At 36.9% G+C, this 72,089-nt stretch overlaps 1 protein-coding gene across 1 annotated transcript; it reads right to left on the reverse strand.

Annotated features, from left to right (window-relative positions):
• Positions 1-16,410: 16,410 nt before the first annotated feature.
• LOC144456199 (uncharacterized) lies at positions 16,411-54,032 on the reverse strand. Its single transcript, XM_078150635.1, has 3 exons — positions 53,927-54,032; positions 33,296-33,448; positions 16,411-16,508 (listed from the first exon to the last, which is right to left on the reverse strand). The coding sequence occupies exons 1-3, from the start codon at positions 54,011-54,013 to the stop codon at positions 16,443-16,445; spliced, it is 306 nt and encodes a 101-aa protein (XP_078006761.1). The 5' UTR covers positions 54,014-54,032; the 3' UTR covers positions 16,411-16,442.
• Positions 54,033-72,089: the final 18,057 nt, after the last annotated feature.

Raw genomic sequence — 72,089 nt, forward strand, 5'->3', positions numbered from 1 at the left:
ACACTGTTAAATTGGGGGCTTTGGGAAGGAGAATTTTGCTGCCCCCTCCAACCCTCTAATCAAAAGGGTAGAGGCAACTGAGATAAATAATGAGGTATGAGAACCAAGACTGATCCAATCTCAGTGATCATGAGTTTCCTGGTAGTTAGCTTTTGTAGAAGAGAAAGGGGAAGGGAGAGGATGGTAATGACGGAGTAGAATCCAAGCAGTGGATGTTAGGAAATGAAGAGTTCCATCTGCAAAACAACATATGACCCATTTGCTACTCTTATGTTCTCTGCTTGGTGGCTGGGTGCATAGGAACTTGACTAACAGTCAATGCCAGTTCCTTTGTTTCATCACAAAAAGTCAGGGATTCCCCAAAGCCAGTTATGGGAGAATAGTTATGATACATCAAAGGAGGGAATGAAACTTTCTCCATTTCCTTCATTTGGAGTAAGAACTGTGGTTTCAGCCCTGAGGGTAGGCATAAGGGCTAAAGAGGTGGAGGGTTGGAAAGGAACCCACTTTCTCCAATATAAAAGAGTTTCTGATATCGAAAGAGTTCAACATTCTATATGCATTATTTGGTCCCACAGAAAGAGGACCAAGGAATGTCTGAACTTGCTTCAGAAAGAAAATGTCTACATTTTTAATTAAGATACTTTCATTCCCATCCTTGGTATATATTGATATACCAATATACCACAGTGTGATATATTGAAAAAACTTGATAAACAACTAATGAAAAATGTGGTCATTTTTAAAATGAGGAAGAGATCAGTCAAGATGGCAAAGAAAAAGCAATAAGGCCCAGCTCTTCCCAACAACTACTCCAATAGAGATTTAGGGAAAGCAATAGACCAAATCCTGATTAGGAAGTACAAGAAAAAAAAAATCACTGTGAATAATTTGCTAGAACTGGGTGGCATAAGGAGACAGAAAGAAGTCTGTAGACACTAAAGATAAGGTCTAGCCAGAAGGCTTCCAAATAGAACCTTCCATTGTGGAGACTGAGCTGGCTTCCACTGTCTGCTAAGTCAAGAAGAGGTCCAAGATCTGCTATGGTAGGGTCCAACACTGCAAGAAGCTGTAATAGGAATGAAATGGCAGTTCAATTACTCAGGTTCCAGATCTAGGTTACAGATCCAGTATGAACTGAAGACTTGAGCTTAGGTTTGGAAGACCAAGGCAAAGAATGACCATAGGCTTGCATACAGGCTAGTATACAGCCCAGTCTACTGGTCAAAGGGTTGGAACAAATGAAAACAGCAGGTGGATGGTCAAAACCCTGGAGAAGGGGCCTGAATTAAGCTCTCAACCCATAATAAAACCTGCAGAAGGAAGCTCAGACCAGAATGTATTCCTCTCAGTTGTACATAAATAACCCCAAAAAATAAATCAGAGCACTTTGAGTGTACTGAAATTTTGCAAGTTGCCAGCCTGATTTGGCTCTGAGATCTTTGAAGAATATAGCATTTAAAACTCAGAAAGTTAATAGCAGGATCCAAGAGAAAACAAAGAAGCATCAAACAAAGCTCAGGCTTTCCCTCCAGAAGTGTGCAAGAGCTTCCTACTAACACAAAGTTCTAATACAAAAATACAAAAGAAAGATTCCAACCAGAAATAGTTCCCCAATGGCAGGGATGTCCAAGATGCAAATTTATAGGAACAGAACATAATGATTCTCAAACATCTGTAAGCAAAACCTGAAAGAAAAACACATATTGGACATTAGTCCAACTAGATTTCATGGAAGAAATGAAACAAAAGCTAAAAAAACAAAAAGTTTCTGACTCCATGATACAAGGAATATTAAAAACAAAATTAAAAGACTTTAAAAATAGAATAAAATGATCACTTATGACTTACTTAAAGAACCTTAGACTAAAATTCAACTAAAATTGCAGGACATAAAATAAATTCCCCTAAATCATCAGCATTTCTGTATACTACCAGCAAAATTCAGCAGGAATAGAAATAAAGAGAAATTGCACTTAAAATAATTAGATAATATAGAAACTACTTGGGATTCTTCCATCCAAGAAAAACACAGGAACTACATGAATGTAACTATAAAATATTGTACAAAAATGCAGACCTAAATAATTGGAGAAATATTAACTGCTCATGGGTAGAATAGGTCAATATAATAAAATGACAATACTACCTAAATTAATTTATTATTCAATGCCTTATCTATTAAAGTACAAAGAATTAATTTATAGAGCTAGAAAAAAATAGCAAAATTCATCTAGAGGAACAAAAAATTATGAATCTCAAGGGGAAAAATATAGGAAAAAAAAAGTAAGAAGGAAGGGGACTTATCAGTACCAGATCTCAAATTATACTCTAAAACAGAAATTATCACAATGACTTGGTACTGATTAAGAAAGAGAGAGTTTGATCAATGGAAAAGATTAAATGTATAACTTATAGAAGTAAATGAGTCCATTACCCTAGCACTCAGTAAACTCCAACACCTTCGCTAGTAGAGTAAGAACTCAGCATTCGGGGTGGGATGGGTGGTGGAATTGCTGGGAAAACTGGAAAGTAGTCTTGGTGAAACTAAGTATAGACCAACATTTAACAACTTATGCCAAGATTGTCTCCAAAAGGACATATGACTTAGACATAAAGAATGTTATCATAAACAGGGCAAAGAAGAAAATAGCTTTCAAGTCTATGGGTGGGTAAAGAATTCATGAGCAAACAGTGGATAAACAAGTATTTGCAGAAGGTAAAATGGAAAATGTTGATTACATAAAATTTAAAAATTTTTGCATAAACAAAGCTAATATAACTAAAATTAGAATGGAAGCAGATAAATAAGGAAAATTCTTTGCAGCAGTTTTCTCTTATAAATATCTCATTTACAAGATATATAAGAAACGGATTCAAATTTATAGAATAAGAATGATTTCCCAGTTGACAAATGGTCAAAGGATATAAAGAGCATATAAAGGATTTCAGAGGAAGAAATCCAAACTATCAAATGGTTATATGGGAAAATGCTCAAATCATTAATATTAGAAAAATACAAATTAAGACAATTCTGAGGTTCCACCTCAGATCCATCAGATAAGCAAAACTGATCTAAAAAAAAAGGAAAATGACAAATGTTGGAGGGGCTGCAGGAAAAGACACTACTTTTGGTGAAGCTGTGAATTTGTCCAATTATTCTTAAAAGGAATTTGGAATTATGCCCCCAAAAGTTATAAAATTTTGCCTGGTGATACCACTATTAACCTACACCTCAGAAAGGTCAAAGAGGAAAAGGTCCTATATGTGCAAAATTTTTTCTGGTAGCTCCTTTTGTAGTGACAAAGAACTGGAAACTAAAAGAATGCCATCAATTGGGGAATAGTTGTACAAATTATGGTAAATGAATGTAACTGAATACTAGTGTCCTGTAAGTAATGATGAAGGGTACAATTTCAGAGATACTTTGGAAAATTTGTTTGAACTTATGCAGAGTGAAATTAGAAGAAAGAGAAGAATTTATGCAATAACAACAACACTGTAAAGATAAACAAATCTGGAAGACTTAAAAACAATGATAAACCTTGAATCTCTGGAAGACATATGATCGATATACCATCTACCTCCTGACAGAGAGGTAATGAATTCAGTATGCAGATTGAGACATAGACTTTTCAGTCATGCTCAATGTATAAATTTGTTTTGCTTGACTACGTATAGTTTTGTTAAGAGTTTTGTTCCCTTTCCCCACCCTACCACCAGAAAATAGATTTTTGTTGGTTGGAAAATTAGATTAGAAAAAGAAAATGGGGATGAGTATATTGCTTATCTGAAATGAGGAGACTAGATCTTATGATTGCTGGAGGTTAATTTTGTTTTTAATTTTTCTGTATGTATGTTTAGATCATAAACACAATTGTCCTATTTGTAATGAAGTTAATTTTTCAAACTCACTTTTGTTAAATCCACTTTTATTGTCAAATCATTCAACAAGCAGTTATTAAGCACCTACAATTTGTCAGGCACTGTCCTAAGTCCAGGGAATAAAAAGAAAGGAAAAAAATAGGCCCTGACCCTGAAGAACCTACAATCTAGTGGGAGAGACAACACGCAAACTGTGTATGAACAAAATTTATGTAACATAAATTGGACTCCTTTCAGAGGGAAGGCACTGACAGGGGTGGGGAACCTGTGGACTCTAGGTCCTCAAGTGGTCCCTTTGACTGAATACAAACTTCACAGAACAAATCCCCTTATAATAAAAGGATTGGTTCTGTAAAACTTGGATTGTCAAAAGGCCCCACCCAAAGACCTAGAAGGCCACATGTGGCCTCAAGGCTGGAGGTTCCCCACCCCTGAAACATTAAGTGGGACCAGAAAAGATTTTTTTTATAAAAGGTGGGATTTTATTTATTTTTGGCTAGGCAATGGGGTTAAGTGACTTGCCCAGGGTCACACAGCTAGTAAGTGTTATGTTCTGAGGCCGGATTTGAACTCTGGTCCTCCTGACTCTAAGGTCGGTGCTCTGTCCACTGTGCCACCTAGCTCCCCCCTAAAGGGTAGGGTTTTAGATGAAAATGGAAAGAAGCCAGGAAAGTCAAGAGGAAGAAACAAGGAGAAAAAGAGTTTCAGGCATTGAGAACAGAGAAAATTCGTGAAATAGGAAGATGGAGTGTGTCTTGTGAGAGGAGTGAAATGGAGACCATTGTCACCGGATCATAGAGTATGTCGAGGGCAGTGAGATGTAAGAAGACTAGAAATATCAGAAGGGAGCCAGGCTACTGAGCTAACAGTTTAAAAGCAATAAAATAAAGTTTCTATTGGATTAAAAATATACTAACTGAAGATTCTGTTTTTGCATTCATTGTTTTTTAAGGTAATGAAATGGTTTTGTACATATTTTTTAAATTCCCTTCATTATTAAATCAACATTTTCTGTGCATTGGAGAAAGTCCCCTCTGGCTCTTAGCAGGAAGGGCCAGTTGATTTACAAAAGAGTCATTCGCTGCATATGGGCCAAAAGTATTCCTTAGGCCTAGCCTCAGAAAGAATATGAGTTTATAAGAGAAAATATAGTCAGGAAATTTCAGTGGTGTTACACTAGATGGTAAGGATGCTGAACCAGAACAGCACCCACTAAGTTTCAGTTCCACATACACTATTCTTATCAGAATTGAGCATGACAGTCAATACTAAGTGATTTATGATCAACTTCAGATACTCAGGCATCATGTCCTATTGACTGACATGCCAAATGCCTGACGGCATGAGAGATTGTAGCCAATGCAAATTGCTATTTTTCTTGCAAGTTCAATTAAGCATCTTCACGTTGATAATCAAGACTGTAGTGGCATCTGAAATGCATGATACAAATAAAGGGCCTTGAAAATGTTCCTGACTGAGAATTGTAAAGAGATTAGACCACTGCAGTTTTCTATCTTTTGTTCTTCAAAGACTTCTGTACTGGGAAAACCAAAAGACTTTGTGCATCTCTATCATTACAAAGATTTTAATTCTTTTCAGTGGCCATAATTGCATAGAAATCCTCACATTTTCGTGTGTAGAAATAAATCTTTAATTTAGGAATTCACTTCATACATTACATCTACATACCACTATTTGATCAGTAACTCCTCAATTATTAGGCAAATATTTTGTTTCTAGCTTTTTGTTTTTCACAGATAATGCTTCTATGGACATTTTTTACAGGTAGGAAAATGCCAGTCAATGAAATTCTGAGGCAGGGTAGGAATGATTTAGGAACTTTTCTTGCATAATCCCAAAGAGTTTTCCAGAATGGCTCATTAGCAGTAAAGTGGTGGGCTTGCCTTCCTGCAATCCTTCCAAAGAGTTCCTCGTCTTTTAACATATGTGCTAATCTGAAGGGAGTGAGACCCCATCTTAGGGCTGTTATTCTCTGATTACTCTTGTTTGCTTTGTGTTTTTCTGATTACTATTGATTTTGAATTTTTTTCAGATGGTTATTGAAACTTCAGAATTCTGCTTTTTTTGAAAATTGTTCCTACTCTTTTATCACTTGCCAATTGGGGAACAATTCCTAGTTTCTTGGGTTAGCATCAGTTCCCTGTAAAGTTCAGATATTAGACATTTTATTCTTTTGAAAACATTTATTGATAAGTTTTGGTTTTGCATCACCTTCATTCTCAATAGTTTCCACCCTTCCTCTCCCTGCAGAGCTACATCTTTTTTTTTTTTTTTGCTTTTAGGCAATTGGGGGTAAGTGACTTGCCCAGGGTCACACAGCTAGTAAGTGTCAAGTGTTTGGTCTGAGGCCGGATTTGAACTCAGGTCCTCCTGACTTCAGGGCCGGTGCTCTATCCACTGTGCCACCTAGCTGCCCCTCAGAGCTACATCTTAATGAAATGATTTTTAAAAAGTACATCAAAGCTAAGAAACATCAACTGAGACCAACATTACCCACAGAGTTCCACAACTACAGTTCCCTCCATCAGAAAGAAGGGAGGTACAATCTGGTATTCTTGCTTTGTGTCCAAGCTTGGTCATTCTAATTTGGCCCCATTTCTTTTCATTTGTTTTGTTATTCGTTCCATTTAGATCATTGTTATCATTGTGCATAATGTTTTCCTGGCTCTGTTTGCTTCACTTTGCACCAGCTCATAGAAGTCATCCCATGCTGTTCTTTATTTATCATATTGGTCATTTTCCGACATAGTGATATTTCATTATATTCATGTACCACAACATGTTTAGCTGTTCCCCAATTTGGAGGAACTACTTCATTTCTAGTTCATATCAGAGACTTTTTAAAAAAAATCAGAAATGTTTAATGTAAACATTTTTTCCAAAGAACAGGATTCTTCTAATGCTAGTTCTGTCATTACTGAACTATGTGACCTTGGCCAGTTACTTCACCTACATGGACTCCCATTACCTCACTTTTAAGACGAGAAGATTGGAATAGATACCAACCCCTGCTATCCCTAATGTCTTATGATACTATTGACCCTGGAATATTAGCCATACCATTAAACCAACAACATTATTAGATAATCTATCCTACTTAAAGGAATTTTTGGAAGCAAATTGTGAGCTTTTCCCCACCATTGTCCTTTGTGCATAGAATGCTCTTGGCATTAAATTAAAAATATCAGAGTTGAGTCAAGACTGAACTGAGCATAAGCTTAAGCCATGATAGTGTTTTCATATTATGAAGCTCATAGGGCAACTATAGGGCAAGAAATTCCTTTATGCCTTTAAATCATTAAATTTATTGCATAATCATTAGTCCCTTGAACATGATTTTAATTATTAAGATACATGCCAGGCATGGAAAAGAAGTATCTGTCAGAGAACATAAACAACAGGTTATTTGATCTTGTTTTTTGTTGTTGTTTTTAATCTGTCCAACCATAAAAGAGAAACATAATGAGTCTTACAATATACTAGCAACTGTAGGACCAATACACCTGCTAGCGATTTCCACATTCATTTTAAGAAATGAAAAGCAAAAAAAAAAATTCTAAATATGGTTGCTTTAAGGTACATTGTAACTGCATTATACATTTGTTTACTGAAAAGTCAGCCTATAATGACAATATCCAAACCATTCGTGCATGATATTAAGGAAATATCGTAGCCTTATCATATGCATTATAAAAGGACTATTTTATTACAAAGAAAGTAAAAATGAAAGAACAGATGTGTAGTAAAATGAATTGCATGCCAGAGTTGTTACCTATCTGATTATCTTCCCCAGTCTGTTACAAGACTCTATTTCTACTTCCTGTTTGGATTTTCTCTGGGAATGAAAACAGAAAAAAGAAAAAAAATAGCATTACAGCAAGTATCTCTTTGTGTTATAGAAAAATGAGTGGTTTATTCCTGGAGAACAGCTACAGATTTCACTGCTGGTGTGTAACCCAATGCAAAATCTTTTGCTGCAATGTCATCAGTTAATACTTGGCAGTCAATACTCTTACAATTTCCGTTTTCCATTGTGGCCTTCACATCTGAAGCACTAAAAAAGAGGGCATAGGTAAAAAAAAAAAGCATGGGGAGAAATGATTATCTCAATTACATTTAGTCATTATAGGGAGCCGATCAATAGGAATAGCACAGTGTTCTTTTCAGGTGCCCACAAAGCACAAACCAGATTCCATTAAAAAAGATTAGGCATCAGAGAAATAATAATTCAAATAATAAGGAATTCAAGTATTTGAGGGTTCCCTAATAACATGTCTTAAGAAATCTACCTAACGAGGATGAACCTAATCCAGACCTAAATTCTAGTTCTAGATCTTTCACTAAGCAGCTATGTGACCTCCTTGATATCTTGGATTGCCATTTCCTCATCTATGTGAGGAGGCTGGCCTTCATCAGGGATTCTTAACCTAGAGTCCACAAACTTGTTTTCTTTAAATATATCTTTTGATTAGTTTATTTCAATAATTGGTCTTCTTTGTCATTCCTCTGAAATTTATTTTATGCATTTAGGATAAGTATTATCACCACACTGCCAAATGGGTTTATAACATTGCAAAGGTCAAGAACTTCTGTCTAGAATGATGTCTAAGGTCTCTTGTAATACTAAAACTTTATGGCTCTCTATATAGGGGCATGCCAAATCAGTACCACAAATACGAATTATAAAGAACCCAGGAGCAGTTGTATTAAGAACTCATGGAACTGAGGTAGTGGATATTAAAATAAAACTTTGAATTGATCGATCTCCTGCCTATTAGAAGCATTACCTCCTTGAGAGGACCATAGATGAATGTAGAAAGCAGCATGTGCTTATAAAGACATGGACAGGTAAGCTTTATTTGACCTGATGTACCTGAGGAAACTAGGTGTTGCAATGGATACAGCATTGTACCTGGAGTCAAGAAGACCCAAGTTCAAAGCCAGGTTTAGATATTTACTGGCTGGGTGACTCATGGCAAGTCACTTGATCTCTGTATGCTTCAATATCCTCAACTTTAAAATGGGGATCATAACAGATAAGATTGTAAAGTGCTTAGCATAGTAATTGGCATAAAGTATGTATAGGATGATTTTACATACACACACACATTTGTGTCTAATGGTAGCCATCTTTAGGATGAGGGGAAAGGAGAAAAAAGGAAAAAAAATTACATGATAACTTTATTATATATTTTGAAGGAATAGCAAGTTGCACATAACAGATTTGCAATTTCACATGCAATCATCTTTTTTATTATACTCTGTTATGGAAATGCATGTTTTATTACATGAATCTAAATAGATAAATATGCTAGGCACTTGACAAATGCTTATCCCTTTTCCCTCTAATGCCTCACTACTATGTCATAGATTCTTAATAAATTCTAGGTTACAATGCTGAACGAAATAGAACTTTAATATACCCTAAACATAGAATCAGAGAAGTGTCAATAGCATTTAGAAGATGAAATTAGAAGAGTTGAATTGTCCAAATATTTAAGTACTTCCACGGATCTGTGATCTCACTGATGTAAGTATTCTGTCCATTAGTACATACTGCAATGCATCCATGCTTTCTCATTTTATTATTTTATCCAATTCCTTTCCATCTCATTCCATACATTCTTCAGAGATGATATACCTGGTGGTTTGGAGGCCTTTTTCTGGGTCTTGCTATAAAGGGGAAGAAGAGGGAAAGACTTTGAATTTCCTGAAATTGGGATGCCACAGTTGAAGATTATTTGAATATAAACATGGAATGTAGAAAAGAAGATTCACAAACCACATTCTTATCTGAGTTGGACAAAGGAAGGATATATACATGCACATACACACACATATACACATATACATATATACATACACACACACTTTGATATGTACATATAATACTGAAAATAGGATAAAGGAAAGAGACTGAACTAGAATGCAGAGGGTGAAAAAGTCAGAGGGTAGAATTGGAAAGGTGATTATCTCAAACATAACAAACTACAATGAAAGGGATTGTTATAATTTTAAAAAACAGATAAAGTATAAGACTTGGTTATTTGCATCTAGATTATGTGGGGAACTAGAAATGAAGAAGCTAGGATCTTATCTTTCCAAAGCAATGCAGACTTAAGATATATAGAACAAATTTCCTTTAAAAAAAAAAGAAAAGAAATACAGCCTCAGACAGCTGTCACACTAGACAAATAAAATAGCTCAGATCAATTCAAATAGCTGTCACTTTGTGTTACACATCTCATAAGGTGTGTCACCCTGGACAAGTAATTTAACCTGTATCTGCATCAGTTTCCTTGCCTATAAAATGGGAGGGGCTACTTCTCTGGGTTGTTGTGGGGAAAAAGTGAAATAACATTTGTAAAACACTTAGCAAACCTTAAAGTGATACAGATATAGGTATAAATATAGATATAAATTCTAGCTAATAGAAAGATAAAAAATAAATAAAGAAGTTCAAGATTAAATCTAATGAATGTTAGGAAACTACGACAGACCTTTAGTAATTTTTGAATGGAAAGTCAAATGAGCATAAATCTTTAAAAGAATCATATAGCATATTCATACAAACTAAGCATGTGCTACGCTATAAATCACTCATGGATAAATCCGGAGAAGTAAAAATACTTAAATATATACTCTAAGATGAGAGAGAGAGAGAGAGAGAGAGAGAGAGAGAGAGAGAGAGAGAGAGAAGGAAGGAAGGAAGGAAGGAAGGAAGGAAGGAAGGAAGGAAGGAAGGAAGGAAGGAAGGAAGGAAGAAGGAAGAAGGAAGGAAGGAAGGAAATATGAGCAAAAGACAGACTTACATGAAGACTATGTAATGCTGCCTTAAATAATGTGTGTCAAATAACAAATCATAGAAACAATAAATAAGCAAACCGAGAAAATAATAGCACTGAAATAACATACCAAAATCTGTAGTTTTCAACTAAATCAATCCTTGGAGAAAAATATATATGTAGGAATCTTTACATTAACAAAAAAGGGAGAAAAACAATGTAATTTAATATGCAACTAAAAAGTAGAAAACAAATGAATTGTAATCCCTATTGTGTGTATATGTATGTATGTGTGCATGCATACATACATACATGTATATACAATATTAGAAGTGAGAAAAAAATTTAATGAGCTAATAAATAAAAGCTTTTTTAAAAATCAACAAAATGGTCAACAAAATGAAAACAATTTAATGTTTGTTTTAAGGGAAACCAAATGGCAAAAAATAAGAACAGGAAATTCACAATAAGGAAAAATAAAGAAAATAATCAGTAACTATTTTATCTAATTATATGCTTACAAAACTTAAATGAAATGGATGGTTATTTGTTCAAATACATAAAATGCCCAGGGTAATGAAACATGAAAATAGAGGGCCAAAACAACCCACTCTTATAAAGAGAAATCATGCAGGCTATAAATTACCTTTCTTCAGTTTATTACTATGTTCTCTTCCCAAACCAAAAAAAAAAAAAATTGTCCAGATGGATTTACAAAGAAATTTTATCAAACATTTAAGAAAACAAACCAAAAAAGTCTCTTCTTAAAAATAAAGGAAACCACCTTGCTGAGATAAATATGATTATGATACCAAAATTGGGTATAAACAAAGCAGAGAAAGAAAACTATAGCTTATTAGCACTCAGAAATATTTATTTTAAATATATTTTTAAAAATATGCACATAGAGTTTATGGCAATATAGTTCAAAAAGTTAGTGATTTTGAATAAGAATACAGGCATGCTTCAATCATTTGGAAGATGATTGGAAGACTATAAGCATAATTAATCAGATAAATAAATACTAAACCACCACAGAAAAGACCTTCAACAAAATATATTATTCATTTATATTTAAAATTCTGAGAATCAAGGGGAGAAAAATACCTTTCCTTAGTTAAGATCAAAATTTCTAAAACCATAATACATGATTATTTAACAAAGAGAAAAAGTTTAATTTTTTTTCAGTAAGATCAGTGAAAAAGAAAGGTTATTCACTTTCTACTTTTATTAGATGTTGTACTAGAAAGGCTACCTATAGTTATATGACAAGAAATAAAAAATGAGAGAATGAACACAAGCAAATTTTTTTTTAGAATTGTAAAAATATCAACCAAAACTAATTAAAACAATTGCCTAAGTAAATTGCTGGGATATAAAATAAATCCACAAAAAAATTAACTTTTCTATATATTGCTAATAAAAATCCAGGAGCAGAAGACAGGAAGAGAAATTCCTTTAAAGATAATAACAGAATGCATTAAATACTTGAGAATTAATACAGCAAGCATGTAAATGCCATTACATTTTTAATAGAAATAAAATATGACAAACAATTGGAGAGATATTCAGTGATCATGGCTAAACTATGGATGTGTCATAAAAATGATAATAATTCCCAAATGACTATACAAATTTGTATTAATCAAATTTCAAAGTTTTACTTTATAGGATTATACAAAATAATAACAACATTGATTTGGAGGTATAAAAGATCAATAATATAAAGGTACATAAGTAAAAAAGTAGGAAGGAAAACTGACTGATCTGAAACTATACTGAAAGCAGTGAATTTAAAAACTATTTGAACTGTATAAAAATATAGAAAACCAGTTGAGTGAAAGAGATTTTACTTTTACAAGGGAAATAAAAACTAATGCACACAGTAGTCAAGTACACAAAGCAATAAGTAAGCAATAAGTAGTCTGATAAAATGAATGTCTTTCTTCTCAAAATGTTTTTAAATGCATATGTTTTTTTAAAAAAAACAGGATTAACAAAGAAACCAACTACATTTAAATAGTTATCAAAGTTTATCTGACTAGAAAGGTTGTGAAGACTGTAGTCTGGTAGAAGTAAGTTCAAATCATCAACTTACACCATGTGTCATGAGAAATCTCAAATACAATCAGACTCAAATGGATCCGTAATCTCATCCATTTGCATTCTCCCTCTAGAGATGCAACCTATCCATGACTGCCCATCTCATTTTACTTATGTCCAAGTTTTTCCATAACTTCACTGCTGAGGAAATACTCAATATGTTGGAGAACTTCCTCACTTCTTCTATAGATAATGAAAATATTAGTGGCACATTAAAGCTTTGTCACTCCTCAATTTCACCATATGACTAAACCATTTTCTTTTTCTGTAAGAAAAAGAATGACATATTATGACATCTTTATTCATGTCTTTTAACATTGCTACATATCTGTAGCCTGCTCATACCCACTTCTGTATATGTCTCTCCATTGCCCTCTCTCTAATATTATTTTTCACTATCATATGCAATGGCATTCCATATCTTGCAACCATGCAACAATACTGGAAGAAAATTCATATCAAAGAGATAGGTCTTTGTTTTGGGGAGATAGTTGCTATCATTAAAGGAGTCTTGCAATTTCCTGGAGGAATTCAGCTTCCTGTTTAATTCTGGGCCCAGATCATTGAATTTTCACATTTTCTGTCCTAGATATGTGTGCTGACAGCCAAATTCTATTGGCTGCCCATCTAAGTGCTTGCTATAATATGGACAATAGGCTTTCTTGACTGAGTGAGCAATGATAGGTCTTTTTCTGATTATCAAAATATAACCAATTTTACTTTTACAATATTAATTTGTGCTTGCCATTTCTAGTGTCTACCAAGTCATCTTTTTCAGAAGATATTGATAATATAGAGACATGAGACTCCTGTAGAGTCAATAAGTCTTTTTTCCACCTAATTTGTTATTCCTGGTCCAAGCATTCTATTTTATTTTTTAGCATCCTGACCTTTCTCGAATTTGAATTTAGGTCACCAAATATCAAAGTTTAAGTTGATTAAATTGAGAGGATCTTATCAAGTCCTTCATAGAATTTCTTTATCTAATTGTGATGGGAAAGGCACCTGGTTTATGCAGACTTGATGGTTTTCTTTGAAAAGAGCAGGACGATCATTTTCAGGATCATCATTAGTTTGGATTTTTGCTGCCTAAGGCATAAAAATCCTCGCCAATTGGCTGCCAGTGTCAAAAGATTATTCCCATTGCCCTGCAAGAATGCTTTTCTCATCTAGTGTGACTTGTTGCCTTGGTAAATGCCAAGGCAGAAGAGGGTAGTTACTTTTTTTTTCTGAATTACCATTTTTAACTTTGAATATCATCCTTTTTAATCCTTAGCTGGTAAAAATCTTTTTCATTGTCCATGAGCATTTTATTGCATTTTAACTCTGAGCCTGAATCATTGCTGGTCTAATTTACTTGTGGTCCAGAATACTCTTCATCTGATGCAACCATATTGATATATACATACATACATACATACATACATACATACATACATACATACATATATATATATATATATATATACACACATACACACACACACACACACACACACACGTTGTATGTATGCTACAATTATTTTCATGGCGGTCTTTTTGAAAATACCGAATATGAGCAATGCAAGCAATGATCAAATGTCTCATTATGTGATATTTCTTCTGCCTTTGTGCATATAGTAAAAACAACTCCTTTTTTTGTCACTCCTTTTGGGAAATGTCCTTCCATTTACATACAATTTTTTTCTTTAGGTTTCCTTAAGAGTAAGAATATCAAGATTGATGATTTATCTATCCCAGGATTATGTCCATTTGTTGTTTGCTAGAGGAAGATCACGTATTTAAAAAACTGGTTTAAAATTGTGGGATTCTTCTCACTCTCCATTCCCTTTTCCACCATTGACAATATCACTACAGAAGCAGTAGGCTGCAGAGGACTGAGGTCCATCTTGTACTTTTCTTTGCTTCATGGGCTGCAATAGGGAAAGAATTCATGAACCATTGCCATTACACTGAGGAATGACCTTGATTAACCTCAGCTAGCCTGATCCTCGGTAGATAGGTTTTATCATTACTGATACCAGACTCAAAGTATATTATTTATGGTAGAAACTGCCAGAACTTATGATCCACTGGTATAGCCATTGAGAACCCAGGGTCACAGTGAAGCACTAGAGGAAGACTTTGTGAAGGACAAAAGTTATTCCATTTAAAAAAAAACAGAGGAAAATGAATATTATATCTTTATGTTTTGTTTTTTCCTGAGGCAATCAGGGTTAAGTGACTTGTCCCGGGTCACCCAGCTGGTAAGTGTCAAGTGTCTGAGGCTGGATTTGAACTCAGATCCTCCTGACTCCAAGGCCAGAGTTCTATCCACTGTGCTACCTAGCTGCCCCAAATATTATATCTTTAACAAAAATAGAATTAAAAACCAGATAAGAGAGAGAAAAGATCATAAAAGGTAAAAAAGATAGTTTAAATAACCAAAAAGTGCTTGCACAAATAAAATCAATGGAGCTAGAATCAGAAGAAAATGTAAACATCAAGAGAGATAAAAACCTTTATAATAAATATTGATAACCTATGTAAGTGTTCCTAACTTTTGTTTCAGTCATGAACCCTTTTGGTAGTCTGATAAAATGAATGGCTCTCTTTTCAAAATGTTTTTAAATGCATAAATAAACATAGGATTACCAAAGAAACCAATTGTATTTAAATAGCTATCAAAATATATATTAAAAAGTTCATGGACCTTAAGTAAAGAATCCTTGCTTTACAGTAAATTTCCTTAAACCAAGAGTTTTTAACCTGGAGTCTGTGAATTTGTTATTTTTTATATTATGATTTCAACATAATTTTTTTGTTAATCGTATGTATTTATTTTATACATTCAGAAATATTATTCTGAAAAGGAGACCATTGGCTTTATAAGATTGCCAGAGATTTTTGACATACACACGCACAAAAATATTGAGTGGTTAAAGGATAAAACCTTTAAAAAGTCCTTTTTTAAAAAAGGATGAAAAGTGATTAACAGGATAAAAAAGGATAAAGATAAAAAATTATTTTAAAAGAAGAAATATGAATTATAAATAATCACTTGAGATGAACAGAAATCACAAATAACCAGAAAAATGCAAATTAAACAATGCTATCATAGCACTTCATACTCATCAAGCTAACAGAGATGCTAAATGATGATAAAGCTCTTTGTAGGAGGGACTATGGGAAGAAATATATTAATTCCTGGTGAGGAAAGTTGTTAATTAATACTGGAAAACAATTTGGAACTATGCGAGAAAAGTTACTGCATTGGTTTATATCCTTTAACTCAGAAATTCTACCACTGATATTATATTCCAGTGAGGTAATTGACAGTAAGGAAAGATGCATATGTATTAAAATGTTCATAACAGCATTATTTGTGATACAAGGTGGAAACAAAATATGCACTCAGAGATTTATTGAACAAATAGTTCAATCATTCAGCTATAAGAATGTAGTGGAATATTCTAATGCTATTACACTGAAGATCACAAAGAATGCAGAGAAACATAGAAAAAACTTGTATGAAATCATGTAGAGTGAAGAAAGAACCAAAAGAATAATATAAGCAATTAATACAACAGTATAAGGTCAAAATATAATGGTTAATTTAATAATACATTACCAAAGTAAAAAAGATATATCCGTCCTCTCTATAAGCCATCAACTGGTTATTTTTCCAGGAATGTCATTCGTGGGGGATTTTATTTGGGCTTTGGTTGGCAAATGCTGTTGTGTCAAAACAAAATCTATCATTAGAGAATTTCCAAATGTATCCTTCCCTTCCTTGGGAAGAAATCTATCCCTTGCAAAAAAGAACTAAAAAGAAGGAGCAGAAAAGGAGCTCTGAAAAGCCAAGCAACATACCCACTAAGTCTGACCATATGTCTAGTATTTCATATCCACAATCCCCCATTTCTACAAAGAAAAGATTGGGGTGCATTTTCTATTTTCTTGTCTGGGGCCAAGCTTGGTAACTATAATTACGCGGTATTCAGCTTTTGTTCTTCTTTCTACCAACATTGCTGTAGTCATTGTGCATATTGCTTTCCTAGTTCTGCTTACTTAAATCTTCATTCACATAATGCTTCCCAGTCTTCTCTAAATTTTGCATATTAATGTTTTTTTTAAGAGAGAAGTAACATTAAATACATTTAGGTAGTACAATTTGTTTAGCCATTCTTCAAAGAAGGGACATCCCCTCTTCTCAGTTCTTTGCTTCTACAAATGCTGCAATGAATTTGATCCCCAATATTTCTTAATAGAAGTGCCTTCCTTCTGTAAATTATTTCCTATTTATTTTGTATATAGCTTGCTTTGTATGTATTTGTTCGCACATTATCTGCCCCATTAAGCTCCTTGCGGGGAGGAATTATCTTTTGCCTCTTTCTTGTATTCCTAGCACATAGTAGGCACTTAGATGATTATTGATTGATTGATGTAGGTGGGATGTTTGTTTTTGTCAGAGGCCTCATTAGGGTATATGCCTACAAGTGGGGAACTCTGAATGGAAGAGTATGGACATTTTAGTTTCTTTTGTAGAAAATTCCACATCGCTTCCAGATGATTGGCCCAATTCACAACTCCAGCAAGAGTGGATTTGTTTCTATCTTTCACACAATCCCTCCCACATTAACTACTTTTAGCTTGGTAATTTTGGACAATTAATCTGGGTAGGAGATAAAACCTCAGAGTTGTTTTTATGTACATTCCTCTTATTGTTAATAATTTGGGGGCAGTCTTACATATGGTTATTCATAGTTTTAAGAAAAAGTTTGTATCCTATGACCAATCATTTATCTTGGAATAACATATATTTGTGTTAGATACAGATGTATCCTGTATCTTAGACTTTATTAGAGATACTCAGTGCAAGTATTTTCTCCCAATTGACAGCTTGCTTTCTTTCAGTTGAATTGATTTCAATAGGGTAAAAGACATTCAATTTCATGTGATCTAAAGTATTTATTTTGTCCTTGAATCAATGGAGTTTTTTTTTAAATAAATAATCCATACAGAAGAAATTCTCACTAGAGGTGAGGCACACAGAGGTTATTTTTCAAGATATTTTAAAGAAAATAGGTGCAAAAGAATGGAAAGAAGAGGCAGATGCTATTTTAAACAGGAATATTCCCCAACAACACATTAGCATCCTGATATATCTACTTGCAACTGGCTAGCACAGTTGATAGAGCACTGGGCTTGGAATGCTCATCTTTATGAGTTCAAATCTGACCTCAGACCCTTACTACCTGTGTGACCCTGGGCAAGTCACTTAACCCTGTTTACTCTTAGATCCTCATCTGTAAAATGAACTGGAGAAGGAAATGGCAAACCACTCCAGTATCTTTGCCAAGAAAACCTCAAATAGTGTCATGAGGAGTCAGACACAACTGAAATGACTCAACAGCAACAATGAAAACATTGACTTTCCCAAGCATTTAGGTGGCAGAGGGTATAAGAGCACTGGACTTGTAGTCAGGAAGAGCTCAGTTCAAATACAGCCTCAAGTACTTTCTAGCTTCACGACTCTGGGCAAGTCATTTTAACCTCCCCTAGCCTATAGTCCAGCATATACTTTGGTAAATCCAAACACAGTGCCTGAAAATATAATTAGAGCTTGAAAAATTATTTCTAATTAGTTGATTAACAGGATAGGATCAAAGTTTTAATTCTCTAAGAAGGCATTTCCACACGTGTGAAGATATATTTGTCTTAAAAGAATATTTTTAAATGGCCTTTTTTTTTAAAGTGACTAAGCTATAACCATAATGGCTCATGTGGAAAGCATGAACACATTATTTAATATATCAAGTTTTCTCTTGTCAAGACTGTCCCTTTACCTTCCAAAGGGTTAGTTAGTCCCCTTATCAGGAATATTATACTGGGGGTTCCTTTTGTGTGGCAGATGGACGAGATGAATGCTATTCTTTCCATTGCTCAAATTTGACATTTCTGTGATCCATACGTCTACCAATAAAAAAGGTGGGGGTGGGGGTGGGGAATGCAATGAACTAACCAATTCATTTATAGATTCAGCTTTGAAAAGAAAATATTTGTCCTCCCAAAAAAAGAATCCCATGTGACCATTACAAGTCATGAACTATTATAAAAAATTGATGTGGATATGTAGAGATTGAGAACTTAAATCTTTATTTCTCATGCTATTTACAGTTTCTGATTTGCTCCCAGATATGTTTATTTCAGAACCAATCATATTTATCAAATTCCTTGGGCACAGGTAAGGAATATCTATATCTATGTATATATAGATATAGATATAGATATACATAGGTAGATAGACAGACAGAAAGGTAGATAGATAGACAGACAGACAGACATGCAATACCCTATCTTAGAAGGAAAAGTAGGTTTTTTTGAGGTTCTGTCTCCCAGTAAGAAGCATGAGTAAGTTTCCTAAGGTGACATGATACAGAAAGTCCCCACCAACTACTGATGTGGAATGGAGTTTCTTAAATGCAGTTTTTTTTAGAAAACCCAGGGACAGTCACAGAACCTGAAAGTGTGCCTCCCAGTAATATTTCTACCGGACAACATGACAAGTTGAATTATTACTCTATAACAAATTCCAGGCTAGTGATGGGGCTTTCAAAAATTGTTTTTGTCAAATGGAAAATTATTGAGTCAAGAGGTATTTAAAATCTGGTGCCGCAACATGCTCTAGTGGCAAGAGAGCTATCTTTGAAGCCAGAAATCCTACGTTCAAGTCCTGCTTCTGAAACATGTTAGCTGTTGTGACCTTGGACAAGTCATTTAATCTCATTAGTGATTTTAGGAACCTACCACTTGAAGAGAAGATGCCGACCTGCTTTGGTATGTGGAGTTTCCCTTCCTAGGAGTTCCCTATACAATGAAGTCATAGGTCTAATCCATATCCTTATCCTCATGGTAATTAGTGTCTGAAAAGAGAGGTAAGTCATACTTCCTTCAATCCTCAGAAAAATATTAACATTTTTACAAAGTTAATAAAAATAGATATTTCTTAAAATTTAGGCAAGAATACACTTCTCTGAAAGAATCATGAAATTATAGCTTTAGAGATAGATGATCATCTAGTCGGCGTACCCTCTTCCACCACCATTTTATAGGTGAGAAAACTGAGCTCGGACAGGTAAGTGACTTATTCAATATCACACAGCTAGGAAGTGTCTGAGGCAGGATTTGAACCCAAACTGGGTTTGGAACTAGTTCTTCAGAAAGTCTGGATTTGGGGCAGGGGGGGGTACTTCTTTTCAAATAGAAAAAGCCCAAACTGCAGGGGGGAAAAAAAAAGCTTCTAAATAAACACAGGCAGAGTTTGCCAGTTCTACTCTGTCCCTTCTAATACAGAAAACTGCTAATTAATTTATAGGTAATATTTAAAGGTTGTTTTATATACCATGTCAGCAGAAGCAGTTAAAGGAGAAAAGTATGTTTTATAGTCCTGTGGAAGGCAATAAATGTCAGACACACAGAGATACAGTTCTAAGTTTACGAACACCCAGGGTAACTCTCACAAGGCAAACCTTACACAAACACCAAATGAAAAGACGTGTTTTCTAAGCACAGTCAGGAGACTGTTTTTAACTCCATGTGTAATATAGGTGAGATAGAGGGTTAAGAGCTCCAAGTGCCTTGGTCTGACAATAAACCCCCTGTGAGTATGGAGTTTGATGGGGTGTTAATTGAGTAGCAGGTGAACACTAGTAGAAAGCACAGAGGGTGTATGTAGGGGGGGAGGCCTTTTCCTTGATGAAGAAACATAAAAACGCTGAGCTCTGTAATAGGAAATAAAGTCAAACTGCAATTTATTCCTCTGACTTTGCTATTTGCACAATACCATGGCCTTCTCTAGCTTATTGTTTTTGCTTAGGATAAGAAGATGACTCCTGAAATGTGTGGATGATTATGTAATCAGGTGGTTGGTTAACATTTTTTTAAAGCTTATCCACATTTATGAGCCTTTTGAAATGACATTGTCTCTCTTCAAAGAACATATTCTTTCTCTCTCCTCTCTCTCTCTCTCTCTCTCTCTCTCTCTCTCTCTCTCTCTCTCTCTCTCTCTCTCTCTCTCCCTCCCTCCTTTCTTTTCCCTCTCTCTTTGTCTCTCCTTTCTCTCTGTCTCTCTATGTTCCAATTTCAATTGGGTCAGAAATATCTGAGTTGAGTTATTCCTCTTGTTGAGCAAAAATATTCCCAAAATTACAGCAGCATAAGGAAAAGAAAATAAGAGACAAGGAAAGGCAGTGTGACATAGTATCTATTGAGAGCTAGCTTCAAAGTCAGAAAAATTTGGTGTAAGACCAATGAATTGGGAACCAAAGAATACAGATTCAAACCCCACCTCTCTGCCTATTTACCTGTGCAACAAGTCACAACCTCTCTGGGTCTCATTTCCTCATCCATAAAATGAATGAGTTGGTTACATTAGTTGTGCTCTAAGGAAGTTTACAGATAATGAATCTGTGCTTGGGAGAGGTTGGGTCATTATCGTAGGAGATTTTTGAAGTGCTGTCTTAAGGCACATCTCTATTTAATGTCAATCTCACTATTAAGGAGTCCTCCAAAAACGAATATCCTTTTTCATCTTCCCCAAATCTTCTCCAAATTAGTTCATTTTCTGATTTTAAAAGTGAGAAACTAACCATCTGCAAAGAATGTAACATAAGGCATAAGAAGTCCTTTTTCAAAATATACATTTTTCAAAATATACATTCTTAAAGTCATACTTTTGTTTATTTTATTTTCAGATTCAAAAGTTTTATCAAACATCTAGTCTCTCTAGTTCATTTTATGAATCCATCTCAGGTTCACTAGCCAAGTAGCTAGAATGAGAAATAACTGATAGATTGCCTGAATGACTGATGGAGCCTCTGAGATAGATAGATAGACAGACAGACAAGACAGACAGACAGATAGATAGATAGGCAGGTAAGCAGAGAGAGAAAGAAAGGGACAGGCAGACCCTCAAGCAGACACATGATATATAAATGATAGATAATATATGGATGGACAAACATATAGATGGACAGACAGATAAATCTATGGAGCAGGATCTCTAGGACACTAGTTCAATCTTCTATGGAATACTAAAAGGAAGAAATGGGGGGGGGAACTTTACAGGATGAGCAAACATGAAGGACTTGCAGTCTTCACTAGTAAAAAGGCACCTACATGGGGCAGCTAGGTGGCACAGTGGATAGAGCTCCAGCCTTGGAGTCAGAAGGACCTGAGTTCACATCCAGCCTCAGACACATAACACTTACTAGCTGTGTGACCCTGGGGAAGTCACTTAACCCCAATCTGCCTCACCAAAAAAAAAAAAAAGGGGGCACCTACATGGATGAACTCAAGGCTCCATCAAAATTTGGGATAATTTAATAGAGCTGGACTAGAACCCACATCTTCTCTTTCCCTGTCTTGAGCTCTTTCATCACACCCCACTGCCTCCACCCACTCCTAAGTGTAAGAACATCTCCGTTTGGCTATGACTACAGGGGTTACACTTTTGGGTGACTGTCAACTTCCCTGTTGTTTTGGAGTATCTCTGAAAGTACTTTTTTCTTTTTCAATTTTCCACCTCAAAACTGAAACCTAATCACTCTCCTAGGACTCCTTGTCAACCCTGACATTCAATCCACTCCTTGGTGCCTTTCCAGAGGCTGTCCACCAATCCTGAAATGCTCTCCCTCCTCACCTCCATTTCACCTACCTCCATTCCAGAGCTAGCTCTTTCCTAATTCTCCAAATTGTTTCCCCTTTTCCAAGATCTATTTTGTATAGATTTTATATAAAATTTCTATTTAGTTATCTGTGTGCATTGGTGTTCACCCTCTAATAGAGTGTAAGATTCTTGAGGGTAAAGACTATTTGCATTTTTGTCCTTGTATCCTCAGAGACTAGTATAGTCCAAGAGCTTAAAAAATGCTTGTTGAGCTGAATTGAATTTCTTTTAATATGTTTTTTGTGTATTTATGTCTCATCTCCCCACCTACATTAGAGAATTTTAGATCTAGCACGAATCTTAGATACCATCCAATTCAGTGGTTCTTGTCTTTTTGTGTATGTCATGAACTCCTTTATCACCCTGGCAATGCCTAGGGACCCCTTCTTAAATTCATTAAATAAAATATATAGGATTACAAAAGAAACCAATTATATTGAAATATAGTCATCAAATCCTTTTTTTAAGTTCATGAACTTTAAGTTAAGAACCGCTGGTTTAGTCTTCTAGTCTACCATTTCCGCCCCACCCCCCATTTTAGAGACAAAAAATCTGGGTCCAAGGTAGCTCAAGCTATTTGCTCAAAATCGCAGATCATTAGCGGCAGTACTAGGACTTTAGAGCCCAGTTCCCCTGTCTCTCAGTACAAGAGATTTCCCTTTCCTGGGGCCAGGGTTGGGGGAAGGAGTATTTTTACCCTACTTTGCTTCTAATCACGTGACCTACTAAGCTGCCTTGCATACAGTAGGCATTCAATAAAAAACATGTTCTTAAAATAATTGATAGAACCATTCTGTATCATTCCTACTACTTTCCTCTCTAAAGCAGAAAGTTTATTTAGACGCATATTGTATCACCAGTGGGATTTTTTTTGTGACATGCTAATATCAGAATATCAATGTAAATACACCTGCAATTGTCAGTTAACCTTATGCTATTATTTTCAGAGCGCCTGCGGCAGTGTATCAGTACTGTCAGAGGAAAAAAATACACAGAACCAGGCATTTCCACATTCTTTTTCTGCAAGCCAAGACACAAAATGGCTCATTATCAACATGTGGTTGCCTACAGTTCAATATTAATATATCTTTAGGTCTCCAATAACTGCTGCAGATTTGTGTAATTCAGCAAAACGTAAACATGTGTTCCCCCAGGAACAATACGCTGCAAGGTAAATGGGATTTTTTTCCCATTCTCCCCTGAAATAAACTAATCAAGCCTGAAGATTTCAGCGCACGGCATTTCTGGAGAGCGACAGATTGTTCCTTGAAGATCATGACGTCATCAGTAACCTACTAGTTCAAGTGAACAGTCTGCTTGTATCTTTGAGGGCCTTAAACATTCCTATGGGAAAGGGATGCTCTTGGTTCCCAAGTTCTTAGAGAGCTTTATTACCTTTTACATCCGTAGACTATAAAATCTTTTGCAATGCTTTACAATAACTAGCATTAACTCCCTTCTTGGAGCAAAGATTAGTGTACTGAAGTTGGGGTGAGGAAGAGGGTGAAAAGGAGGAAAGGGCGAAAAACTACTTCAAACAGTAGAATACAACCTAAGATCTATTACTAGAGGACCATTCTGAGATTTTTATCTTAGTTGAAATGTTTTATTTTTACATTACAAATATTTCCAGATTACTGTCACCCCATGAAAGCTTTCTTATAGCAAAATAAAACTAAAAAAACTAAAAAAAGTGAAACTAACACTACAGTGACCTCACATGAAAGTGCCTACATTTCATACCTGTACCCCCCAAAACTTCTCTGTTTTAAAATGGTTTTTAACTGATAGAATTCTCTTTTCTCTCCCTTCCACTCCTCATCCACCACCCCATTGGAAAAGAAAAGAAAGGAAAAGAAAAGAGAAGGAAAGGAATGGAAAGGAGAGGAGGTGGGGAGGGGAGAGGAGGGGAGGGGAGGGGAGGGAATAAATTTCATGTAACAAATATGCATAGCCAAGAAAAACAAATTGCCTCATTGGCCACATACAAAATACGTATCTCATTCTGCAGACTAAGTCCATCACCTTTCTGTCAGAAGGTAGGTAGTGTGCTTCAGCATTAGTTCTTAGGAATTACAAATGGTCATTGCATTGATCACAGTTCTTAAAGCTTTCATAGCTGTCTTTATAGTATAGTTGAACTTGTATAAACTGATATACTGGTTCTACTCATTTCATTCTTCATCAGCTTATAAAAGTCTTCAAAATTATTCATTTTTAACATAGGTATTATAGTATAAATTGTTCTTCTGATTCTCCCCATTCCATTCTGAATCAGCTCACACAATCCTTTCCATGTCTCTTTGAAATCATTTATTCCCTCCTTTCTTATAGCACAGTAGTATTCTGCCACATTCATGTAACATTATTTATCCATTCCTCAAGTGATGGGCACCCCTTTAGTTTCCAGATTTTGTCACCATAAGAAGCTTCTACAAATATTTTTGTGTATGGAGGATCTTTCTACCTCCTTGGGCATAGGCCTAGCAATGCTATAATTGAGTCAGAAGGTATGCATTGTTTAGTAACTTTTTGCGAATAATTCTAAATTGCTTTACAGAATGGTTGTGTCTATTCACAAGTTCACAGAATACACACATTAAGGTCTAGAAAATACCTGAAAGCTTCATGAATTATCTTCTGTTAACATTCTAGTATCATTTTCTTTTTTTTTTTTCTTCTGGAGGGGGAGGGTAGGAACTGGATCTATGATTTCATGAAGTTACAGAACGCCCAGCTTGGGAACCACCTCCACTAATGCAGATCAGCCACTTGTCCAGAACTTAAATCTTAGAATGTTTCTTAGGGGAATGAGAGATTAAATGAAATAAAGTTTCAGAGTCATACAGCTAGTACACATGAGAGGCGAGATTTGAATCCAAGTGTTTCCAACTCCAAAGCTTGTGTTGTGTTTCCTTCCACACAGCAACAGATTAAAAAAAAAAAGTTCATCAAGCATCCTATCAATTGGACCTCTCTTATTAACTAGTCTTTCACAAAAGCACAGAATGGAAATACTGATTTCACAGTATTATTTATTATTCATAGCTCAATCCCTTTATCAGTTGTGTTCTCTCAATTTATTTACAGGACCAGTGACTAGCAATGCAGTTCTATTTACCGCTTAATGTCAATTAACTTTTACAGTCAGTTCTTACATAACCTTAGACACATTAAGTTTATACTCAAAAGCAAGATCCTTACCAAATTTTTCTGGGTTGGAGTCTTGGATCTATTTTTCTCAAGACTTTGATGCTGACTTGGTTGCCACACCCTGTCTAGATTCCTGAACTCTAATATCCCTGTGACTAACATTCCTGGCCCAGGTCAAACACTCTATTCAATTCAATAAAGATGTATTAAACACCTGTGAAGCAGTGGAGAAACAAAAAAGACAAAAGACAGTCCCCGTCCTCAAGGAGCTTACAATCTAATGGGGAAGATCACATTCCCTGGAGCTAGCAGAGAAATGAACAAAGGGTCCAGGCCCATTTCTTGGCAGCCACACAGCCTGGGAATGGTAGTGGAGCCCTGCAGTCCTTCCCTTACAGTGTGGTTCCTTTACTGGAAGCCCTGAAGAAAGCAATCACCTCACCTCCTCATCCTTGAATGCCTCAAAGTCAATACTGGTCCAGACTCAGGCCCTTTTGAAGATGCTGACCAGTGTTGGTTGCTCAGACAGTGGAAAAAAGCCTCCTCCCAATTATTTGGTAAGCCCACCAGAGCTAGGTACAGAATGTCCATGAATGTTCCAGTTGTCAAGAGTCTCCTGGAAGCAGCTCCCCAGTTACCACCATAGACAGCAACATCTTAGCAAACTGCAAAGTTCTGAACACGCCCCAGACTCTCACTAATATTTTCATTCAAGCAAAAGAAAATTATCAGTTTTAAGGCATGCAGTGTCCTGTCTACCCCCCAGATGAATTGACCTATAAACTTGGGAAAGAATTTTCTCCCAAGGGAGTGTGTTTGTAATACCTTTCCAGTTTTCTTATGCTTTACTCCCCTATACTCTCACAGTGATTCAGTGACATTGACCCCTTTGCTGTTTCTTACATGTGATACTAGATCTGTTACCTCCTAGCATTTTCATTGGCTATCCTTCATGCCTGGAACTCTTGCCTTCTCATTTCTGCCTCCTGCCTTCCCCGGCTTCCTTCAAGTCTCAGCTAAAAGAAGCTATCAAAAGCTCCAACAACAAGTCTTTCTCAGTCCTCCTCAATCTCAGTGTGTTCCCTCTGGGATTACCTTATATTTACCCTTTCGTACATAGTTGTTTACATGTTGTCTCCACCATTAGACTCTGTCTCCTTGACAGCAGGGACCATGTTTTTGCCTTTCTTTACTTCAAGTGCTTAGCACAGTTATGGCACCCAGTAGGTGTTTAATAAATACTTGTTGACCCAACTTGATTTTGTCCAACTGAGGGAGAATTTACAATTCACCCAATGCTACGGTGGATCATTTGTAGTATCAAGCCAAAGATTTTGGAACCTCTACTGGGAATAGTATTCTTGAAGGCCCTTTACAATTCTAAAAGATATGCCTCAACTCTCTTAAGATTCTCAAGGATTAGAGGAGTTTTCTTCTGTACTGAGTGTGTTATATTAAAGTCCCAAAGACTGGGGAGTGTAATCGAACCAGACCTAGCAGTAGTAATGAATTGTTTCATCACTTCTGAAGCCCATATCTTTACTTTAAAATCTCACAGATAAAAATAATCCTGAAATTTCAGGAATCGATTATTCATGCTTAAATATGTGCATGATGCAATGGAAGGAATACTTAACTTGGAACACTGAACATAATGTCAGGGGACCTGAATTTGAGTCTCAGCTCTATCACTTGTTACCTGTGCACCCCTAGGCAATCTACTTAACCTCTGTAAGTCTCAGTTTCCTTATTTGTAAAAAGAGATTACAACTATACCTATAGAAGGCTATAGAAGGATCACTGAAACAGGTGGGAGTCAAAGTAGGAGAAAGTAACATCTGGGGAAAGTAGGTAAGATAGATATTCAGAAAGAAGGAGGATGGTTAATATTGTTGGGTGCTAGGAAAGGTCTTACAGAAGGTTAGCTATTAAGGAAGTAGATTTTGACAAAAAGTTGTAGTGTTGAATGTTGTGCAAGACCCGTACCAGAAAATCAGGATACTTTTGAAATTTTTACTTGACTTCCTTGGAGGACCGGCAACCCATTCCTAAATGTTGTTGCTGTTCCAGTCCTTTCAGTTGTGTCCAACTCTTCATGACCCCATCTGGGGTTTTCTTGGAAAAGATACCAGAGTGGTTTGCCATTTCCTTCTCCAGCTCATTTTATAGATGAGGAAACTGAGGCAAACATGGTTAAGTGACTTGCGCAGAGTCATACAGCTAGTAAGTATCTGAGGCTGGATTTGAACTCAAGTCTTCCTGGCTCCAGGCCCAGCACTCTATCTATTGTGTCACTTAGATACCTAGTGTCTAAGTACTGACTGCTTTTCACAATTTTTTTTATCTACACTGAACTACAGAACATTCCTAGTCTCTTTCGGGCTCATAAACTCTTCCCTCCCCAATACACATTTATTTGATTCATACTTCAATATCTCTTGTCTCAACTACATACTCAATTTGATCTGATATTGAAGGTCAAGCTTCTGTAAATCAGGTCCATGAAGTCCTTACAAGTTTACTTGAAATTAAGTAAATGTATTGTTCTATCTTTACCTCTTTATAGACTAGAATAAAAAGGGAGTTTCCCTTCTTTGAAGTTCTAGAGAGGAATTTGTTATCCCCATCACAGAATTAAGAATATATGTTTGAAATACTAATACTAGAATGGGAAGGATTCTTCAGGGAACTCAACAAATTCTAATTAGTCTGTCATTCGATCTCTTTTTATTAAAGGTTTGAGTTTTTTTATTATGAACTCAAACATCAACAAATAGAAACATTCTAATAACCAAAGGGGAGAACAGAAAATTTTATGTGAAACTGTGAACTTTTATTACATGGAGGTTTTCTAGAATATATATTAAATGGAAAGTGAATGATAAAATTGGGGGGGCAATGGTTCTGTAGGCAAAAGTCATAGGCTGAAATTCTCTCTCTGATACTTGCTACCTATCTGACTTTGGACAAGTTAATTTGCTTTTTTAAGCCTCAGTTTCCTCATCTGTGAAATGAAGAGACTGGACAGGGTGCCCTTTGAGGCCCTTCTAGATCTATGATCCTAATTCAACAGAGTAGTAACAAAACTACCTTGCTTTTTCCTGTCTTTGTTCACACACACACACACACACACACACACACACACACACACACTTTTAATATTTTGTTGACACTTTTCTTTCTATCCTTTGTTTTTCAGCATCACTATCACTATTCACAAATTCTATTCCTCCCATAGGAGCCTTCCCTTGTAACAAACAACTGTAATTCATTCTTTCAGTTGGTTAAACGTGGATTTCCATCAAGGTAACGAGGTCAGTGCCCATATGGGTCAATGTCCTTTGCTAGCTACCCCAAACGGTCTCCTAACCCTGACCAACCATTTGCAGATTCATGTTCTCAATCACCTGGGGGACATGGTGTGAGCATCTGAGTGGATGAAGGGAAACTCCAATGATCATCCTGAAAAAAACAGTTCAAAGTACCTAGCTACTCATGGTGGATCTGAAGCATATCTTCCTCTGAGAAGTCCCATATATTCCTTGACTAAAGTTTATGGTTAATATCCATTGTCACCCTCCCTTTTCCTGTTACTGTTAATTAAAGTTTCAACTAAAATATCAGGCACTGTTATTCACTGCAGAATTTACCCTTTTGTGGCCTTTTACCCAATTTTCCTAGTACTGCAAACATTGATTTAGGTGATCCTCAGGGTTTTTTTTTTTATTATGAACTTAAACACCAACAAATAGAAACATTCTAATAACCAAAGGGGAGAACAGAAAAGGCCCTCTCAGGATGTAATGAGATATCTACAAATTATAAGGGCAATCATAGCTGTTCCTGTGGGGTTCAATGCTTCATAAAGGAGATTTACTGTTCTTGAAGCCCAGGTAGTCCACAGGCTGTGCTATAGAAGATTCTGATGTTTTTGTTTTTGCTTCCCCCCCCCACACTTAGAGGTCCAGTTGGGTTAGGGGTAGGGATGAAGAAAGGAAACCTCATGGCTATCTCTACAGGTGCATTTGTACACTTCTGAAAAGAGAGAACTCTGCCTGAGTCCCTTGCTTAACTCTGAATAGAATTACCTCTATGTCAGTCAGTCAAGGTAGTTTAAAATACCTGTGCTCCCAAAGCCAATATGTCATTATAGATTTAACACTACTAGCAGTGCTCTCTTTGTCAAACAATGAAGCAATATGGCTAATTAACACTCACTGGGGAGCCTGAAATAATGATGCCTCTCTCTTTCTCGAGCCAATTACCCCAAATATTCAGATTAGCTACCTACTATTTCACTGAAAGAAGTGTCTGGGATTTTTTTAAATTTTTTTTTTTCAATTCAGGCATTATGTATCATGTAGCGTCACGTTATGTGATGTTATGTCACCACCTGACAGCTTACAACGAGGGGTATGCTGAATATATTGGGTAGTTAATACCTGCCTGAATTAACAAGACAACCAAACTTTCCAAAGAAAGAAAGTCGGAGAGATACCTGCTATACCTCCTGGGATATCTGGAGGGAGAACGTGTTTGATTGACTCAATCAACCACTGTGTGTCACTGTTGCTTCTCATAAAGTCACATGAAAGAGTATTTGTCCACAGAGATGGCATCTACATATAAACTAGAGTTGGGGATGTATATGTTCAGGTATGGATCTAACTCTTTTACAAGTCTTACATTTCAGCACTTTTCAGTTTTCTCAGACCAGTGTGCTGGAAATTGACTAGACAAAATGAGAGTCAGTCTAGGAGACTGACAAGGTTGGACAAGATGACTTCTAAGTTTCCTTCTAGTTCTAAGTTCTCTTATTTAAGGACACTATGTTATTTTATGTGATTCCCTAAAGTTAACATCAGGGCAAAACTGTCTTTTGTTTGCATTGTATTTACATGAATTTACAAAATGTATTTTTATTCATGTAAGATTTCTATTTATTGAATATAGCCTCATATCTTCTCTTGAAGTAAGTATGTATATGTACATGGGCTTCAAAGTATAAAATGGTGGCCATGCCTTGTTTTTATTGGTCTGAACCATCATCTATGGAAGATAGGATTCCACAAGTGATTTTTATTCTACCAAAGTAAAGCAATAATGACAACATAGACAACTCTCTAAAACTATGTCACAAATTAGTTGCTGATTTGAATTGGTAGATGGAATTCCCATACTGGGAATTCCCTACAGTAGTGAAATCACAGGCCCAGACCAAAGTGATGGTGATAATTACTCAGATTTACATGGGGTGCTAAAGTATGCAAAGCACTTTCCGTCAAAATAAACTCATGAGGTAGTCAGTAGCATATTATTATCCCCCTTTTACACATGAAGAAATTGCTATTGTTGCTTTCTTTGGCATTGTAATTTAACTAATATCTTATGTGATTTGGCATATATACAGTTTTTGAAGGAATATTTGAAAATCAAAAGAAACATTTACAAAGTTGTTATATATATGTACATATATATATACACACAAATGTGCACATACTTTTCTGTCATACAAATTCATAAAAATATAACTTTATGCTTCAACTTATTTGTTCAAAATACTGTGCCCCGATATGTTACAGCATGTTAATCTATCAATCAATCAATCAACCAATAAGCATTTATTGAGAGTCAAGTATTAGGTTATGCATTGGTAATATAAAGATAAAAATAAAGGTCCCTTCCCTCAAGGAGCTTACATTCTTTTGAGAGAGACAAGATTTATGCATATGAATATAAATAAAATCAATCAATAAATAAAGATTTATTTACGAATGGCTTTGAAAACCAAACAGAACATTTTATATTTCGTTCTGGAGGCCACAAAGCGCCACTGATGTGCTTTGGGGATAGATTGAATATGAGAGGTAAGAGATAGTTAAGAGTTAAGTTCACAAGAGTGAGGATTTGTATCTCCATTCTAATTAATATAAACATAGAAGACTCAAATTTCTCAATTAAATTGAAGTGCAAACAAGTAATTAATTCAGGAGGAGTGAAGTTCTTGAGTGCACTGAATGAAAAAAATTAGACCTTTCTCTGGACCACCCCATCTCTTAGGTATATTGTATGTATAATAGAGCCATCCTGTTTGGAAATACAGAGTCCAGTAATGAAGCAGTCAAGCTTGGGGAACTTCTAGATTCAGGAGCTCCTGGGAAAGCACATTTTTGTGCCTGTACCAGAGGTCAGCAGTTGGGGGAAGGGAGAATGTGAGCCTAGAGGGAATGTTACTCTACCTCTTCCATTGACTCTATCATCAAAGAGACTAGATCAGTAGAAGATAAAACCAATGAGGACAAATACTGACACAAATGACCGCATAAAGACAGCCATTTGAGAAAGCAGTTCCGAGGCATGTGAACTTTTGAACCATAAAAGAATGACAGCCAAGGAATGAAGAAAGGACTTCCAGTAACCAGAAGCTATGTTTACCCCTATACATGCACATTCTATGCATGTACCGCACTATCATTGTATTCTAAATATGAGCCTACTGTTCCCATGCATTTGTGCATCCACGTGAAAGATAAGACATTGGAAAGATGATGTTGGTACAAATTGTTCTTATTGTACTGTATTAATCAATACCTTTTTTAAAACCTCATTAAAGCTGACTTATACATAATAAAAGTGGGATACCAGATCGGGGCTCAGGAATGGCAGTACAAGAATTCTCTAGCATCTGAGTGTTACTCAGTATATTGAGAGAAGTAATTATCACCCTTTGGGGACTTGGCTTGCCAGTGCAAATGGGAACAGGGGAAGTAGAAACAGAGACGTTGTTGTTGTTCAGTTGTTTTCAGTCATGTCTCCAGGCCCAGAACTCTATCCATTGCGCCACCTAGCTGCCCTGTACTACTTCACTGCCCCAGAGAGGTGGCTACAGGAAACATTATCAATTTGGGGATGAGAAAAGCGGCCTTATGGTAAATCATGATAATCTGTTCATGATATAACATCACAATCCAGAGCTTAAGTTAGCCCTTAGTCGACAAATACACTTTCCACAAAAGTGATCATTAATTACATAGATGACACAGAAATGTTTTATATCTCGGTAAATTCCGAGTCTAAGCTGGAATGAAACTATGTGTGTATGGTATCTCCTAGGGTTAAAATTTTAGATTTTGTTTCAAGATACAGTATTCTTTGAAAACTTTTTTTTTTTGCTAACCTAATTCATTAATGCTGGAAGGAAACTTAGAGATCATTTAGTTCAGTCTCTTTGTTTCACAGATGAAAAAACCAAGGTCCGGATATCTTCAATAATCTGCCCAAGGTCACGCATCTAATAAAGGCCAGGAATGGGACGAGAATCTTAGTCTTCTCATGAGTAGTCCAGTGCATTTTCCTTTAAACCACAATGCCTCTAAAAGTATGTCATTCGAGTTAGAATTATACCCTTGACCTTGGGATTCATGCAATTCTAGGTCCAAAAGAATCAGCTCTATCAACTCAGCTATCAGAATGTACCTTACACTTCTTTCGGTAGCAAAGACTTCTGTCTTTCCCAACTTTAATGCTAGCTTCATGTCAGTCAAGCCCCGCCTCCTTGTCCTTTTCAACAGCTTTGGAACATCCAGTTTCCCTGACATTTTGCTGCTCCTTGTGTTAATTCAGCATTTCGTGAACTCACCTTACACTCGATTTTCCTCCTGCAATATCTCATAGCAACATCTTTCACATACTCTCTCAAGACGTGAACCCGTTCACGAAGCAGGGCTTTGGACAGAGCATCTGAGGCAATGCGCTGACCTTGCTCCAAAACCTCATTATGGCAGACTGTATTCTGTTCAAAAGAAGAAAGGGAAATATACTGAAATGCATGATTTGCTAGGTTAAAACCACAATACCACTATGCTTTTAACATACAAAGATGTGAATTACTGTGAAATAGGTTTAGATGTGGGATTTACAAGTCTGCATATTTCTAATGACAACATAATGGAAATGCAGAAACCACACATGGTATTTTTGCCTGTCATGAACTTTGACCAATCAAGCCAAAACTCTTCGCCTTCATTTTCATTGGTTACAATCAATGTGACGGGACTCTAGGAGATAATGAGAAAGCACAGTAATTCCTGTTTTCATTTGGTAGCAAGGAAATGAAGGACATGAAAATTCATCCTAAGTCAATTTTTTAAAACATCTCAATTTTAAACATTATAGGTTCAACAAAAGCCTAAGCTAATTGCACTAAATGTTTCCCTTCTGTATTTTAAGCTACCCTGTACTTTGAAGGAGTTTATTTTGCCTACTTCTGAATTTGGGGTGGGGGTGAGGGAATGCACGAAAGTGGGCATATATGTGTGTTTAGCTCATCAAAACAGAGTTTCACTGAGTTTTTTGATGGCAACAGGCTTTGTTTTTATGTCATTTTCTAAGCACTCTTTAAAAAAGGAAGATGAAGACAAATCTGAAGGAGGAGGAGAAGCAGTGGAGGAAGGAAGAAGAATGAAGAAAACAAAAGAACAAGATGAAGATGAAGGGAAGATGGGAGAAAAAAGAAAAGAGAAGATAAAGGAAGAGAAGGTAAAAGGAGGAAGAGAAGGAGAAGAAAGTGAAAAAGAAGAATAACAACAACAAGAGGAAGGGAAAGAGGGGGAAGGGAGAAGAAGAAGAAGTAGAAGAAGGAGGAGAAGGAGAAAGAAAAAGAAGAAGAAGAAGAAGAAGAAGAAGAAGAAGAAGAAGGAGAAGGAGAAGGAGAAGAAAAAGAAGAAGTAGAAGGAGGAGGAAGAGGAGAAGGAAGAAGAAGAAGAAGAAGAAGAAAGAGGAGGAGGAAAAGAGACAAGAAATAGGAAGAAGAGGAGAGGAAGAAGAAGAAGGGAAGGAGAGGAAGAAGAAGAAGGGAAGGAGAGGAAAAGGAAGAAGAGGAGGAAGAGGACAAGAACCAGAGCCAGAACAAGAGCAAAAAGAACAAAAAGAATAAGACTTCAAACAAGACCAAGAAGTAGAAGAAAAGCAAGAAGCAACAGCAGAGATGCATCACCAAGAGCAAATCAAAGGTGCTGTTTCAATTCAAAAATTCTAATTTGAAAGTTTGGAGAGTTTCAAAAATTGTGATTCAATGCTCTTTCACCCCAATAACACTAAAATCACCCCGCCCTTCCCTCTAACAAACAAGAGAAACAGCTGAGCTATTACTCTCTTTATTCCCTGTCTCTCTAAAGAAAATGCCCCAGATGTTCCTTTAGGAAGATCAGTGTCTCCCGGCCACTGCAGAACCTGTAGCTCCTTTGTCCAATGATGCTCACTTCTAGTCTTCCCTCATATGAAAAGGTACCTTTCCAGTGGAGATAACCCACATTCAGAAATCTGTTGCACATTTATTGGGATAGATTTCAGACCATGCTGCTGTAACAGCATGCTAGGGTAACAAACTATTGGAGAAAGAGGGAAGAGAATAAGCATTTACTAAGCACCTGCTATGTGCCAGGCACTGAGCTAAGTGCTTCATAACTCTGATTTCATTTGATCCTCATAACAACCCTGGGAGGTAGGTGCTATTATATTCATTTTGTGGTTAAGCGAAACTGAAGTAGACAAAGGGTAAATGACTCAAGGTCACACAGCTAGCAAGTCTCTGAGGATGGATTTGAACTTAGCTTTGGGCTTGAAGTCAGAAGACTTGTGTTCAAGACTTGCCTCCAATATTTGCTAACTTTATGAACATCAGGTAAGTCACTCAACTTTTAGAAATCTCATTTTACTTATCTATCAAATGGGGGCAATGATTCTTGCACTATTAGTTCAAAGGATTGTTGATGAAAAAGGTATTTTGTAAAAATTCAAGTAACATATAAATGATTAGATCTACAACCTGATGAAGCCAGGGTCAAGCTACACTGGGTGCTGTGGTTTCATGTAACTTTAATTCTTTATGAAGGCATAAGTCTTCCTTGTTTTTTTTTTCCCCTAGGCAATTGGGGTTAAGTGACTTGCCCAGGGTCACACAGCTAGTTGTGTCAAGTGTTTGGTCTGAGGCTGGATTTGAACTCAGGTCCTCCTGACTTCAGGGCCGGTGCTCTATTCACTGTGCCACCTAGCTGCCCCCATAAGTCTTCCTTGGCAGAACCAAGGCAGCTCAGCTACTAAAGGGCAGAATCACCATCGCTAAGTGGGTCTGCCTTCCCTTTAATCCAGGGAATACCCAGTTATGTAGAGGACAACAGTCTGCCACACTCTGGCACTAAGACTATACTTATCATAGATTCATAAAGCTAGAGCTAGCAGGGACCTCAGAGGCCTAGTCCAACCCATAGATTTTACAGATAGGAAATTAAAGCCAGGGTATTTAAGTGACTTGACAAGTCACACAGGTAGCACGTAAGCCAAAAGGAAAGATGGATTATTCCTTCCTAAAATTTCTACTTCTTTCAAAAAAATTGTTGTAATCTTTTATTTTTACAAACCTTCATTTCCAAATATATCCCTCCACTCTTCCCTACCCAAAAAGCTTTCCCTCAACATTCCCAATTCTAATCCCATACTTATACCTGTAAGAAAGCCCATATGAATTGCAAAAAGCCTCAACATACTGTATTTCCTAATGATTTTTGCACCACATGTCTCAACACTTTGATATATGTTTATTGGCTGTTCCCTCTACCTGACATTGCATCTCCTGTTGTGCAGGCTTTCCTCTATGCTTGAAAAGCATCCCCTCCTCCCCTCCACATCTTAGAATCTCTACTCTCCTTCAAGGCTTAGGTCAAGTATTACCTGTTACATGAGACCTGCCCTGGACATTATGTTTACTTTCTTGCTATTTACTTTATAATATTTTACATTTATTTTCTTTATACACATTGAATATAGACCTCTCGAGGACAGGGACTGTTTAATTTTGCTTCCTGTATCTTTAGCACATAGTGTCTATCCTGTTATTGTTGTTCATTTAGTTGTGTCTGACTCTTCATGACTTCGTGGACCCCAACACACCAATCCCATCCATGGGTTTTCTTGGCAAAGATACTGGAGTGATTTGCCATTTCCTTTTCCAGCACATAGTAAACACTTAATAAATATTTAATAAATACTTGTTGATTTGATTTATAGGCGTTACTACTCATGAACCTAATTTCGCTAAATAATATTTAAAAATACAGAAAGATGAGACCTCTTGAAAACTCTTAGCACCTTCTACTTTGTTTCAAGGTATTGCTGTTGTTCAGTTGTTTCAGTCGTGTCTGACTCTTCCTGACCCCCATTAGGGGTTTTCTTGGCAAAGATTCTAGAATGATTTGCCATTTCCTTCTCCAGCTTGTTTTACAGATGAGGAACTGAGGCATAAGTGACTAACCCAGTATCACACAGCTAGTAAGTGTCTGAGGCCGGATTTGAATTGAGGAACCTGACTCTAGGCCTAGCATTCTATCCATTGTGCCACCTAGTTGCCTTTAAGATGTTAGACTAAACCAAAAATCAAGTCAAAGATGAACTTTGATATCCTTTACAATTGGATGGATTTTATCAAGGTGGGCCAATTCCTTTGAAGGCTATTTCGGAACAACCAGAAACATAAATGAAATTGGAAGTCAAATTAGAAGAGGGAAAACTCATTTTTATCAATGAATACACATTCTAAAAATATTCTGCTGATGTCATTTCAATCATCTTTCCAAACATTGCCATGAAATGGCCAGGGAGGAGTTCTCATTGCTTCCTATTACAAAGGGATTACAAGGGAGTTACCAGAGCCAAGTCATTTGCTTTAGGTCATTCTGTAAGTGTATGATAAAGTAGAAAGAATAAGACCAAATTTTCCAGTCTTTTAATTAATGTAATGATAGCTATCTCCAACCAGGACTACACTGAATAACAGAAAGATAGTATTGGCATAGACCTTATAGCACAAGTAATCCAATCCTCATTTATCAAAACTGAGACCTCAAGAGAAATTGTGAATTAGCAAAGTTTACAGCGGTCTGTTAAGTTTAATTTTAAAAGGATTCCCCTACACCATCCCCATCCAAATACTTAAATTAGGTAATTCAGTCAAGTTACATTCATAGAAGCATTGAACCCATGTTCAGGGAGGTAATAGTGTGACTGTATTCTATACTGCTCAGATCACACTTGAAGTACTGTGTTTAGTACAGGCTACCATAAATCAAAGATATTGACAACCAAAGTGTCTAGAAAAGAGTAGCTATGACACAGCTATGAAAACCATGTTTTGTGAAATGCAGAGAAAGGCATGGAAGCTGTTTAGGTTGGAGAAGAGAAGTCTAAGCACGACTGTTGCTGTCATTCAGTCATTTCGGTTATGTCCAACTATTCATGACTCCACTTGGGATTTTCTCGGCAAAGATACTAGAGTGGTTTCTGTTTCCTTCTCCAGCTCACTTTACAGATGAGGAAAATGAGGCAAACAGGGTGCAGTGATTTCCCCAGGGTCACGCAACTAGAAAGTTTCTGAGGCCAGATTTGAACTCATGAAGATATCTTCTTGGCTCCAGAACTGGCACTCTATCCACTGCACCATCTAGCTGCCTGACACATGATAATTATTTTCAAAATCTGAAGGAAAATAGAAGAGTGAGTCAGCTTCATTAGTGTGACTCTAGAGGATAGAACCAAATCAGTGAGTGAAAGTTACATCTAAAAACATATTTTCTTCAATCTTAGCAAGCCCTTTCTAACAATTAAAGCTGTCCATGAGATGAATGAAGTGCAGATATTATTCGATGCTCTGCCAGGTATGACATGACTGGATAAGAGAGAGGTCAAGATGATCTTCAATGGCTGTTTTGTCTCTAAGCTTCCCTGAGACTGTTCTTTGCATTTTATTTTTTGTAATACCTTTGTGTAAAGCATTTTTACATCTAACATCTCATTTGATGCTTGCAACTATAAAGCAGATGTTATGTTTCTAAGTTTGTAGACAGTGAAATCAAGGCCCACAGAGTTCAATGACTTTTACCAAATTATACAAAGTCAGTGCTAAAACCAAGGTTTCCTTGTCCTAGTTCTTTGCTCCTTTCACTAGACCATAAGGCCTCATACGCAAGGATGAAACTTTTAAAAACAAAACAAAACATGAGATGCATCAGCTGGGGCATGGTCAGACAAAAGGAAGTCCATGCATGTGACGAAATATTGGTGCTTTGCAAGAAAGAAGATGAAGAATTCATGGAAGCAAGGGAAGATGTAAAGCATTTGATAAAGAGTGAAGCAAGCTGAACCATCTCCACAACTTCGTGATGTGAATAGAAAGAGCAACAAAATAAAAAATCAGATCCTGTGTAATTATGGTGACCAAAGAAGAGATGAGAAAATGTGTAGCTCCCTCCCTTCTTTTCAGAGATGGGGGGCTGTGGGTTCGGAATTTTGCCTAGACTGTCAGGCTCAATTGATATGTGGGTCAGTTTTGCTAAGTTGCTTTTTCCTTCTTTTTCTTTTTTATTCTTGGTTAACAAGAGCTAGCCATCCAAAAATGAAGATGATATAAAAATAAAAAATATAAAAAATTTAAACGTTTTTTAAAAATATGAAACTACGAGGGCATTTGTCATTCCAACGCTGAATCTAGAATTGCTTTTATTACATACTGATGATGCCTACATTTTTCTCCATTCACATTCTCTGGTAAGATTCTGCTTGTGAAAAATATAAACAAATGACAGTATCTTAAAGGGGATCTTAAAACCACAACTTGGATTCAATCAGGAATGAGCTAACCAGTTACAGTTTGGGTCTGGTTGGGGAAATGTAGCCTAACCAGAATGCAATTATTTGAAAGAATGAGGTATATTTCAGAGACAAACCAGGGTTATGTGCTTTTTTTTTTTAATTTCACATTCCTAACTAAAGAAAAACATCTTTTTCCTTCAAGGTAATAGCATTAATTGGCATAATGAAAAGAGCATTGAGTTGGGAATAGGAGATGTCATAGGACATGGAAATATTGCCATGTCACAGGACATAAGTTCAAACTCTACCTCTGACAATGCACATGTGACCTTGGCTAAGTCACTTACACTGTATGGATTTCAGTCTTCTCAGCTGTAAAGTGAAAGGGTTGGACCAGGTGACCTTTGAAGCCCCTTCTAGCTCAAACTTTATGATGCTATCATCTCGATCAGTCCTAAAAAGATAACGGAGTTACGTGAGGACTAGAGAATTTCTGTATTTCAATACACACAGACCTCAATGTCTCTATATCAATAGCAATATTTTACCTGTCAAGAAATTTTTTAAAAAAACTTTTTTTAAAGCAACAACTACGTGCCATGCACCGTATTAAGTGCTTTACCTATTTATAGATGCAGTCTTTTAATTTTGAGCATTTTGAAAAATACTTTCACTTCTAAACTCTCATTCCATTCTTACAATGACCCTGCAAGGTAGGTAACAGCAGTTGTGATCCCAATTTTTACAGAGGAGAAAACTGAAGTTTTGTGAGTTCAGGTAATTTGTTCAAGGCAGCTAGGTGGCAGAATGGATGGAGTGCCTAGCCTGAAGTCAGAAAGGTTCCTCTTCCTGAGTTCAAATCTGGCCTCAGACATTTACTAGCTGTGTGACCCTGACCAAGTCACTTAACCTTGTCTATCTCAGTTTTCTCATTTGCAAAATGAGCTGGAGAAGGAAATGGTAAGCCATTTTTTGCCAAGAAAAACTCAAATGAGGTCACAAAGAGTCAGACATGACAGAAAAACAACTCAAGAACATGATCAAACAATAAATCAGGCCTGCACAACCTGCAGCCCGTCAAAGGATTTCAGGTGGCCCTCATTTTTCGTGGACCATCCGAAATCTTTTGGTGGGCCCTGGGTGGTGGAGGCCTGCAATAAATGGACCAAGAACTACAACACAGGGTTCCCGCCTCACGGTCTGGTACTCTTTGGCACCACTAAACATTTATTAAGCATTCACTGTGTGCCAGCTAAGTACTGAGAATACAAATAAAAGCCAAAAGAATGACTGTTCCTGCCCCGCCCAGGAGGTGACAAGATGTGATCATGTGCTTGAATAAAGAAATAAGGTCAGAGATTTAGAGCTGGCAGGCACCTGAAAGGCCAGTGAGTCCAAACCTTCATTTTACAGATGAAGAAACAGAGGCCCAGGAAGGTTGAGCCCTGACTTACCCAGGTGATAGAGGAAGGAATTTGAAGAAGGTTCTCAGGCTGCAAAGCCAATGAGCTTTCCATTACCAGGGGTGTGCTGGAAAATGTTTAAAAACCAGCTCTCTGAAAAATGTATGCTTGACACTCTTTTAAGTTCAGTCTAACATTTTGTCCTTACTTTAAGTCTAGGCAATTAACAAAACCAGAAATTAAGCCCTGATTTGTAGCATTTGCTGATTTCTGAAGTGAGAATGCTCCCACTGAAAAGTTAATGATCAGCTCTCAGGATCACGGAAGAGCTGACTCTAGCATGTCCCTGACTGTAACCATGCTGCCTTTTAAAACAGATCTGATATTTAGTGTCTATTGACACCGATGTGCTTTTGTTTTCCTAACTGAGTGGAGAGCATCCCAACTCTTCTGCTTTTTAATTTTTTTATCTATGTTTGCAGCACAACTGAGAGAACCTGATGGAAATTGACAGCGGCAGCAGCACTGCAACGACGAAGACTTGTCGTGGGGGAGATCAGAAAAATGTCCCACATAAAAAAAAATTCTGACTTTCTGCTTCTAGAGGGCGATTCCAGCACCCATGGATGGACAACCTACTCCTTTTCCCCTCCCATCTGTCTGTAATGCCATTACAGCATTGTACCATTCATTCTGCATTTCTAAGGAGAAAGATCTGGGCTGTGTTTAACATTTCCTGTTGAGTGGATTAAAAGATGAGGAAGTAGAAGCTCCAGAAGGGGGGGGGGATGAGGAAAGAAGGGTGACTGGAACTTTTTATTCATGAAAACAACAAAATCAAATACTGGAAGAGACCTATCTACCAATATTACTCCACATATTCACTGTCTATTTACGGATCATGGAATTAACTACTGAAATACAGCAGCCCCTGCGGTGAAACTCAACAGTCACGATAGCCAAACAGCTCCAAATGTTACAGCAGGCAAAGAGGAAAGTGTCTCAGTCAGCTCAACCTGCCAGGGCACTGAAGTCAAATTCAGTTAGAAGAATGATAGGGTGTTAGAGCTGTAAGCGCCCTTGGAGGTGATTGAATCCCTCTCTGTTCTCCCATTATAGAGACAAAGAAACCAAGACCCAAGAAGGGGCAAAGTGGCCAATGGCTGAGCAGAGCTAGAACCCAAATTTCCTGACTTTCCGTTGAGTGTTTCTTCCATAGCACATCCCTTAATCATCTGAATGCTCAGTCAAATATAGTTTTCATGGTGAAGTTAGGAATGCTGAGAGTACATCCTCAACCATTTTACTTTGATATCGCAAGCTCTCTTATATACTGCCCTCTCATGTATTGAGAGGCTAGATGGACCTAAAAGATCATGTAATCCTACAGTTTCAAACTCTGAAACGGAGGCAACAAAACTGTAGAAGAGGATCCCTGTGACTGAATATTGACTTCAAAAATATATTATCATCTATTTCTATTGTATTTTTAGTAATTTTGTTAAATGTTTCCCAATTTCATTTTTGTAAAAAAAATTATTTATTTTAATATTTATTTTAAAACATTTTGAGTTCCAAATTCTTTCTGTCCCTTCAGCCTGTCCCCTATCCATTAGGAAAGGCAAGCAATGCGATGTCAATTATACATGTAAAGTCATGCAAAATATTTCCATATTAGCCATGCTTCAAAAAAAAAAAAGCAAAAAACAGAAAAGAAAGTGAAAAAGTATGTTTCAATCTGTACTCAGAGTTTGTCAGTTCTCTTAGGTTCTGGCCCACACTTGGGACTCACACTGCTAGCTGCATGTCTGACATCTCTGATCTAGTCCAATCACCTTATGTGGTAGGTGAAGAAAGTGATGTGAAGAAAGGATCAGAGACCGGCCTTATTTGTAGCTAATTAGGGACAAAATTCTAACCCAATGACATTTCTTATACATTTGTTAATGACCATGGTTTCAATTATATTCCTTCTCATCATCATCATCATTATAGCTAATATTTGGATAGTACTTGCCATGTGCTAGTAGTCACTGTGCTAAGTGCTTTACAGTTATCTCCTATGATCCTCAGAACAGCCCTGGGAGGTAAGTGCTTCATTTTACAACTGAAAAAACTGAGGCAAACAAAAGTGAAGTGACTTGCCTACCTACAGTCACAAGACGAGTAAGTGTCTGAGGCTGGATTTGTACTCAGGTCTTCCTGATTCTAGGCATGGTCCACTGTATCACTAAATTACTGGCAGCAAAGTACAAAGTAAAAACATTTATTTGGTTATTTTTTAGTTGTGTCTGACTCTTCATGACCCCGTTTGGGGTTTTCTTGGCAAAGATACTGGAGTAGTTTACCATTTTCTTCTCCAACTCATTTTGTAGATGAAGAAATTGAGGCACAGAGGATGACTTGCCCAAGATCACACAGCTAGTAAGCGTCTGAGACCAGATTTGAACTCAGGAAGATTAGTCTTCCTGACTCCAGGCCCTGTACTTTACTCACTATGACACCACTGAGCTTCCCCGAAGAATATTAGTATTAGAATAAGAAGACCTGAGTTCCAGTACTTAATCTACCACTTACTTATGCTGTGTGATCTTGGAGAAGTCTACTCTTTTTTTATTGTTGTTGTTTTTGTTTTTATTTTTGTTTTTGTTGCTAGGCAATGGGGTTAAGTGACTTGCCCAGGGTCACACAGCTAGGGAAGTCTACTCCTAAACCCACCTCCCCTTTCATTTGTAGAGTGTTTAACTTCTTTCACAGAGGTGCTGACATGGGAAGAATAGTGGCTCCAGAGTCATAAGGTGCGAATTCAGATTTCTGTCACTGAATACCAGAGCGACCTTGATCAAATCATTTCTGGCTGGGTCTCAGTTTCTCCAACTGTAAAATGTGCCAGATGGCTGGCAAAGTCCCTTCCAACTCTCACTCCTATGTTCCTATGGTCCTGAACCAGCTGACCTCTGAGTTTCCTTCCTGCTCTAGACCTAAAATCCTAAAATTGGGCTGTGATTATCAGTAGCTAAATGAAGGAGTCCTCCAAGTTTTCCTGGGACAAGTCATCTTTTATTACCCTGAAGGCTAAAGATCACTGAGAGTAGAGTGTGCAGGGTAATGCTCACAGTGAAGTTCCCGAGTATGTGCATATGTGTGTGCGCGTTTGCAAAAAATAAATTCCACCATGTTTAATGTTTTCCACAGCATTTTGCAGCCAACCAAAATAAACGGACCTTACCGTTAATTTTTTATTGATACAAGCGTTTTTTAAGGAACCAAGTTAGCAAATAACAATTTCAAAACATTAGCAAATGACAGCAATGCATAATGCTACCCATTATCACCGTGCCAATCACTGCCTTGGGCTGCGCTCTTTTCTAGTCTTTCACAATGAACAATGGATCCACCATGGAGTCACTGTCGGTTCAACATCACTCAAATGCTTTCTTTAAAATCAGCTCATTTGGCTCTGCCTGGCAGCATGAGCGTTCCAAAGGCATTCCTCACTAGGACTAAGGACATATTTTAATGACAATTGACATTCCTAACTTCCTTCCAGGAGCAATCAACCTGCAGAAACAGGTTGGGTCATATCCACTTAGTATGAGCAGGGTAACAGAACAGACAGAGGCTCTCCTAGGTTTGTGGCCTATCTGTCCAGTCCAATGTCCATTCCCTCACCAAGAGACTTCTTGTAGAGAAAAGAAAAATGACTGACTTACATGACAATGACTTGGAAAGCGATAGGGCCACAGGTACAGTTAGGAATTCTAACATCTGGGGCAGATGTGTAGGTGTAGGCAGAGAGGATGAGGAAATCCATCATCCTGTGGCTAGAAAACTTGCCTCTCCCCTCCAGGAATCACCTAGTTTCCCATCAAAGCTCACCTCCTATATGAGGCTTTTCCTAATCCCCTCTCCCCAATTCTTACTGTCTTCCCTTCAAATTACCTTGCATGGCACAGTGAAGAGATAGTGAGCCTTAGAACTAGGAAGATCTGGGTTCAAATCCTGCCTTGGACACATGAGATATATATATGTGTGTGTGTGTGTGTGTGTGTGTGTGTGTGTGTGTGTATATGTGTATATATATACATATATATGTGTGTGTATACATGTGTATATATATACATATATATATGTATATGTGTGTACACACACACATATATATATGTGTATATATATGTGTGTATATATATGTATATATATATATTTACTTATATATATATATATACATATATTTACTTATCTATACCAGTTGTTTTGTATATATAGGTACAGCTAAGTCATGTAGTGGCTGGAGTACCTGGCCTAGAGGTTGGTAGACTCATCTTCCTGAATTCAAATATGGCCTCAGATACCTATGAGCTGTATGACCCTATGCAAGTCACTTAACCTTGTTTGCCTCAGTTTCCTGATCTGTAAAATGAGCTGGAGAAGGAAATGACAAACTACTCCAGTATCTTTGCCAAGAAAACCCCAAATGGGGTCACAAAGAGTCAGCACAACTGAACAACAAAGAATACAAACTCTCCAAGGGCAGAGTCTTTGTATCCCTGGCACTTAGCATAGAACTTGGCACATAGTAGGTGCTTAATAGATTCTCAATGATTAAATGATTAAGCAGCTTCCTCCAGGCTGAAAGCTCCTCATCCTTACTTCAACTTCAGCCCTCCAGAATTTCTATCCTGCTCTGCCCTCCCTCCTCTTTCGTTGTGCCTTCTGTAATTTCCATTCTATCACTGATAAATTTTCCTCCATCCTAGACTTTTCCTTTCACGCTCCTTTCAATTTCTCGCCATGGAAACCTGATTCCTTCCAGAAGATAGAGCATTTGGATGCTCTTGGACTTGGAAGTTTTAGGAGTAGATCCACCTTCTCTCAAGCCCTGCAACATGATGGACCAGGAGGAGTACGAGGAATAGGCATATTCCCTGCTCCCTATTGCTGCTTGCAGACCCTACCACTATTGCCATCACTCAGCAATCTCTCTTCATTTGAGCTTCACTCGGTCCGTCACCCTCTCCAGATCTGCCTGGTCTCCGGCTCATTCTGCATTATAGTTTGCATCTTCATTACAACCCCTGCTCTCTTACCTGGGGACCTTAATACATCCCATTCTCTCTCCCCTTAGATGTGGTCCCTGAAGTACCTGCCTCACCAAGGTGCTTAACCCTTATCTTTCCATTCACTCTTTCTGCCCTTTCCTCTTTCTCATCTCATGTTCTTGTCCACTCTGAAGAAAAGTTGGAGAAGCCTAGCAGTATCATAAAAAAAAAAAAGGCAGGAAAAGAGAAAGGGTCCCCAGGATAGATGAGGCTAAGGATATCACAGGAAGGGACAGCAATGAAATGACATCTCCTATCTCAACTTCTGTCTTAACTTCTATTCCCTTTCCTTGGCATATTACTAAAACTTGATCCCTGACACTCCCTTTTCCCTTAGGCTAATTACAGATAGGTCTTAAATCTCTTCTAAAGAACTATCTCTCCCTGAAGCATCTGATCCAGAGAATCTCTTCTATCTCTTGAGATAAGCTAAACCCCTTTTCCTCAAAGTAAACAGAACCTTGAAGTGACCTGTATTCCTATTTCCACACATAACTGTCTCTACTTCCTTTACCAATATCTGGTTCCCTTACCTTGTCCAAGGGATTACACACACACTCACTCACACTCACGCGCGCGCACACACACACACACACACACACACACATTTTTCTCTTCTTCCCACCTCTTCCCCTACTGAAAAGAAGAAAAAAAGAAAAGGAAAGAAAAGAAAAACATTTAAAATAAATGTAGGTCTTGACCCGTGCTGAGAGCAATGCTGTTCCCTCATGCTCTCCCCTCTCCACTTCCCATGATACTTCAGGCAGTTCAGTTTAGCAGAAAAATGAAGTATGACTCTAGACTACAGCTGGGAGGAAAAAACAACCTTCAGTCTTCAGCAGAAAGAGTCACTTTCTCAGGTATAGGTTTTCCAGGCAAAGCTTTCACTGTCCCATCCTAGTTTTGGCTCCCATTAGACTACGTCCTGGGACGTGCTAGAGCTAGCTCCAGTCGGCTCATGCAAACTGTTAAATTTTCATTGTGAGCGATTAGATCTTAGAAATTTGCAGGTGTAATAAATCAGGGCTTGATTTATTGCTTTTTTGATTGTCTAAAGAAAATGATGGAGAAAATGTTAAGCAATAAAGATTAAAGTTAAAAATGTGTCAAGTGTACATTTTTTTTGTCCAGAACCTGTTGTTAAACATTTACCAATACACCCCTGGCCACATACTAAATAGCATTAACTTTCTTTCATGTTTTTCCTCTATCCAAAGCATCTCCTTCTCCTAACTCTTCCCCATCACCCAATCATCCCAACATCTGAATTTAGTTAATTTCTTCCTCTGTCCTTAGGAGATTAAAATCAGATCATTTGTAATAAACTATGACTACCAATAAGTATTTTGAACATAGAACATGTTTATTACAAGCATATAAGGACATAAGTGGGAAGAAAATTCCAAATCTAGTAAAATAATGCTGTTCTCCCTTGCCAAAGGGGTGCAGGCACATTTCATTATATAAATTATATGTACACCACCTTCCTACTAATATGAATTGATTCTTTATGATCATCATTTATTACAGATTGTAATATTACTTATCTTTGTACATGTCATTTTATTTGTCGATCTGGTTTTTATCACATCCCTTCACTGGGATTTTTTGTTTTTGTCTTTGTTTTTATATACTTAACATTTACATAGTACCTTGCACAGTTAGGTACTTAAATATTTGGCAGTTAAATATTTGTTGAATTGAATTTCATGTGAAAATTCTTTAAATATTTAAAGGATAGTATCATTGCTTTCAACTCTTCTATTTTTTCAGAATAACTATCCCCAGTTTCTTCAATTGTTAATGGTTTCCAAAGCCTTTGTCATCCTGCTTACCCTTTTTTGGACACATTCTAATTTGCCAATGCTTTCATAGAATGCTTAGTGCAGAATGGAAGAGGATACTAGAGATGTGGTCTGACCGCAGCAGAGTACAGTGGGATTGTTACTTCCCTTGTTCTGAACACTATACTTCTATTAAAGTAGTCTCATATTACATTAGCATTTAGGCAGCCACATCACACTGCTGGCTCCTTTTGGGGTCCAAGTCGATTAAACCTCTATGTCTTTTTTGAAATCAACTGCTGCTAAACTAGGTTTCCATCGTTCTCCACTTGTGGAATTGATTTTTTTTTAAATATAAGACTGAACATTTAGCCCTATTAAATTTTTTTGTGTTAATTTTGACCTATCACTATTACCTCTCGAGATCTTTTGCAGTCTTGATTCCGTCATCCATTTTTTCCCTTTCCCTCCTACTTTCACAATAGCTGCAAATTTTATGTCTTCAGCCAAAGTACTGATGACAAGAATGATGATTATAATAATAATTGCTAGCATTTATATAGTGCTCTAAGGTTTAAAAGCACTTTGCAAATATCTCATTTGACACTCACAACAACCCTAAGAGGTAGAAGTTATTCACCCATTTTACAAATCATAAAACTGTAGAAAACTGAGGTTAAGTGACTTGTCTACACAGCTAGTAAATGTCTGAGGCTGGATTTTAACTTAGATCTTTCTGACTTCAGGACAAGTGCCGTATTCAATGAGCCACCTAACTGCCTCCAATATTGATAAAATTATCAAACAGGATATGGTTGAGCACAAAGCTCTTTGATATATCTATAAAGACCTCTCTCCATGTTGATACTAACCCATTAATCCAGTGGTTCTCAACCTGTGAGCCAAAAATCATGGAGAGGTCATGAAACTATGGAAAGGGGTCCAAAATCCATATCCAAGCATTGTCATTTTAATCCTTATTTCGTTTTTACAAAATATGAAGCATGACTGAGCATAGTAAACATACCTTCTTAAGATTCTATAAATAATATCTCATGTGGTACATATAGAGACATTGCTACATTTTTCAAATGTAGATGTATATTCTGATATATTTATTAAGATGCAAGTCATTTAAAAGCATGCCTTAATAATAATAATAATAAATAATAATAATAATAATAATAATATAATAATAATAATATCTAGCATTTACAATGTGTACCAAAAGTCTTAGTGAAGTTTTATTATACTAGGTTTAGTGTACTTTTAATCTACTAAGGCTTAAAACTGCACTAAGACCTATGGGACACTGTATAAAGTACCTGAAGTTTTGCAAGGCATTTTATACCTACTGTTTCAATTGATTCTTATAACCCTGTGAGACAGGTGATATGATTTCCCCATTTTACAGATGAGGAAACTGAGGCTGAGAAAGGTTAAATGACTTGTCCAGGATGACACAGTTACATAAGTGTCTGAAGCAGAATTAGAAGTCAGGTCTTCCTGAATCCAAGTCCAACATTATCTACTGTGCCAACTAGTTGCTTATAATTCATAGTTTTGTCATCGTGTAGTTTTCTCAATAATCTGATATTAATATAGCATAATTACTACCGTGTAATGGTCTAAGAAAATTTTTAGGTGAAAAAGAAAAGTCTTCATACTCAAAAATGCTGGGATCAATGAATTTTAAGGGTATATTGGGTCAATGCACTTAATTGTACTATCACCCAAACAATTTTTCTGCATCTTGTCTACAAGGAAGTTGAGGTTTGCACAGCACCTTCATACCCCCACTTTTCTTCCACTAACAAGTAACAAAGAGAGGGTTAAGTTACAGTTACACATGTCTTGAAAGTTTATCCCAGTTTTCCATGCACATGTTCTGGAAACCAGCCTTGATTTCTCATCGTTTCCCCACTCTATCATCTAGATCTTTTATTCAGAGTCAGCAATCATGATAGTGCCCGAGTTGTACATTGGCTCAAGCTCTAGCTTTCCTAGCCAGGATACATTCATATCATCAAGGTTGACAGGATTCAGTCACTGGTAGGATTTCTCCTGACTCCCATCTTGTATATGGAATTTCTAGCTTGCAAAAAGCACTTTGGTTCTCCAAAGATTTCTCTCATGGGCTTTAGGCTATTCCACAAGGATATTATAGAATAGATACTTGTTTTCCCCCACCAGCCTACCCAATCCCTCTTCCCTACCTCCTTAAAGTTTCAGTGACGCTGGCTCCTTTAAAATCCTTCCTCTATTTCTGGTGTCCTATTTAAGAAAGATTTTTCCCTCTTCATCCTCTAGAATCCTTAGGCATCAGGTCTTACTGCCCTGATTTAACAGTTCCTTCCTTCATCTTCTTGAAGATCTGGAACTCCCTCAAACCTCTATTTAACCTTGACCTATTCCTTTGTGCCCTAATTAGCTTGCTTGAAGCCATCGTCAAGTAGGATTCTACTTTTCAGATAAAGCTTCTTCATTCATGCTCTACACTAGAAACTAGGCTCCATCATCTCTGGGGGCCATGTGAGCACGAAGCCTAGGCTTTCATGATACCCTTCATGAACTTCCCCTTCCATGGTTCTGTTTACTGACTGTATCCCCTGTTGGGCTTGGTTTCCAACCAATACCTACTTTTAATCTCAGTTCCACTATAGTCCTCAACTCACTGAGAGAGCTGAAATAAAATAAGTCATTCACTCAATGCAGGAACATGGCTCAAGTATTTCACTTCTCTGTCTAATTTTTGATGGTGCCTCCTCTTAGCCCCTTCCTCCTAGGGAATTTGTTTTCTTAAATACCCTCAAATATAAGCTTATAATAGAAAAATATTTTTCAAATATATTTATTAGTAACAGACAATTCCCTTCACTAAGCAAGGGAAGATTCTTTAAAGAGTGTATAAAATGTCTTGCTGATATCACTTGATATGATATTAAAACACGTGATACCTATGACAGTCTCCTAATGTAACTTTTTATAATAACACTATAAAAAGTGTTATAACAGTTAGTAATGAAAGTACCTGATACTTTCCCAAGTATAGCAACAAACATCCCCTTATGAGTTAGGCTTACAAACTATCTAAATATAGATGAGATTTATTTACATAATAAAGAAACAGAAATTACCAGCATTGGGAAAGATTGAAGGCAAAAGGAAAAGGGGACAGTTGAGGATGACATCGATAGAATGTGTTATGAAAACAATGAACATGGATGTGGACAGACTTTGTGAGATAGTAGAAGATAAAAAGGTCTGACATGCTATAGTGCACGGGGTCACGAAGAGAGAAGCCCAACTAAACAACAGCAAAAAGTCATTATAGAAGCAACATCTACTAATAATCTGGTTGGAATCCATGGTAGTAGGTCCTGTTGTACTGCTAGAAATTCACGAAGCGCGGCCCAAGAAGATGGAACATCTCTGCCACATAGACTAGTTTTTCCAAAAAAAAGCAATGAAATTAGCTTTGATACTCAACTGCTGTAGGTAACTCAGGTTTTCTAGTGAGAATGAGCTTGTTGCTTGACATAACTGACTCCATTTGGTATTAGTTCATCATTTTGTGATGAAGTATTTTGATGTTTGTTTTTCTTATTTTTCAGTATTAAGATAAGCATATGTATAATATAGGTTAGTAAACAACAGGTGTATATTAATAAACAACTGACAAACATACAGGACCCTCAGATAGAACAGACTACTAATGGGAAAATTTGGTAAATAATCTCATTGGCTTATGTCATCAAGTAGCAATTGAATTAATTGGTAAAAAAATTAGGTCATTAGCTATCATTCAGAATTTGGATATAACCAGGTAATGCCCATAGCTAAAGCTGCAAGAAACCCAATAGAGGCCTCAGACTTCAGTGTGCTTCTGAAATGTGACCAGGGCTGGTTCCTGCATCCCACCCCCACACCTGAGACTCAAGCAACACTATGCTGACTAGTGCTGAATGACTGACAGAGACTCGACTCACCTTATTGTCAAATACCAGTATGAGACACACTGGGAAGCCCTAGGAAATCATCTTAGTGGGGTTGATGTTTATATATAATAGATAATAGATAATATAACCTAATATTTGCACACTTGATCAACAAAGTTTGATTGCTAGATTTGAGATGTCTAATTAGTATTTCCATTTCACTAGTTATCATATATACCAGTAACTTGGTTTTTCACTTGCACCATACTTTAGAGTCTTGAATGACCTATATAATTTCCCAGTCACCTAAGACATAAAGACATATTCCATGAGTACTTGGGGCTCTTCAGGTTTGACAGACTTCCCATTCTAATTGGAACCATCATACCCTTCTGTGTGAGCCATCATGGCAAATATGGAGGCAAGGTGAGTTGTGCCCAACTGAACCAATGCTGTTATCTTTGCCGAATAAATCTTATCCATGCTACTGTTGAGCAAAATTCTTTTTGTTAAATGTTATTTAATCTATAAATATCTTATTGCATTATTTTTTTCTTTTTTTTTTTTCCTCATTGCATTCTAATCCTGAGTTGAACCACTTGACCAGTCTGAGTTAGGCTTGGCCTGGGACACAAATCCACAAAGAATCAACAACTTTACCTCCTCCTCAGACAGAAGTTCTGTCCCAAGGACCTGTATCTCATCCTATTTCCATTTGCTCTTCTACCATCCACTTCCTTCCGACTCATGTGAATTGTCCCAGCCTGCTTCTGTCAACTTTCGAAAGGCAGAGCAAAGGACAAGCACCCTAGTAAAACCTACTTAATTAAGAATAAAGAGGCCAGTCTTAATTTGTGAGTGTCTTGAATTGTAGAATAATTTAAAACAAATTCAGTTTTGTGGCATCCAAGTATATATATTAACTTAAGCAAGGCTAATGCAAACTTAGCTGGCTGTCAGGTGGTACAGTGTTGGTCTTAGAGTACCAGACATGTAATTTAACCACTTTCAGACTCAGTTTTCAAATCTATAAAATGGGAATAATAACACCTACCTTGCAGGATTGCGGTGAGAATCAAGTAAAAAGCCTCCGTGAAGAACTTTGCAAACCTTCAAGTACTACATAAATGCTAGTTAGCTAATAAAGTGTTATCCAAAAAGAATCTAAGGAGGTCCGCTATGATGATAAAAAAAAAAGGGTCATTTGTAATTTACATAGCATTTTTCATGTAAAAGTACTCAGAGGCTTGAAAATTACTGATCTCTTAACATTCCTTCCAAAATCCTGTTTATGTTCTTATTTCATGTTATCTAACATAACCACTTTTAAAGCCCAACTCTTCTTACTTCAAGTCTGCTATACCATGTTACCTTCCAAGTACAAACTTAGAAAAAACAGATCAATTTAAAGATTTACTTATATTACAAAGCACCTTTTCCCTTTAAAAATGGGTGTATCACAAGGTTTCTTTTATAGAAAAGGCAGCTAGGTAGCAAAGTGAATGAAGCACTGGGCACAGAGTAAGGAAGACCTGTGATCAAATTCAGCCTCTGACACTTACTAAGGAAGTGAACCTCGGCAAATCACCTAACCTCTGTTTGCCTCAGTTTTCTCAACTATAAAATGGGGATAATAATAACACCTACCTCCCTGAATTGTTTTGAGGATAAAATGAGATAAAATTTGTAAAATGCTTAGTACAGAGGCTAGCATATAGTTGCTGTCATTCAGTTGTTTTCAGTCATGTCCAACTCTTCATGGCCTATATGTAGTTTTCTTAGCAGAGATACTGGAATGGTTTGCCATTACCTTCTCCAGCTCACTTTACTGATGAGGAAACTGAGGCAAAGAGGGTTAAGGGACTTGCCCAGGGTCACATAGCTAGTAAGTGTCTGAGACCAGATTTATACTCAGGAAGAGGACTGGCCCCATACTCTATCTACTGTGCCACCTATTTGCCCCCATGGCACATAGTAGATTCTATATAAATGCTAGCTAGCTATAGGAGGAGGAGGAGGAGGAAGAGGAGTTGTTGTTATTGTCATTGTTGTAGTAGTAGTAGCAGCAGCAGCAGCAAAAGTCACAGTAGCATAGTAGTAACAGTTGTAGTAGTGGTAGTAGCAGCTATAGTAGGAAGATGAGGAGGAGGAGCTGTAGTTGTTGTTGAAGTAGTAGTAATACTAGTATGTATTACTTTTAAGTAATTATTTAACTTTAATGTAATTTATGCACAATTTCCAGGACTTCTGTTGCTTAAAGTGAAACATACATTCATTTGCCAATGAAGCCACTATTCCTTGGCTAATACACCTACCCTGACCCATTTACCATCAGGCATCTATTCCAAATGGTTCTCACTCAAACTCATTTTGCTAAGGCTTCTCTACTGAGTAAAGGAATTTACCTTGGCAGAAGTTTGGCCACAGATAGGGTGGCATGGTGAGCTACTGAAAAAGTATCCTTCCACATACTCTTTTTCAACCCAAGGCATCTGCCAGGATGATCCTACTTGAAAATGAACCACTTTCAGAAACTTCAGGGTGTGGAGTTCTATTTATTCCATGCATGAGGTAACAAGGCACAGCATGAATGGAAAGCTGCTGTCATAATGAGGAAGACCTAAGTCTTGCTTCTGACACATAATGACTATAAGACCCTGTGTAAGTCACTTAGCTTTTAAGAGGCCCCCTGGATACTCTCTAAGATTATAAATTACTGAAAAGCTGCTGATCTTCATTGATAGAGGGAGTTTACCCACCAGAAGTTTCCTATGCCAAATAAATCACAGGCTCAAAAAAACTAAACCCTCAGATATTCTGGCCCATATTTGCAGTGGCTTGGAGTCATTCACAACTATGAATAATGATGGAGGTGAAGTGACTGGAGAAAGACAGCCTAATTTAATGCTTCAGAGCATCAGCTGTCACTGAAGTGGCCCAAGGGGGAGGAAGGGGGACTTGGCCTCTCCTTCAGTATTGCAACATTGGCTAAGAGAGCTGTGGGCAGGGTGGCAATTTTCTTTTGATGGTCAAAGAATACCTCAGACACAGGGAAGATCTAAATTGGATGACTTAATGGACGGGCAGTGAAAACTTTTTACCCCCTTTTTAGGAATTCAGGGAACAGCAATATGTAAGTATCAAATGCCTCTGCAGATGTGCCTTACAGGGACATTCTTTATCCCTCAGGGGGCCTTAAGTGGGAGAAAGAGTCTCCATACAGCCTAGAGTTACTTCCCCGTTGCACCTACACATTAATTACAACCCTTTCAGGATAAACAGCACTTGGAATCCAGGAACATAAGCATGAAATAGTTCCCAGATGGAGAGGTAAATAGAGTCCTGCCAGATCTCAAGTTTTAAGTGATTTATCTTGCTCAAGGCTGAATATTTAGCTCAGGTAACCACTCCAGCCACAGCTGATACAGTTGTTGTTTCAGGGCTTGCCCAAATAGCCTTTTATGTCACAATCCAGTAATAGATACAAGATTGACATGTTACAAAGAAAAAGAGATTTCAGTCAACACAACTCCAATCCATTATTATGGCGTGTACACTGTGCCCGGGACCTGTAAACACATCTTCATTGATCCTGCAGGCAGATAGAATTATCTCCCCTCGTGTGGTTCAATCTAGCCCTTTTTCACAAAGGTAAAGTGCAAACAATATTGAAAAAGCAGAAAGAGAGTGACATTACTGTCACATGGTAAATAATGGCCGGGCACAGGAAACCTATCTATACCATTTCAAACTCCTGTCAGCTCAAATGAGATGTGTAGCCTTTCTATCGCAACCCTCCAAGAGATCAAAGCATGGGGACTGCAAATTCCTCTTATTGCCATCTCCCCCACCCCTTCCTTTTTCTTTTTTTAACCAACTGACCAAATCAATAGGAAAAAGAATCTCATTTTTCAGTTTTGCCTTTTCATGAGTACCTTAGGTGGGTAAAACTTTCTGAAAAAGATCTGATCATGAAAGGTCAATAATTTGCTTTTTTTTTCTTTCCCTACCAGAAGATGCCATATGCCTGCCACAAAAGCAAAGTTGGCTGATCACAGAATAGAAAAAATAAAAAATAATAATAATTTGAATGAGATGGACGTGGAAGTGGTCCTCTAAAGTCTTTTTTCAGCTCTAGAGCAATGAGCCTAGGGCACAGAGGTGGGGAACCTGCGGCCTCAACGCCACACGTGGCCCTCTGGGTCCTCAAGTGCAGCCCTTTGACTGAATCCAAACCTCACAGAACAAATCCCCTTAATAAAAGAATTTGTTGGGGCAGCTAGGTGGCTCAGCGGATAGAGCACTGGCCCTGGATTCAGTAGGACCTGAGTTCAAATACGACCTCAGACACATAACACTAGCTGTGTGACCCTGGACAAGGCACCTAACCCCATTGCCTAGCCATAATAATAATAACAATAAAAATAAAAATAAAAATAAAAGAATGTATTCATAAAACTTGGACTCGGTCAAAAGGCTGTACCCAAGGATCTAGAAGGCCACAAATTCCCCATCCCTGACAGATCTGTCCACCTTTTTAAAAATTTTCATTCATATTGTCCTGCTACATCTGTTTTCACCTTGCTTCCATTTCATTGGACCATTGATTTAGAGCAGGGAAGGGGCCTTAGAAGGTCATCAGATCCAGCTTCCTTCCTTTGTAGATGAGGGAGCTAAGGCCTAGATCGGGTAAGTGATTTGCCTAAATTCACACGGGAAATAAACAGTAGAGGCAGAATTCATGCAGGTCATTTGATCTGGGATCTAGAGCCCTTTACAATACACTTATACTTTAAAGGAAGTTGAAATAGTGGCAATGAGGGATGGAGAAAAAGCTTGGCATAATGGTTAAACAACTGGTTTACTTAAACAACTGAGAAACTTAGACCTGGGTTCAAGCCCTGCCTCTGAGCATCTCAGTGCCTCAGGCAACTATAGACTATAAGTCAAATATGGACTGCCTACCTAATCAGTGGAGAGGCTATCCATAATAAGAGGTCTCCACACTGATAAAATCAGAGATGAGTGACAGAGAGAGAGACAGAGAGAGAAAGAAGAGAAGAGAAGAGAAGAGAAAAGGAGAGGAGAGGAGAGGAGAGAGAGAGAGGAGAGGAGAGGAGAGGAGAGGAAGAGAGGAGAGGAGAGGAGAGGAGAGAGAGGAGAGGAGAGGAGAGGAGAGGAGAGGAGAGGAGAGGAGAGGAGAGGAGAGGAGAGGAGAGGAGAGGAGAGGAGAGGAGAGGAGAGGAGAGGAGAGGAGAGGAGAGGAAGGAGAGGAGAGGAGAGGAGAGAAGGAGAGAGAGGAAGAAAGAAGAGAGAGGAGAGAAGAGAAGAGAAGAGAGAAGAGAAGAGAAGAGAAGAGAAGAGAAGAGAAGAGAAGAGAAGAGAAGAGAAGAGAAGAGAAGAGGGGAGGAGAGGGGAGAAGGGAGGGGAGGAGAGAAGGGGAGAAGGGAGGGGAGGAGAGGAGAAGAGAGCCAAGATAGAGTGATAGCATTCTAAGCATGTGTTCTAAGCATGTTCTATAAAAAGGTATGGAGATGTGAGACAGAATATTGAGTTAAGAGCATTGTAAGCAAGTCACCACATGCAACATATAATGCATGAAGGGCAGTTATGCAAAATAAGTCTAGAAAGGTAGGCTGGAGCCAGATTGTGACAGACTATAAATGTCAGACTTATATTTTACATATGTATATGCATATATATATACACACACATATTATAATATAATACTATATAATTAATAATATATTATGTTATTATAATATATTGTTATGTTATGTTATATTATGCTATGCTATATCATATCATATTATATTATATTATATTATATATTATATATATTATATTATATTATATTATATTATATTATATTATATTATATTATATTATATTATATTATATTATATTATATTATGCTATATTATATTATGCTATATTATATTATGCTATATTATATTATGCTATATTATATTATGCTATATTATATTACGCTATATTATGTTATATTAATAGCAGCTCTTTTTGTAGTAGCAAAGAATTGGGAATTGGGAATTCCCCATCAATTGGGGAATGGCTGAACAAGCTATGGTATGTGATTGTGATTGATATTATTGCACTTTAAGAAATAGCAACCAGATTGATTTCAGAAAGAGCTGGAAAGATTTACACGAACCAATGCAAAGCAAAGTGAGCAGAACCAGGAGAATATTGCACATAGCAACAGAAATATTGTATGATGAAGAATTGTGAGTGACTTAACTATTTTCTACAATATAATGATCCAAGACAATCACAAAGGACTAATGATGAACCATACTATCCACTTCCAGAGAAAGAATTGATATCTAAAGCATGCTATTTTCACTTTTTTTGTTCTAGTCTTCTTATACAAAATAATAATATGAAAATGTTTTACATGATTGTACATTGATACCATTGTATCATCAAAGTTTGATTGGGGAGAATCTCTATGATGAGTAAGGGGGGTATTTATGAATATCTCACATCCAATTAATCTTTATTCTTAATCATTATTAATGCATCATAGGAAATAAATATTCAAAGAATAAAGGTGAGAGGAAAAAAGTTACCCTTCTATGCATGGATTATTTAACTTTAACCATCAATTTACTAAGAAATTAATTCTTCATTACTTGTAGAAGCGAGGAAAGTAAAAAAATCAACGATACAATTAAACAACATGACTTACTTTAGACACAAAATAGTCAACATATACATTTACATATATATGTATATTATCTATCTATATTAGAGATTAAAGGGATAAGCTTTTTCCCAAAATGCCATCATTGTCCCACTCCTCTGCCTGCCATGCCCATCAAAAAAAAAAGTCCCCCCAAATCCAAAAATCATCTGAACTCAAAATGGAAGAAGAGTTGCACCTAAAACTAGGCTATGTCTACAGGACACTTTAAACTACTGGGATTTCTTGTATACAGGGTGTTAATGACATGCTAACACAACTCACAGTGTAATCCTTTGGTGTGCTTCCTAACCCTTTGAAGTGTCTTTTCAGTGGAAGGAAAACCATATTTTTATCTTCAGGATCCCAGGAGGATGTTTATGAGATCTAAGCCACATCCCCCTACACAAACGGACTTCTCTGCTACTAATGTTCTAGTCCTTTTTCCCACATTTCAGTGAATTCTAAGGGAGTTGGTAGCTATCCTGCCTTGAACTTAGCCAGCTGTAAAACTTTTTTGTTAGACACATTTAAGCTTTTTTCTGGGTGGTAAATGTGACAAATAACATTTTCCAGGGCCTTAGACCTCACTGACACCCATGCAAAAGGGATGTGCGTCCACATTCCAGCATTTGCCCATGCTTAGTCCAAATTAGCTGTAGAAGCCAATGCTCTCGTAATGTGTCTATGTGCAAATGCAGACCATATATGCTTAAAAATTGAGGTTAAACTGAAGGCCTGGGACACCTGCTTAAGTTTAATAGGTGGACCTTTGGACCAACTAAGGATGGTCACAAGAGAAATTCATTATCTTATACCTTTCAGAAAGGCTATAGAACATCTAGTATTTTTATTTAAAAATAAAATAGTTGTGGTGGTTGTCCCAATTTGGACTCAGTTTGTCTGCCCAGAGACTCAGTCCAGGATTGTATAATTCTAATAAATAGAATATGAACTGGACATTGAGATATTAAAATCTCCAGTTGTACCCGCTCTTTTGCTAATGTGCCAGTCTTTCATTAATTTAGGCCAGTATATTTTTCAACATGAACAATGCATAAATATATTTGTACAAGGATAAAAACTAGAAGGACACTTAAGGAATCATAGATTTAGAACTGGAAGGGACCTTCAAGGTCATAAAATCCAACTCCCTCATTTTGCAAATGAGGAAATTGGTTTCCAGAGAGGTAAAGTCACTTGTCCAGGGTAATACAGATAATAAGAGTCTGAGGCTGGATTTGAACTCAGATGTTCCTCATTGCCAAGCTAGAGCCATTTCCACTACTTCACACTGCCTCTCACCACTTAAAGTGGAGTGAGCAGACCTGCATTAGTCCGAATTCTGCCACTAATTCAGCTTGTGAGAGAACAATACTATTAAAAAATTATAAATCACTTAATTTGTTTGAAATACTGTGACAGGTTCAAGCCCCCAAAGATCTTATATTCTATTGGGAGAGATAGCATGACTATAGAAAAGTAATAATAAGATAAGTTGATAACAAGCAAGAGAATCAGGAGAGGCTTCATATAGGAAATAACACCTAAGTTGAGCCTTGAAGGAAACTCAGTACCCTTAAGTGGTCTAGGTGAGTAGGGAGTGTGTTCTAAGCATGTTCTATAAAAAGGTATGGAGATGTGAGACAGAATATTGAGTTAAGAGCATTGTAAGCAAGTCACCACATGCAACATATAATGCATGAAGGGCAGTTATGCAAAATAAGTCTAGAAAGGTAGGCTGGAGCCAGATTGTGACAGACTATAAATGTCAGACTTATATTTTACATATGTATATGCATATATATATATATACACACACATATTATAATATAATACTATATAATTAATAATATATTATGTTATTATAATATATTGTTGTTATGTTATATTATGCTATGCTATATCATATCATATTATATTATATTATATTATATTATATTATATTATATTATATTATATTATATTATATTATATTATATTATATTATATTATATTATATTATATTGTATTATATTATATTATGCTATATTATATTATGCTATATTATATTATATTAATAGCAGCTCTTTTTGTAGTAGCAAAGAATTGGGAATTGGGAATTCCCCATCAATTGGGGAATGGCTGAACAAGCTATGGTAAGTGATTGTGACTGATATTATTGCACTTTAAGAAATAGCAACCAGATTGATTTCAGAAAAAGCTGGAAAGATTTACACGAACCGATGCAAAGCAAAGTGAGCAGAACCAGGAGAATATTGCACATAGCAACAGCAATATTGTATGATGAAGAATTGTGAGTGACTTAACTATTTTCTACAATATAATGATCCAAGACAATCACAAAGGACTAATGATGAACCATACTATCCACTTCCAGAGAAAGAATTGATATCTAAAGCATGCTATTTTCACTTTTTTTGTTCTAGTCTTCTTATACAAAATAATAATATGAAAATGTTTTACATGATTGTACATGTAAAAAAAATTGAGCAGGAAGATTGTCACTTTTACCTAAATAGACCTCAGTTTTCTCCTCTATATAATGAGGAGTTTGGCCAGGATCATGCCTAGGTCTTGGCAGGATAACAACAATGACAATCGAACAAAGTTAGCTTAAAGATTTAATTCTCTACCAACAAAACAACTTAAGAAATGCTTTTTAGAATTAGATTTTAAAAATTACAAAATTTGTTTGCAGAAACAAAAGATCTGAAATATCAAGGAAAATAATGAAAAAGCTAGGAATGAAGGGGGAATACAACTTCCAGACTTCAGGCTTTATATTATAAATCATCAATCATCAAATCCAATTGGTAGTGGTTAAAAAACAGAAAAGTTAACCAATGGAAAAGACTGAAAAGGGGAAAATCAGAAAGATGAAAATTAATAACTCAATGTTTGATAAAATTGAAAATGTAAATTACCTAGGAAACAACCACTTTTTTCATAAGAACTGTTAGAAAAAAATGGAAAGCTATCTAACAGAAATTAGGCTTAGAACCTTAGGCCAACATCTTATACCAAATTCCATGATAAATTCAAAATGTGTGAACAAAATATTAAAGGTCAGACCATAAAAAAAATAGGAGAAAAGCAGATCATATCTAGGAGTAGAGGAATAGAATTCTTAATCATACAAAGAAAAGAGGCTACATAGAGAAATGTAAAGCAAAACCACCCTGAGGCTTCACATCACAGCTTGCAAATTGATAAAGATGATGAAAGATCAGATGAGTCAATGTTGGAGGGGCTATGGAAAGACTGGTACACTAGAGTATTGTTGGTGGAGCTGAGAATTAGTGTAACCATTCTGTAAAGCAATTTGAAATTAGGCAAATACAGTAGCTAAAATACCCTTTGACTCAGGGATTTCTCTACTAGTCATATACCCCCAAGGGGTGTCACTGGCAAAAAAGTAAGGCTCTACTTATGCAAAATGCTTACAATATCACTTTTAGTGTGTACCAGTAAAGAGCTGCAAAAATGTATATGCCTATCCATTGAGGAATGGCTAAATAAATTATAGTACATGAATGTAATTTAATATTAATATAATAATAAATGGCAAATGATGAATACATAGAAATATCAAAGATGTAAATGAATTGACGCAAAGTAAGCAAGGGCCAGAAAAATAATATGAGAATCCTATAACAATGTAAATAAAAAGAATCACCACATGGCAAAGAATTGGAAATTGAGGGGATGCCCATCAATTGGGGAATGGCTGAACGAGTTGTGGTATATGAATGTAATGGAATACTATTGTGCTATAAGAAATGATGAGCAGGTGGACTTCAAAAAACCTGGAAAGACTTGTATGGACTGATGCTGAGTGAAGTGAGCCAAACCAGGAGAATGTTGTACACAGTAACAGCCACATTGCATGATGACTATCTTTGACAGATTTAGCCCTTCTCAGCAATGCAAAGATCTAACACATCTCCAAAAGTCTCATGATGGAAAATGCTATCCACATCCAGAGAAAGAACTATGGAGTTTGAATTCGGATTGAAGCATACCATTTGTTCTTTTTTTCTCTTCTGTTTTGTTTTGTTTCCTCTTTCTTGTGGTTCCTTCTATTGGTTCTAATTCTTCCTTACAACATAACTAATGTGAAAATATATTTAATAGGAATGTATATGTAGAGCCTATGTCAGATTGCACACCATCTTGGGGAGGGAGGGGGAGAAAAATTTAAAACTCAAAAGTGTATGGAAGTGATTGTTGAAAACTAAAAATAAATTAATAAAAAAACAACCACCACAAAATAATCAAAGATGTATGATATGAAATCATAAAGAATAGACTTGGCCCTAACAAACAGCCAATAAAAAACACCTCTTCACATTACTATTACAGTAGTGTGTGGGGAAGGGGGGGGCATAGGTATAGACCATTGACTATAATGTCCATTTTAAAATTTATTGATCGGTTTTGATGATTCTCCCCCTCTTCCTCTTTTTCTTTCCTTTTTTTTTTAAAAAATTTCTTTGTTATAGGGATATCTTTCCAAGAAGTGAAAGGGGAAAGATATTGGGTGGGATGAATCGAGGTGTTGTAAAAACAAAATACGTGAATAAAAATCTATTTTTAAAACTTCATCTCTTGAGTTTGTTTCAGTGAAATGGGGATAACATTGATACCTGCCCATTAAACATAAGCTATGATCTTTATCTGCCTCTCCAAAAGCCCTAATCTGATGCCTCACTAGGTCATAGAAGTCACCTTGGGTTTGCCAAGGCTGTGCCAATGGAGCGCAATCTCTATAAGATTCTACCAAGCTGGAAAAGCTTAAAAGATTGTCTTCCTAATATAGATGTGCTTACCCTATGAGTCTCAGTCTAGTTAAGTACAGAAAGATTTATCCCCAATGGGTTAGTTACTAAGTGGTGAGTTCTTAGGTCATTGAAAACCTGAAACAGAGTAAAATTTGAAACAATCTTCAGTCTTGAGGAGCCCATTTCAGCAGTAATGGTGGTAGAGTGGCAGAAAAGAAGACTGAAGGTATTATAAGAGTCATATTCAATAAAAAGGCATGGAAGAGCTGTGATCTGCACTGATGGTGAGTCCCACCATCAATGAGAACACAGATCCACTGAAGCATTTAACTCACGAAAAACATACATCAGCCAAGAGAAAATATTGATGTAATGTTCCTACTTCCTGATCTTGTTTAAACCTAAGAATTAGGAGGGTTATAGGGAGAAAGCAACAGAATGGCCAACTTCTTTCATTAGCTAGGAAAATAAAGCTGTGAAAATCACTGCCCTACACAATAGGGAGGGGTTGTCCTGTATGGCATTCGGATGCTTTAAAATAATATTAAATTAGTAAGTAGGAGTTTAAAAAAAGAAATCATTGGGTTCCAGATATTTCTACTTTTGTTAGAGTCCAATGTTCAGACCTCAAAGTTCATATCAGAAGTGTCAGTGTAGTGCCATGCATTATGATTTTCCAATCAATTCTATGACAATTCAATGCACATGAAAGAGCAACAAAGAGGCGAAGGCAGGAAAGGATAAAGCAGCTCTATATTTGCCACATCATTAGTTATATACAACTCAGGAAGTTATTAATGCAACTGCTACGTAAAAAAAAGATATGACAAAACCAAAAGTAAAAGTGGACACATAAATCCTTTTCAAGGGGAATGCCAAAATTTGATGAATGAATGAATAAATCAATGAAAAAGCATTTATTACCTACTGTATGCAAAGTTCTAGGAATACAAATAGAAAAGCAAGAGTGTACTGCTCTCATATTTTAATAGGAGGAAACAACACATATAGGAGGTTTCAGCTGCAAGCTAGATGGAAAGGTCTTGTGGTCCTTAGCGTAGAGTAGCAAAGAAGATAATGCACCTTTGTTAATGTCATTTCCACTATTTAAACCATCTCCATTTTGAATATTGAATTCTACCCAGAACTTCATTGTTTAGAATTTTCTTTTCTGGATCTTGTTTAGGCGACAAGACCTTCTGAAGCTGCAGAAACATTTACTGTATTTATAAGATTAATCACGTAGATTAGAGTTTATTAAGCACCTACTATGCATCAGGTACCTTGCTAAGTACTTTTTACAAATGCTATGTCACTTGATCCTTATATCAAAATAGGTGCCATTATTATTCCCATTTTGCTGTTGAGGAAACTGAAGCAAGCAGAGGCTAAGTGACTGGCCCACAGTCATGCAGCTAATAAGTGTCTGAGGCTGGATTTAAACTCAGGTCTTCCCAAATCTAGGCCCAGCACTTTATCCACTGAGCCATAAGCTGACTCTAAGTCAGCTAAGGCCTTCAATGACTCTCTTTAATAAGAACTCTGAGTTTCCATTTCATGTTCTTTTGGGTGACCAAAGTGTGTTTATTCACTCAGATCAATATTCCTCTTTTAAGGCATTTTAAATAGCCTCAGTAAATGATCCATGGTGTACAACTCAGTATAGAAACATAGATATAGAGCCGAAAGGGGCCCTACTGGTCCAACATCCTCATTTTACAGTTGAGGAAACTGAGACCCAGATAGGTCAAGGAATTTACCCAAGATTACATAGGTAGTAAGTGGCAAAGCCATGACTCAACCCCAGCTCCTCTGAATCCAAATCCAGCACTCTTTCTATCATACCACACTGCTTTCATTATATAGTAATAAGTAATTTCACCAGATAATAGACAACAAATTAAGCTATGTCAGTAAACACAAATTTATTGGGGAAAAGGTTGGCAGATATTTATTGAATCCAAACACATGCTTATTTTTAAATTAGCCACTTGAATCCAGTTAAATACTCTTAATAATCACTTGCCTTTAAAATAATCAGCTACTCAACTCAAATCAACCATCCCTTTCATTTCCAAAAACATCAAGACATAGATGATACAGGAACATGAGATCATAAATTTTGAGCTTCAAGGAATCACAAAGGTCACTGTGTCTCATCCTTCCCCATTTTACACAAGAAGAAAGTGAGGTCCATCCACAGTAAATAATTTACTCAAGGTCACACAGCTAGAGATTGGCTTAAAAACTACTCTTGTTAGTAGATTTTTATGGTGGATAAATTATTCTAGGTAGGCTAACCATGATTTTTATTTTTTCAAAACCTTTGAAGGAAGCCATAGATGAGGAAGGAGAATATTCTAGGTCAGCTGGTGAAAATGATTGAAGTCTGAAGATGAAGTACCTTGAATAACGAACAGCATGGAGGTGGATGTCACTGGATCACCGAGTACGTAGGGGTGAGTAAGGTGTGAGACTAGAAAGGTAGGAAAAGGCCAGATTATGAAAGGCTTTGAATGGCAAGCAGAGGATATTCTATTTGATCCTAGAGGTGATTAAGAACCACTGTGCTTTAGGAAGATCAATTTGATAGTTGAGTGAAGGATGGACTAGAATGAGGAGAAACTTGAGTTGGAGAGACCAAACAACAGGCTATTACAATAGTCTTGGCATGTGATGATAAGGGCCTGTACTGGGTTCATGGTAGTATCAGAGGAGAGAGAAGGGGCTCTGTATGAGAGGGAGTATGAAGGTAAATCTATGGGACTTGGCAACAGATTGGATGTGGAAGATGAGAGTGAGGAGTCAAGGATGACACTTAGATGCTAAGCTTGGTTGACTAGGAGGATGGTGGTGCCCTAGTCATAAGAAAGTTCATAAGTGAGGAGGGAAGATAGTCAATCAAGTTTTTTACTTCTACTTTGAGATATACAATAGATTTGGAAGTTGGGAGAAAAGTTGAGGCCAGATAAATAGGTCTGAAAAGAATCCTCATCGAGATGATAGCTGAATCCACGGCAATTGATGAGATCACTAAGTGAAATAGTATTGAGCGAGAAGAGAAGAGGGACCGCATCAGAGACCTGGAGGACACCCAGCATTAGCTGGCATGACCTAGACAAAGATCCATCAGACTTGGAGACTAAGAAGGAATAACCAAACAGATAGGAGGAGAACCAGGTTGGAGCAGCATCATGGAAACCTAGAGAGAAGAATATCAAGGAGAAGGGAGTGATGGAAATTGTCTAAGGCTACAGAGAGGTCAAGAAAGATGAGGATGAGAGTGAGAAAAGTCCATTAGACTTGGCAATTGAGAGATAACTGGTGATTTTGGAGAGTGATTTCAGCTGAGTGATGTTGTGCTCTGGGAAAGAAACGCAGAACAGAAGGGGCAACCAGACCCTTGAATGCCAGCCTCAGGTTCACTTGAACAAGCTTCAATAGGCTCAGAACTGTCATAGCTGGAGATGGTCAGGGGAAGGGGAGGAAGATACAACCCTCCTTGCCTCCTAGTCTGAACTTCTGACTTGAGAGCTATAAGAGTTCCATGTGACACATTCAGAAGAGAACAAGAAAGGAGTGAGAGAAGTTGTCTCCCTTTTTAATGTGTTCTGAGCAGGCAGCTCTTGCTGTTCAGGGACAGGGACCTCAGGGGTTCTGGGGGAAGAGACAGGAAGCAGCACACAGGTACCGATTAGAAGCTTCTGGTTCCACACGAGGCCAAAGTGCACGTGTCATAGGAAGTGAACAGGGCAAAGGCACCACACGTAGTCCACAGGGTGGGCTACTACAATGACATTTGTTATTTATAGAATTCCACTGTATAATGCACAGAACCAATACCTATTTACTAACTTGAAGCCATTTGAAAACCATTTTAGGTATCTGCTAGCTTTCTGGCCCTTGTGCAAGTTACTGAAACTCTCTGTCTGTTTCCTCATTGTTAAAATTAGGATAATAATAATTAGTATTTTACATGAGGCTTTAAGTTTCCAAAGCTCTTTTCATGTATTGTCTCCCTTTATCTTCACAACAATCCTGTAAAGTTGTAGGTGCTCTTGTTATCCTTATTTTACAGATGAAGAAACTGAGGCCAAAAGAAGTTAAGTAAGCTGCCCAGGTGTCATCTAGTTAGTGAGTGTCTAAAGTACGATTCAAACTCAAGTCTTCCTACACTGAGCCTAGCATGCTATCTACTATTCCACTTCGGGGGGCTGTAACATTGCGTCACAGGGTTATTGCAAAGATCAGATCAGATAATGTATGTAAAATGCTTTGCAAACTATAATGCACTGAGGAGGTGAAGGAGGAGAAAGAATAGGAGGAGAAGCAATATTGAAAAGAATACTACCAGAAAGGCAGCATGGCCCAATGGGAAAAGATGGCCTTTCAGTCAGAAAGGTCTGGGTTCAATTCCTTCTTCTGACATATTTGCTGTGTGATCTGGGCAAATACTCTCAGTGTAATAAATGCATCTACAAGTTACAGAACAGAAGCTAATATGCATTGGGTAGGGATTTCCTACCCAATTTCCTATACCAGTGAAATTACAAGTCCACTTTTTAAAAATGAGAATAAATATGAATTATCCATTTTCTTTTCTCTTTAAAATTATACTATCAATGCTTTTTTTTTGGGGGGGGTGAAGCAATTGGGGTTAAGTGACTTGCCCAGGGTCACACAGCTAGTATGTATCAAGTGTCTGAAGCTGGATTTGAATTCAGGTCCTCCTGAGTCCAGGGCTGGTATTCTATCCACTGCACCACCTAGCTGCCTCCTATCGATGCTTTTTTTTTCTATTACCATCATTTCCTAATGCCCTCCCCCATAAGTGAACAGAATTCCCCCTTATAACAAAGATCTATTGACTTTTCCAAAGTTGAGATTAGATATCACATGTATAACACAAACATGTGCACTAAGCATCAAAGATATAGAACAATATGGATAAGGTCCAGACAGTCACAGCATTTTCTTGTAATTGTTATGAAACTAGGAACATGGTCAGCGAGAAGCTAGGATCATCAGTGTAGAATTGATGAATGATCATAGGAGTTCTTTTCTTTCTCAATAAAGGATAACAAACAAGCAATGACATGCTGCTGGTAGAAATTTAAGAGTGATTTCTGTGAGAACAAGAAAACAAAGACCATTCATCTGAAGTTGGAGTTCAGTTTCCTTAAATTTATCATAAATGGCTGACCAGATTAAGAGAGAGACAGAGAAAGAGACAAAGACAGAGATGGAGACAGACAGAGAAACAAAGGGAGAAAGAGAAACAGAGAGAGGCAGAGGCAGACAAGAGGAAGACAGACACAGAGTCACCGAGACAGGGACAGAGGAAGAGAGAGAAAGTACATTTTGAAAATGAGACACTAAAGAGGAAATTCATCTGTAGCTTTTCATCAATTCTTCAGGAAAGACAATCCTACTCCCTTTATTCATCATTCCTACACTCCTATTCCAAATGCCCAAGTTCTTAGTTCTTTAAATCCTTCCAACTAATCTTAGTGACACTAACGTTACCACTTGGGGATGTGGATATGATGATCTTCCTGAGATTTCTGAATCGGGATCAAAATGAAATATGTAAGGATTAAGGGTATAACTTTTGAGTTCAAAAGTCCTTACTAATTTCCCAGGACTCTTAGAAATAATTCAACAATCATAATGAGAGTTATGTTTCACTTTACTTTTACTGAAAAGATAGTCATGTTTAGAGTAGTTGAAACTCAAGTTCTTAGAAGGCTGTTTAAAAGCTTTTCTGTGAATGAAATAATGGATTAGGGAAAAATGAATAGTTTTCTTTCTCTTTAACACTAAAAGTCTTATCTGAAGACTAAGGATATTGAATAAAGCTTCATTCCACTTCCAGAAAACTTTGACCAATATTCACCTCAAATGAACAAATATGAAAAAAGAAAAAAAATGACTAGAAACAAAATTTTCTATATATTACACATGTATCTTTTGTCAGGTTTGATTGGGAGGCAGAGAGTATATAGTTGAATGGGAGCCTTCCTAATATAGGGACTCTTATTATTTTCATCCAGAAATGTCTCCTCCTAATCTTTCACCTTCCCTAAATTCATTTGAAATGGAATCAACCCTCATTGACATAGTTTTGGAATTCACAGCAACATGAAACAAATAAGGAATGTCTGGATAATCATCTGCTAGAGGCAATTGAAGGAATTTTGCATTAGGTAAGAGATTGAGGTAGAAGATGAACTCATGGGCCCTTTCAACTCTAAGAGTATATGATTTATAATCCAGACTCCTCAAGATAGGTAAAGAATTACATGAAGTCTACATGTTGAATACATGCTATTAAGGTTTAATTGAAAAATGAAATTGAACAATGATAACTACAAAGTCCTATACTTGAGTCAAGAACCAACAATCGCTAAATTTTGTTTCTATCTCCTCAACATCTTGTATATATGTGTCCTCTTTTCTCCATTCATACAGCTACCACCACAGTTCAGGCTTTCATTGTCTCTCATCTGCACTATTGCAGTGTCCTCCCATTTGATCTCCATGACTCAAGACTCTCCCTAATCCAACCCTTCCTTCACAAAGCTTCCTAAGATATCTTCCCAAAATGAAGGTCTGACCATATCCGCACCCTTACCCCCACTCCTACTAAATTCTACTGGATTCTTATTGCTTTTAGGATCAAATCTAAATGCTTTTGTGTAGCATTAAAAACTTTACAACCAGCCCCCATCCTGCCTTTCCAGTCTTCTTACACATGACTCCCTCATTCTTGCTATTCTCAAATATGTTACTCCATTTCCTATCTCTTTGTCTTCGTACTAGAATTCCCCATCCTGGAATGTTCTCCTTCCTTACCTTTGCCTCTTGGCATCTCTAGTTTCCTTTAAGACTCAACTCAAGCTCACCATTCTACATGAGACTCTTTTTGGTCATCCTAAGAGCTAGTAAATTCTCTTCCAAGATTATGTGGTACATATACATGCATGCACACATGCATTTAAGCATGCATAGTGTATATGCATATATATGTAGGTAAATATGCATACACATATGAATATTTATGCCTTCATTAGATGCCCTCATTGAGGGTGAGGACTGTTTAGCTTTTGTCTTTGTTTTCCCAGCACCTAGGTTACACTGTAGGTACTTAATATATGTTTGCTTGCTCATTTGAGTGAGTAAATGAACTCCACAGGTATAGGATAGGAGAGTCATCCCTAAGCAACAATTTTTTTGTGGTTGAAAAGGCATGAGGGTTGTCGTGAGCTACAAACTCAATATGAGTCAACAGTATGATGTGTCAGGCTAGAAAAAAAATTGATCTATATGGATATAATGGAATATTACTCTGCCATAAGAAATTATGAATTATGAACAACATAGGAAGACCTGAATTTAAATCTGGCCTCAGACACTAGCTGTGTGTCCCTAAGCAAGTCTCTTAATCCCTGTTTGCCTCAGTTTCCTCACCTGTAAAATGAGCTGGAGAAGGAAATGGTAAAACACTCTAGTATCTTTGCTAAGAAAACTCCAAATGGGGTCATGAAGAGTCAGGCAAGACTTAAACAACTGAAAAACTAAAATAACAAAAATCAGAATACTTACATAAACTGATGCAAAGCGAAGTAAACAGAGCCAGGAATAAAAAATGCATAAAATAACTACAACAGTATAAATGAAAAGAACAACAAATTGAAGTCGAATGACCAATCATGGCCCCAAAGAAGAGATATGAGAATGTAGCTCCCTCCCTTCTTTACAGATGTGGCAGACTAGATGACATCATCATATATGTGGATGTCAAATACTCCATTGGTATATTGTTGAATTTGACAAGCATGTTAGTCAGTTTTTCTAAACTCCTTCCTTTCCCCCTTTCTTTTTAATTTCTTGTGATAATGGATGGCTCTCTACGTGGGAAGAAGGAAAAACATTTTAGAAAAAAGCACCATAAAAACAAAAAAAGCTATCAACATTGTTTAAAAAATGAATGTTAACTTAAACTGCTTTAAAAAATCATAGTGTCTGGATCAAAAGGAATAATAGTTTTGCTGTAGTTTCTTCTCTGATAAGGTCACATCTAATGCTTTACGTTAATCTCTGAGAACCATATTTTTTGGAGGATATTGACAAGATAAAGTACAGCTGGAAGGAGTTGATCAGAAGGGAGACAGGACCAGTAACCATACAGTATCAGGTTGAAGGACTTGGAGATTTTGAAGATGGAGAAGAAAAGATTTGGGGATGCTAAAATAGCTGTCTTCAGGTATTTGAATGGCCACCAAGTGAAAAAGGGGTCAGTTGGTCAAGAATAATTTATGAAGTGCCTACTAATGGGTACTATTTTGCTTTACCATAGAGAACAGAACCAGGAGTACTAGGTAGACATTTCAGAGGGCTTGATGGTAAGAAAAAGCTCCTTTACAAGTTATCCCAAAGTGAAAGAATTGCCTCCAAAAAGTAATGATTTTTACATCAAAGGAGGGCTTCAAGGAGAATCTAGATGGTCACTCCTTGGAAATATTATAGAGGTTGATTTCCTGATCAGACAAAGATTGGACAAAATGGCCTTTGAAGTCCCTTCTAACCTTAAGATAACAGCATTCTGTGAACTTGTGAGCCACATCCTATGAATTAGCACATATTCCTTATTAAAATTTGAAAATAAGAAAAAAAGTAAATAACACTTTAATTGTAAGATCTCCACTCAAAACCAGAATTACAAACCAAACTCCAGATAACTACACTGAATATCACAAAAGGAGAAAGAATTTTTATGAGTAGGCAAAGCAAGCCTTTAATATATTCTATGAATATTGAGAACAAGCAAGATTAAGATATTTTCCTTCCCATATTTTAAGCACCTCTCCCTTATGCTTATGTCCCTTTCATTCTTTCAAGCACTCAAAAAAAGGAAATTTAGTTTCAAATTGTCATCTAGAGTAAGCATTAGGGCTGAGAGAATGGATTGAATCTGAATTTGTGTTCTATTTTAAGCCTGTTGAAGGTAATTATTTTGTTCCATCTGGAAGGCATATACTGAAGCAAGATACTGACTTGTGCCCACTGAGTTGAAACTTC

The sequence above is a fragment of the Phascolarctos cinereus genome, unplaced genomic scaffold (assembly GCF_003287225.1).
Source record: "Phascolarctos cinereus isolate Bilbo 61053 unplaced genomic scaffold, phaCin_HiC Scaffold_3;HRSCAF=262, whole genome shotgun sequence".
Taxonomy (NCBI): Eukaryota; Metazoa; Chordata; class Mammalia; order Diprotodontia; family Phascolarctidae; genus Phascolarctos; species Phascolarctos cinereus.

Bases quoted from the DNA above. Each gene is read 5' to 3' on its own strand.
- LOC144456199 (XM_078150635.1), bottom strand. From the start codon at position 54,013: ATGCCTTGGGTTGAAAAAGAGTATGTGGAAGGATACTTTTTCAGTAGC. The intron at 33,449-53,926 runs GTAAATTCCTTT...TCTTTTGAACAG, and splicing joins GTGGCCAAACTTCTGCCAAG to AATACAGTCTGCCATAATGA. The intron at 16,509-33,295 runs GTGAGTTCACGA...TTGACACAACAG, and splicing joins GGAGGAAAATCGAGTGTAAG to CATTTGCCAACCAAAGCCCA.